This window comes from Helicoverpa armigera, chromosome 17, assembly GCF_030705265.1.
Source record: "Helicoverpa armigera isolate CAAS_96S chromosome 17, ASM3070526v1, whole genome shotgun sequence".
NCBI classification, from domain to species: Eukaryota; Metazoa; Arthropoda; class Insecta; order Lepidoptera; family Noctuidae; genus Helicoverpa; species Helicoverpa armigera.
Window position 1 is genome coordinate 37,970 of NC_087136.1, and position 71,602 is coordinate 109,571.

A 71,602-nucleotide genomic window follows, 5' to 3' on the forward strand; every position below is an offset into this window, starting at 1 on the left:
CCACCCTTCTCGACCTGTAAAAACACAAAATTAATTATTTATCAAAATTCTGACTAGATTTTTCATTGTAAAATTTTATTAAATACTTACCACTCCGACCTGTCTTCCTGACTGCATTTTGCACGATTTTGGGTAGGTTTGGACGTCGAAATTAAATATTTTCTATTAAAAACACTAAATTTTACAGTTTTTCTAGCAAAATTTTCAAAATTTCTAGGAAAGCCTATTCTAGTTTCTGGACAGCTGGCTAGGGCTCGCCGAGACGCGTCTTTTGACGTATCGCACGTCCCTCTACGCCGCACCAAACGTCAAAAATTCGCGAAACATCCGTTTCCATACAAATAGTAGACGCCCGAAATCCACCTAAGGCCCTATAAAACACTAGTACTCCTGATAACTTTTTCAAAGGAGACCGATTTTGATGCGGTTTTGCGTATAATAGCTACAACAGGCTTGTAAGCACGCGATAACCCTTCAAACGCGACATCGAAGCGGTGTGACCCGATTTTTGACACCCCACCCTTCTCGACCTGTAAAAACACAAAATTAATTATTTATCAAAATTCTGACTAGATTTTTCATTGTAAAATTTTATTAAATACTTACCACTCCGACCTGTCTTCCTGACTGCATTTTGCACGATTTTGGGTAGGTTTGGACGTCGAAATTAAATATTTTCTATTAAAAACACTAAATTTTACAGTTTTTCTAGCAAAATTTTCAAAATTTCTAGGAAAGCCTATTCTAGTTTCTGGACAGCTGGCTAGGGCTCGCCGAGACGCGTCTTTTGACGTATCGCACGTCCCTCTACGCCGCACCAAACGTCAAAAATTCGCGAAACATCCGTTTCCATACAAATAGTAGACGCCCGAAATCCACCTAAGGCCCTATAAAACACTAGTACTCCTGATAACTTTTTCAAAGGAGACCGATTTTGATGCGGTTTTGCGTATAATAGCTACAACAGGCTTGTAAGCACGCGATAACCCTTCAAACGCGACATCGAAGCGGTGTGACCCGATTTTTGACACCCCACCCTTCTCGACCTGTAAAAACACAAAATTAATTATTTATCAAAATTCTGACTAGATTTTTCATTGTAAAATTTTATTAAATACTTACCACTCCGACCTGTCTTCCTGACTGCATTTTGCACGATTTTGGGTAGGTTTGGACGTCGAAATTAAATATTTTCTATTAAAAACACTAAATTTTACAGTTTTTCTAGCAAAATTTTCAAAATTTCTAGGAAAGCCTATTCTAGTTTCTGGACAGCTGGCTAGGGCTCGCCGAGACGCGTCTTTTGACGTATCGCACGTCCCTCTACGCCGCACCAAACGTCAAAAATTCGCGAAACATCCGTTTCCATACAAATAGTAGACGCCCGAAATCCACCTAAGGCCCTATAAAACACTAGTACTCCTGATAACTTTTTCAAAGGAGACCGATTTTGATGCGGTTTTGCGTATAATAGCTACAACAGGCTTGTAAGCACGCGATAACCCTTCAAACGCGACATCGAAGCGGTGTGACCCGATTTTTGACACCCCACCCTTCTCGACCTGTAAAAACACAAAATTAATTATTTATCAAAATTCTGACTAGATTTTTTCATTGTAAAATTTTATTAAATACTTACCACTCCGACCTGTCTTCCTGACTGCATTTTGCACGATTTTGGGTAGGTTTGGACGTCGAAATTAAATATTTTCTATTAAAAACACTAAATTTTACAGTTTTCTAGCAAAATTTTCAAAATTTCTAGGAAAGCCTATTCTAGTTTCTGGACAGCTGGCTAGGGCTCGCCGAGACGCGTCTTTTGACGTATCGCACGTCCCTCTACGCCGCACCAAACGTCAAAAATTCGCGAAACATCCGTTTCCATACAAATAGTAGACGCCCGAAATCCACCTAAGGCCCTATAAAACACTAGTACTCCTGATAACTTTTTCAAAGGAGACCGATTTTGATGCGGTTTTGCGTATAATAGCTACAACAGGCTTGTAAGCACGCGATAACCCTTCAAACGCGACATCGAAGCGGTGTGACCCGATTTTTGACACCCCACCCTTCTCGACCTGTAAAACACAAAATTAATTATTTATCAAAATTCTGACTAGATTTTTCATTGTAAAAATTTTATTAAATACTTACCACTCCGACCTGTCTTCCTGACTGCATTTTGCACGATTTTGGGTAGGTTTGGACGTCGAAATTAAATATTTTCTATTAAAAAACACTAAATTTTACAGTTTTTCTAGCAAAATTTTCAAAATTTCTAGGAAAGCCTATTCTAGTTTCTGGACAGCTGGCTAGGGCTCGCCGAGACGCGTCTTTTGACGTATCGCACGTCCCTCTACGCCGCACCAAACGTCAAAAAATTCGCGAAACATCCGTTTCCATACAAATAGTAGACGCCCGAAATCCACCTAAGGCCCTATAAAACACTAGTACTCCTGATAACTTTTTCAAAGGAGACCGATTTTGATGCGGTTTTGCGTATAATAGCTACAACAGGCTTGTAAGCACGCGATAACCCTTCAAACGCGACATCGAAGCGGTGTGACCCGATTTTTGACACCCCACCCTTCTCGACCTGTAAAAAACACAAAATTAATTATTTATCAAAATTCTGACTAGATTTTTTCATTGTAAAAATTTTATTAAATACTTACCACTCCGACCTGTCTTCCTGACTGCATTTTGCACGATTTTGGGTAGGTTTGGACGTCGAAATTAAATATTTTCTATTAAAAAACACTAAATTTTACAGTTTTTCTAGCAAAATTTTCAAAATTTCTAGGAAAGCCTATTCTAGTTTCTGGACAGCTGGCTAGGGCTCGCCGAGACGCGTCTTTTGACGTATCGCACGTCCCTCTACGCCGCACCAAACGTCAAAAAATGCCCCGCCCACCCGCCCTTTAGTCGCAATCAAGAGCATGAAAAATTTACTATAGGAAAGGGTGTGACTTTGGGACCAAATTTTTGAAAATTATTTTTTGACGGATTTGGCATCCCAGTAGTCTCCTGACTTGGATCACATAAAATTCGCTTCAATCTAGGCTCTTTTACTCAAACTAAGCGGTTTTTAGCGTAGGTTGAAGTACTGTTTCTCACAAGAAAAGTTATCAATAAGTTTTGACCACTCAGTTGACCGGGGCACAATCCCCGACACAAGTTATCATTTGTTTCACGCAGTGTAACATGTCTATTGACAGCTGCACCTAGATTTTATATTAAAAAATTTGAACCCACAGCTTTTTTGGCTGCCGACTTATCTTTTCAAGTCAACTGTGACCGAAATTTTAACTTATACTATATTTATCTATGCCCTTTTATTTAATTATTTTATTTTTTACTATTATATTTGACTGTTTTAACAAACTATTTTAAAACCTATACAATCACCACAAAACATTATTAGATCTTTTGATCCGTTTTGATTTTACTTTTGAAACTGTTGACAGCACCTTCCAGCCCTATACACTGGACGGTGCATTGCACAAGGACGAGCACGCGACGGCAATTAGCTTCGTGAAGTATCCACAGGCTAACCAGGGCCCTTTGGACCCTTCTTCCTAGCAAGAAGAGTAGCCCTGCTAAGGTGCCCACACAGCTAGCTGCTCGGACGCCGCCATCTATCATAGAAAAACTGTCTTTTTGTCCAGCAAACAAAACTAAATATGTTTGGAATCCGAACGCCCGTTAACAGGAAGACTGCTCCTCCAGCCCAAGATGCTTCTCCTGGCAGTTCTTCAAATGTGAGCCCGGCTCAGCCGACAAACACAAACGTCAGGAGGAGCATCGAGGTGTTGGAATCCAGCCAAACCCCCTTGCCCAGCTCGGCACCTGCCGCCCCAGTGAAACCTAAAAAGATCACAACATTAAAGAGCGTGTCACCAGCTCCAGAGAAGCCCGCTGGGGCGGCGGAAGCCCCAAAACCCCCAGCCTCCGTCAGCAGGGTGCAAGAAGCCAGAAACTTGGTGACTAAGGCCAAGATTGCTCTTGGCCAAAGCCGGAACCTCCGGACCGACATTAAGGAGGATGTCACGCTGGCTATTGACACCCTCTATCGCATGGTGAGGGATGGGGAAGCGGACAAGGGGAGGGGCCTTATATCCTCAAAAAAGGAGCAGCCAGCCACTGTCGATGCGGTGCCACCGGAACGTTGCAGTCAAGAGTACTCCCAGCTGCTCTCCTCACTGGCGGACCACAGTAGGCTCGTGAAGGAGAACGCCGAAAAAATGGAGGAACTCCAACAAAGTCTGTCCAAACACACGACAGCGTTGGACGCGACCACATACGCGGGAGTGTTGGCGGCACCAAAGCCGCTCGCAGCATCACCGCGACCAACACTACACTCGGTTGTGGTCGCCTCCAACGATAAACAAGAAACTGGCGAGCAGGTGCTGGATAAAATCCGCACTGCTATTAACGCCAAAGAAGGTGGTTACCGCATTGACAGGGTCAGGAAGGCAAAGGACAGCAAGGTCGTCATCAGCTGCAGGGACGAGGAGGAGCGGAGCAGGGTCCGGGAAAAGCTTAGGTCGGCCGGTCAACACCTGACCGTCCAGGACGCAGCAAACCTAGACCCGCTCATTATCCTCAGGGACGTCCTCAGCTACAACACCGACGAGGACGTCACGAAAGCCCTGAGGACGCAGAACACCAAGCTCTTCGCCGACCTTGCGGCTGAGGATGACCGCGTCATAATAAAATATAGAAAAAGGGCTCGGAACCAGCTGATGTGCCACATTGTAGCGAGAGTCTCCCCCACCCTCTGGAGCAGACTGACGGGGGCGTCTGCCGTGTATATAGACATGCAGCGGATCAGGGTGGAAGACCAATCTCCCCTGGTTCAATGCTCCCTATGCTTAGGATATGGGCACGGCAGACGCCTTTGCACTGAAAAAGAAGAAGCCTGCAGCCACTGCGGTGGCCCTCACTTACGCAATTCTTGCCCAGAATCGAAAGCCAATGCGCCCCCATCCTGTTGTAACTGCACTAGAGCCGGGCTGGAGGGAACGACGCATAATGCGTTCAGCCCGGACTGCCCGGTGAGACGCAGATGGGACGCATTGGCCAGGTCAAAGATCGGGTACTGCTGAGGGCGCCGCAGTGGACACCAGGTCATACAAAGTTCTGCAGGCCAACCTTCAGAGAAAGCAGCTGGCGACCGCCGAGCTGCTTGAGGCCGCTTCACGGTCGAAGGCGTCCTTCGCTCTAATCCAAGAGCCTTACGTGGGCTCTGTCCGGAGAATGCGGAGCTACCGGGGGGCGCGGATCTACCAGGCTTCGGAGGAGGGAGAGGGCACTGTAAAAGCTGCCATTGTAGTGCTCGACCACGACCTCGACGTCATACAGTGCCCAGAACTCACCACCCATAACATCGTCGTGGTGAGGATCCGGACCCAAGCCTGGGAAATCGCAGCAGCATCGGTGTACTTCGAACCGGACAAGCCCATGGACTCGTACCTGGAGCACCTCAGAGCGGTCAGGCGGAAGCTGGGAAGTCGCCACCTTCTCATCGGAGGCGACTTTAACGCAAAGAGCCCATGGTGGGGGAGCCTTACGGAGGACAGCAGGGGGGAGGAGCTATGCTCCACATTGGACGAGCTGGAGTTGCAGGTACTCAACAGCGGCACCCTGCCCACTTTTGACACCATCCGAGGGGGCAGGAGATACTGCAGTCACGTCGATGTGACGGCATGCTCGGCGGATCTTCTCTGCCTGGTCGAAGGCTGGGAGGTAGACGAGGGACTGACGAGCTCGGACCATAACGGCATAAAATTTAGGATGAATTTGCAAAAATCTTTAGGCATAGCAGTAAAATCTACCACTAGGATGTTCAACACCAAAAAAGCAAACTGGGTCCAGTTTCGTGAGAAACTGGCCCAGTTTAAAATAGAAGAAAACATAAATAAGTCAAAATTCGAAGAAATTGAAAATAGTCAAAATTTAGAAATAATCATAAACAAATATTTAGAAGTAATACAAAATTCATGTCAAGAAACTATACCGAAGAAGAAAAACTCGGAAAAAATTACCTTGCCGTGGTGGTCCCAGGAGCTCGAAAGCCTGAAGAAGGAGGTCGCCACCAGGAAGAGAAGAGTCCGCTGCGCCGCTCCAATCCGAAGGCAGTCCGTCGTCGAAGAGTACCTGCAACACAAAACAAACTATGAAATTAAAGCCATGATAGCCCAAACGAGGAGCTGGATGGAGTTCTGCACCAAGCAGGACAGGGAGGGGATGTGGGAGGGCATTTACAGGGTGATAGGGCGTACCGCAACACGGCACGAGGACGCAACCCTAATTAAAAGCGGTGTATATTTGACTCCGGCAGAATCCGCATCGCACCTGGCTGAGACATTTTATCCGCACGACCTGGGAGAAGAGGACACTGAAGAACAAAAGGACATCCGGCGTTTGGCCATGCGGGTAAACGACCGGGTTAATGATGAAGAACATGACCCGCCTTTTACTCCGCATGAGCTCATAACAGCAGTGTCCTCTTTTAACCCTAAAAAGGCGCCAGGCGCGGACGGTCTCACCGCGGACATCTGTCACCAGGCAATTCTCCAGGACCCCGAGGCGTTCCTTGCCCTGGCCAACAAATGCCTCAGTCTGGGCCACTTCCCCAAGAAGTGGAAGGAAGCCACAGTTGTGGTACTGAGGAAGCCGGGCAAGGACAACTACACAAACGCCAAGTCATATAGGCCGATCGGGCTCCTGCCCGTGTTAGGAAAGGTCCTGGAGAAGATGGTTGTCTCGAGGCTCCAGTGGCACCTAGTGCCGAGGCTGAGTACCCGCCAGTACGGCTTCATGCCCCAGAGGAGCACCGAGGACGCCCTCTATAATCTGGTGAACCAAATAAAGGTTGAAATCAAGAACAAAAAGTTGGTCACCATTGTCTCGCTGGATATAGAGGGCGCCTTCGACAGCGCCTGGTGGCCAGCCATAAAGGTCAGACTGGCGGAGGAAAAGTGTCCGGTCAACATTAGGCGGCTACTCGACAGCTACCTTGGCGACAGATGCGTGCGACTAAGGTATGCCGGAGTCGAACATTGTAGAAACACGCAAAAGGGTTGCGTCCAAGGCTCGATCAGCGGGCCGATACTCTGGAACGTCCTCCTAGATCCCCTCCTCAAGAATTTACATGACCGCGGGGTTGTGTGCCAGGCGTTCGCCGATGACGTGGTTCTGCTGTTTGCCGGGGATACTGCGCTGGAGGTGCAGCGACATGCCAATGCCGCCCTCGAGTTTGTTCAGGAGTGGGGTGTCAGGAACAAACTCAAGTTTGCGCCACACAAGACCTGCGCAATGCTGCTGACAAACAAGCTTAAGCATGACACCCCACTTCTGCGCATGGGCGGGGTCGACATTGGCATGTCTCGCGAAATAAAGATCTTGGGCCTGACTATAGACGATAAGCTGACCTTTAACACCCACGTCGCCAACGTCTGTAGGAAGGCCCTAAACATCGCGAAGCAACTCCAACGAGCTGCAAAAATAAGCTGGGGACTGCACCCCGACGTCATCCGCACAATCTATACGGCAGCAGTGGAGCCCGTCATTCTTTATGCTGCGGCCGCATGGTCGCCCGCCGCTCAAAAAATTTGTGTCCGCAAGCTCCTAAACACCGTCCAGCGGGGCTTCGCACAGAAGATCTGCAAATCCTACCGCACCGTCTCCCTAAACTCGGCCCTACTACTCGCCGGGTTACTACCTCTGGACCTACGCATCAAGGAAGCAGCCGGCCTATATGAGGCTCGCAAAGGGTCAACCCGGCTAGTGCTAGGAGACCGGGAGGTCGAGCGGGTGGTTGGATTTGCAGAGCTACCACACCCCGCCTTGCGTATGGACCTGAACTTCAGGTGTCTTGATGACCGGAGCCTGGTGGACCAACACAACGTGCAGACGCTCAGAATTTTCACAGACGGCAGCAAGTTCCAGGGCAAAGTCGGTGCTGCGCTGTCCATATGGGACAACCAGACCGAACTGCGAAGCCGAAAACTGAGCTTGCCAGCGTACTGCACAGTCTACCAGGCTGAACTTCTGGCCATATGCAGGGCCACTAGCGAAGCCCTGAACAGCGGAGCGGAGAGCTGCGGCATTTATAGTGACTCACGGGCGGCCTTGCAGACTGTAACCAACCCCGGGTCCATGCACTCCCTCGCAATCGAGGCGCGCCGAAACCTCAGCGTGGCCTTGACCCGTGGCAAAGCTGTGACCTTGTTCTGGATCAAGGCCCACGCCGGCATCGATGGCAACGAGCGCGCCGACGAGCTTGCAAAAGAAGCAGCACTTTCGAGTCGGAGGAAGCCAGATTATGACCGATGCCCGATCTCATTCGTCAAGGGGGATCTTCGTAGCGACTCTCTTGACGAATGGAACCGAAGGTACACAACGGGCGAGACGGCCTCCGTCACGAAAGTGTTCTTCCCGGACGCGAGGGAGGCATATCGTCTGGTGCGAAAAATACAACCGCAGGGAATCTTAACTAACATCTTTACAGGCCATGGGGGGTTCTCCCAATACCTGCACCGCTTCAGGTGTCGGGAGAGCCCGTCATGCGTCTGCGACCCTGCGGTTGAGGAATCCGTTCAGCACATTCTATTTCAGTGCCCTATATTCGAGAGAAAACGTTTTGACCTCGCCCAAAGACTCGAGACAGATGTGGTAGCCAGTAGAGCCTACGAGCTCATCGCAAATAAAAAATTAAGAGGCGATTTTCTTACGTTTGCTGAACAAATTTGCAAAATTGTCGTGGACAGAAACGCTTCGGATTAAACCGGAGCGTCTTTGTCCACAGCAAACAAATAAAAAATCAAAAAGACAAACAAAGTCTCTGATTCCGTCAGAGGAACTTTAGTAATTAAAAACCAACCTAACCTAACCTAACCTAACCTAACCTTTTTTTTTTTCTCGGGAAATCCTCATGGACTTCCTCCGCCTGGAGAGGCGGAGGGTGTGCCGGACTCTTACCGGCTAAAACCCCCTGTGTCCTCCTTACAGGCGCGGGGCCGCGGGAATCAAATTCTTCCGCAGCCCCGCACTGGTGCTGGCCCGCCCTGCGGGCCTCGCCTCGGGCACGGGGGTGAGGTGTTAAACTCCCCGTGCAACGCCTCAGAGGCGCGCGTCGACACCCGCGCGCGCCTCCGCCTCGGGTCCGTTGAATAGGGGCGGGACTTCCCAAGTCCTTCGCCCCTGGACCCGTTCATGGGGGGCGGAAGAGGGCGTTGTCTGCCCTCCTCCGGCGCCCGGAGCGCCTGCTGCGGGCGGGATCGGCAGTTGAAATCTCCCTCTCCCGTTCCGCAGCTTCCTTCTGCGACATCACGTCCTCGCAGAAGGACACCACTGCGTCCCACGACTCTGCGCTGCCGACCATCTTCCGTACCACGGCCGGCAGCGACAGATCGCCTCCTACTTCATTTGTGAGGACACGGCTGCTCCCAAGCAACACACTGAACGAACGTGTGTTGCGCCGTGTCCTCCCCGCCATGGACGCAGTGGTGGCACCGAGCGTCCGGCTCCCTGCCTATGCGACACAGGTACTTGCCGAAGCAGCCGTGCCCCGACAGCACCTGCGTCACCCTGAACGACAGGGAGCCGTGCCTTCTCCCGAGCCAGTCGTCGAGCACTGGCCGGATAACCTAACCTAACCTAACCTAACCTAACCTTTTTTTTTTTTTTTCTCGGGGAAATCCTCATGGACTTCCTCCGCCTGGGAGAGGCGGAGGGTGTGCCGGACTCTTACCGGCTAAAACCCCCCTGTGTCCTCCTTACACGTGGGCGCGGGGCCGCGGGAATCCAAATTCTTCCGCAGCCCCGCACTGGTGCTGGCCCGCCTTGCGGGCCTCGCCTCGGGCACGGGGGGGTGAGGTGTTAAACTCCCCCGTGCAACGCCTCAGAGGCGCGCGTCGACACCCGCGCGCGCCTCCGCCTCGGGTCCGTTGAATAGGGGCGGGGACTTCCCCAAGTCCTTCGCCCTGGACCCGTTCATGGGGGCGGAAGAGTTGTCTGCCCTCCTCCGGCGCCCGGAGCGCCTGCTGCGGGCGGGATCGGCAGTTGAAATCTCCCTCTCCCGTTCCGCAGCTTCCTTCTGCGACATCACGTCCTCGCAGAAGGACACCACTGCGTCCACGACTCTGCGCTGCCGACCATCTTCCGTACCACGGCCGGCAGCGACAGATCGCCTCCTACTTCATTTGTGAGGACACGGCGCTGCTCCTCCCAAGCAACACACTGAACGAACGTGTGTTGCGCCGTGTCCTCCCCGCCATGGACGCAGTGGTGGCACCGAGCGTCCGGCTCCCTGCCTATGCGACACAGGTACTTGCCGAAGCAGCCGTGCCCAGACAGCACCTGCGTCACCCTGAACGACAGGGAGCCGTGCCTTCTCCCGAGCCAGTCGTCGAGCACTGGCCGGATCGCCTCGACGGTGGCGAGGCCGGCGGTAGGGCGCAGAAGCCTCTGCCGCCATTCCGCCACCAAGACCTGACGGAGCTCTGCTCGGCGCTGCGCTATCTGCCGCTGCACCGGCCTCGAGTCCCGTGCTCTTCCTCGCGCCACCGATACAGCGACGCGAGTACTTTAGCCTCTAGGTCCCAGGGCGGGGATCCGGCCAGGACGCAAGCCGCCTCGTAGGAAATCGTGCGATACCCGCGGACGACTCTGACGGCCATCGCCCTCTGCGGTCTGCGCAGAATGGCTAGAGTGCTGGCCGCCAGGTCCATCGCCCACACAGGGGCCCCATATAGGGCCATGGACCGCACGATTCCCACGTACAACCGCCTACAGGCGGCGCTCGGGCCCCATGTTAGGAAGCAACGTTGACAGCGCGCCCGCTGCACCCATCAGCTTGGGCACCAGCCGCCGGAAGTGGGGCCGAATTCCATCGGCTGTCGAGCACCAATCCCAGATACTTCATGGTGGACTCGACAGCTATCCGGGCTCCACCGACCACGATGTGTGATCCCGACGGCGGCGCGCGTCGGGGGCCATGAAACACCATGGCCTCCGACTTGTTGAGGGCCACCTCCAGGCCCAGGCGCCGGATGCGGTTCACCACCTGTGACACCGCAGCCGTGGCTATCAACGCTGCTTCCTGTGCGAGCTCCCCGGGCAGTGACAAGCGTGTCGTCCGCATAACACGTCAAGTCGGCGCCCGACGGAGTTCGCCTCTCAGCACCAATCGTAACCGATGTTCCACAGGAGCGGCCCCAGCACCGATCCCTGTGGAACACCGCACGTCATGAGGTGCCGACCGGCACCGTCATGTCCCCGATATGTGACGCATCTACCTTCTAGGTAGGCCCCTACTGTGCGACGGAGGTAGGGAGGCACGCGGTGATATCTCAGTGCCTCCCGAATACAGCTCCAGGGCAGGGTGTTGAACGCGTTGGAGATGTCTAAAGACACCGCCAACACCACCCCACCCGGGACACCGTCTCCTCCGCCAGGGCTCTCACGCGCATTATGGCGTCTACGGTGGAGCGCCCGCGACGAAAACCAAACTGGTTGTCGTCCAGGTCCGGCCCTCTCTGCACAAGTGGCTGACGAGGCGATCTGCGATGACACGCTCAAAGAGTTTGCCCGCCTCGTCGAGCAGCACTATGGGCCGGTACGCGGACGGCGAGTCCGCGGGCGCCCTCCTTCCTGAGCAGGACCAGCCTCCCTCCTTCCACACACTGGGAAACTGACCCTGCTCGAGACATGCCGTGAAGAGCCCTCTCAGCTGGGGCTCTAGCTCCTTCAGAGCCAGGACGAGAGCTCGGCCAGGAACTCCGTCGGGTCCGGGCGCCGTGTTCTTAGCCCGGAGCCGCGACACGGCCGCTCTCGTCTCTGCTTGCGTCACCTCGGGGACATCGGTGCTCTCCTCTTCGGGAGAGTCTGTGGCCGAGGGTGAAGCCATCGTCGGGGGAACGTGTCCCGCTCGCTCAGGGAAGAGCGCCAATACGACCGCCCCTAGCAGCTGGGGCTGCATGCTCTGCACCAGTGGAGGCGCCCATGCACGCAGCTTGCCCCGTACCCAACGGTAGGGGCGGAACCTAACCTAACCTAACCTAACCTAACCTAACCTAACCTAACCTAACCTAACCTAACCTAACCTAACCTAACCTAACCTAACCTAACCTAACCTAACCTAACCTAACCTAACCCGATAACTTTTTCAAAAGGAGACCGATTTTGATGCGGTTTTTTGCGTATAATAGCTACAACAGGCTTGTAAGCACGCGATAACCCTTCAAACGCGACATCGAAGCGGTGTGACCCGATTTTTTGACACCCCCACCCTTCTCGACCTGTAAAAAACACAAAATTAATTATTTATCAAAATTCTGACTAGATTTTTCATTGTAAAATTTTATTAAATACTTACCACTCCGACCTGTCTTCCTGACTGCATTTTGCACGATTTTGGGTAGGTTTGGACGTCGAAATTAAATATTTTCTATTAAAACACTAAATTTTACAGTTTTTCTAGCAAAATTTTCAAAATTTCTAGGAAAGCCTATTCTAGTTTCTGGACAGCTGGCTAGGGCTCGCCGAGACGCGTCTTTTGACGTATCGCACGTCCCTCTACGCCGTACCAAACGTCAAAAATTCGCGAAACATCCGTTTCCATACAAATAGTAGACGCCCGAAATCCACCTAAGGCCCTATATAAAACACTAGTACTCCTGATAACTTTTTCAAAGGAGACCGATTTTGATGCGGTTTTGCGTATAATAGCTACAACAGGCTTGTAAGCACGCGATAACCCTTCAAACGCGACATCGAAGCGGTGTGACCCGATTTTTGACACCCCACCCTTCTCGACCTGTAAAAACACAAAATTAATTATTTATCAAAATTCTGACTAGATTTTTCATTGTAAAATTTTATTAAATACTTACCACCGACCTGTCTTCCTGACTGCATTTTGCACGATTTTGGGTAGGTTTGGACGTCGAAATTAAATATTTTCTATTAAAAACACTAAATTTTACAGTTTTCTAGCAAAATTTTCAAAATTTCTAGGAAAGCCTATTCTAGTTTCTGGACAGCTGGCTAGGGCTCGCCGAGACGCGTCTTTTGACGTATCGCACGTCCCTCTACGCCGCACCAAACGTCAAAAAATTCGCGAAACATCCGTTTCCATACAAATAGTAGACGCCCGAAATCCACCTAAGGCCCTATAAAACACTAGTACTCCTGATAACTTTTTCAAAAGGAGACCGATTTTGATGCGGTTTTTTGCGTATAATAGCTACAACAGGCTTGTAAGCACGCGATAACCCTTCAAACGCGACATCGAAGCGGTGTGACCCGATTTTTTGACACCCCCACCCTTCTCGACCTGTAAAAAACACAAAATTAATTATTTATCAAAATTCTGACTAGATTTTTCATTGTAAAATTTTATTAAATACTTACCACTCCGACCTGTCTTCCTGACTGCATTTTGCACGATTTTGGTAGGTTTGGACGTCGAAATTAAATATTTTCTATTAAAAACACTAAATTTTACAGTTTTCTAGCAAAATTTTCAAAATTTCTAGGAAAGCCTATTCTAGTTTCTGGACAGCTGGCTAGGGCTCGCCGAGACGCGTCTTTTGACGTATCGCACGTCCCTCTACGCCGCACCAAACGTCAAAAAATTCGCGAAACATCCGTTTCCATACAAATAGTAGACGCCCGAAATCCACCTAAGGCCCTATAAAACACTAGTACTCCTGATAACTTTTTCAAAAGGAGACCGATTTTGATGCGGTTTTGCGTATAATAGCTACAACAGGCTTGTAAGCACGCGATAACCCTTCAAACGCGACATCGAAGCGGTGTGACCCGATTTTTGACACCCCACCCTTCTCGACCTGTAAAAACACAAAATTAATTATTTATCAAAATTCTGACTAGATTTTTCATTGTAAAATTTTATTAAATACTTACCACTCCGACCTGTCTTCCTGACTGCATTTTGCACGATTTTGGGTAGGTTTGGACGTCGAAATTAAATATTTTCTATTAAAAACACTAAATTTTACAGTTTTTCTAGCAAAATTTTCAAAATTTCTAGGAAAGCCTATTCTAGTTTCTGGACAGCTGGCTAGGGCTCGCCGAGACGCGTCTTTTGACGTATCGCACGTCCCTCTACGCCGCACCAAACGTCAAAAATTCGCGAAACATCCGTTTCCATACAAATAGTAGACGCCCGAAATCCACCTAAGGCCCTATAAAACACTAGTACTCCTGATAACTTTTTCAAAGGAGACCGATTTTGATGCGGTTTTGCGTATAATAGCTACAACAGGCTTGTAAGCACGCGATAACCCTTCAAACGCGACATCGAAGCGGTGTGACCCGATTTTTGACACCCCACCCTTCTCGACCTGTAAAACACAAAATTAATTATTTATCAAAATTCTGACTAGATTTTTTCATTGTAAAATTTTATTAAATACTTACCATCCGACCTGTCTTCCTGACTGCATTTTGCACGATTTTGGGTAGGTTTGGACGTCGAAATTAAATATTTTCTATTAAAAAACACTAAATTTTACAGTTTTTCTAGCAAAATTTTCAAAATTTCTAGGAAAGCCTATTCTAGTTTCTGGACAGCTGGCTAGGGCTCGCCGAGACGCGTCTTTTGACGTATCGCACGTCCCTCTACGCCGCACCAAACGTCAAAATGCCCCACCCACCCGCCCTTTAGTCGCAAGTAAGAGCGTGAAAAATTTACTATAGGAAAGGGAAGGACTTTGGGACAAATTTCTCGAAAAATATTTTTTGACGGATTTGGCATTCAAGCCATATTCCCTTTCGGAAAATACTAAATTTGGTGTAATCGGGGCTCCTAAACTCGAATAAATCGACTTTTTGTGCAGGTTTTAGGGCCAATCTAAGCAGGAAAAAGTTATCATTTATTTAGTGGCTCTCAACCTCACAAATTGACTGGGGACCAACCCCCTGACAAAATATTACTTAACGCCGTGCAACGAGTCTTTTGACCGCTGCACCTAGCTTTAGAATATATTTAAAAATTAAAGTTTGAAAAATATAGACCTGGTTTATTGCCACAATTATTATAATATATACTTTATGACTATTGCTGACGAATATTGATTTACATTATTACTTTCTTATATTTATTTGACCTATCCCCCCTTTACAGGGATTTAGTTCATTGTATTTACCCTTCCCCTGACCATGTTCGGCATGAGAACTCCAGTGGCGAAGAAGCTCAAGGCCAGAGTAGAGAGGTCGGAATCGGGAAGCTCAATAGTAGCTGAGGCAGGACCATCAGTTTGTCACAGTCCTGAAGAGCGGGAGGCTGAGATAGTCAGCGAGGCCCGCCCTCAGAAAACACCTTCACCTCAGCCAAAGTCCCCGAAACGATCTCCACCTAAGCTCAGGCCCAAAACAATCCTCCCACAAGAGTCACGGCCAGAGCAAACAATAATCCTGTCATCGCCACCTTCCCAAACAACACAGCCAACTCGGTACATGAACAGGATGACCGAAGCCAAAGCCTGCCTCTCAAAAGTAAAAATGCAGGTGGTGAGCTCTCGTAACTTAAAAAAGGAAATCGCCTATGAGATCACCAAGGCAGCCGAGAGACTCTACCACCTCGTCAAGGAGGCAGGGGCAGATAAGGAAACAAGTGCCGAGTTGGAAAACACAACGGAATCCATCCCACCTCAACAGACTCCTCGCCATGAATTTCCGACAGAGCTTGTGAATCAGCTCATGGATTCGCTCCAGAGCCACAACCGGGCCCTGGAGGACTGCAAACAGCACACGCAGGCTCTGTCGGAACAACTAAAGAGGCGCCACGCTACGGCTGGCCAGGGACCGACGTTCGCAGAGATCGCCGCAACCTCAAAAATACAATTCCGAGAGCCACTGCACTCGGTGATCGTGTCATCCACCAGCGATCAAGACACCGGTGAAGTGGTCATCGAGAAGCTGAGGACGGCGGTCGATGCAAAAAATGAGGGCACGAGGGTCGAACGGCTGAGGAAGGCAAGGGACCGGAAGGTAGTCGTGGGCTTTGGATCCCGGGAGGAAATGACGAGGGCGACGGAGAGGATCAAGAGAGCGGGTAACCTGATGGTGGAAGAAGTGAAGAACAAGGACCCGCTCATAATCATCAAGGACGTCCTCTCCTGTCACTCGGACGAGGAGGTCATCCAGGCAATAAAATGCCAAAATCACCACCTGATTGGGGACGTACCTGCAGAGGATGCTAGAATGGGCATCAAATACCGTCGCAGGACGAGAAATCCCCACACGTGCCACATCATTCTGCAGGTGTCCCCAGCGTTATGGCAGAGGCTGACATCGGCGGGAAGACTGCACATCGACCTGCAGAGGGTGCGTGTACTGGACCAGTCACCTCTGGTGCAGTGCACGCGCTGCCTGCGCTACGGTCATACTCGAAAGATGTGCACGGAAACAGCCGATGTCTGCATTCATTGCGGAGACCTCCACCTCCGAGCTGACTGCCCCTCCAGACAAGCAGCCGAACCTCCCAAATGCCGCAACTGCCTTCTGGCGAAAATGCCCAAAGTCGACCATAACGCCTTCGACAGCGAGTGCCCCGTCCGAATGAAGTGGGATGCACTATCCCGTCTGTCAGTAGCCTACTGCTAAGGTTGAGCCTACCGCACCTGGAATCAGCCAGCGAGCAAATCGACCCCGACCTGACCCAGAGTACTCGGTCATCCAGACAAACCTCCAGAGGAAAAACCTAGCCACACAAGAACTGCTCATTGAGGCTGGCGACAGGAAAGTTGCTCTGGCGTTGCTCCAGGAGCCGTATGTGGGCGGGATCCGGAAGATGCGAGACTACCACGGAGTGAGAATCTTCCAGAGCGCCGACCAAGGAGAAGGATATGTAAAGTCGGCAATAGCCGTCTTCAACCACGACCTAGACGTGCTGCAGTGTCCAGAACTTACCACCAACAACATCACGGTGGTAAGGATCCGTACTCGCGCCTGGGAGATTGCGGTGGTCTCATTCTACTTTGAACCGGACCAGCCCATAGAGCCATACTTGGAGCAACTAAGGCGGATCCGAGAGGAAATGGGTCACCTAAATATAATAGTCGGGGGCGATGCGAACGCAAAGAGCACCTGGTGGGGTAGCTCAATCATCGACAGCAGGGGGGAAGAAGTTGCTGGCAGCTTCGAGGACATGGGCTTGCAGGTACTCAACACCGGCAATACTCCGACCTTCGACACCATCAGAGGAGGAAAGCAGTTCACCAGCTTCGTTGACCTCACAGCCTGCTCGGAAGGACTCCTTGGTCTAATTGAGGACTGGAGAGTCGAGAGCGGCATCACGAGCTCGGACCACAACGGTATAGTTTTCAAAATTAAATTAGAAAAATCAAAAGGTATAAATATCAACAGGCAAACTAGAATATTCAACACCAAAAAAGCCAATTGGGGTCAATTTCGTGAGAAATTGGCCCAATTGGAAGAAGAACATCAAATCAATATTATAGAAATAAACAAAATCAATAACATAACATCTTTAGACCAGTTCATTCAAAATTATATTAATAACATCATTAAAACAAGTCGGGATACAATACCTAAAATTAAAAATTGTAGATTAGTCAACTTACCGTGGTGGTCAACCGAGCTCGTCGAGATGAAGAAAGAGGTCAACACCAGGAAACACCGCATACGTTGCGCTGCACCGATCCGGAGACAAAAGGTCGTTGATGAGTACCTGCAAGCAAAAGAAAAATATGAGCTAGAAGCCAAAAGGGCACAGGTGCAGAGTTGGAAGGGGTTCTGCGAGAAACAGGATAGGGAGGGCGTATGGGAGGGGATTTATAGGGTCATCGGTCGCACCGCTAGGAGATGTGAGGATGTGCCCCTGGTCAAGGACGGATTGCCACTGAGCCCAGAAAACTCCGCGCGGCTCCTGGCGGAGACCTTCTACCCCGTGGACTCAGAAGAGGGCGAAACCGAGGACCACCGCCGTACTCGTGAAGCTGCCGATCGTTCGAACGTGTGGTCGCATGATGAACACCATGACCCACCGTTCACGCTACAGGAACTTAAAAAGGCGGTGGATAGCTTCAACCCGAAAAAAGCTCCCGGGGCAGATGGTCTCACTGCCGATATCTGTGCTCAAGCCATCTTCCGCGATCCGGGGATCTTCCTCGCTCTGGCCAATAAATGTCTGGAGCAGGGACACTTCCCCGGAGCCTGGAAGGAGGCAACAGTGGTGATCCTCCGAAAACCAGGGAAGGACACCTACACCGCCCCGAAGTCTTACAGGCCCATCGGCCTATTACCTGTCCTGGGCAAAATCCTAGAAAAGTTGATGGTAGCTCGTCTCAAATGGCATCTAATCCCGCGGCTTAGTACTCGCCAGTTTGGCTTCATGCCACAAAAAAGCACCGAGGACTCCCTCTACACCATGATGCAACATATCAAGGAAAAGTTAAATGACAAAAAACTGATCACTGTTGTCTCTCTTGATATAGAGGGAGCCTTCGATAGCGCATGGTGGCCGGCCATCAGGACCAGACTGGCTGAGGAAAAGTGCCCGGTAAACATAAGAAGGATGATAGACAGCTACCTCAACGACAGGTGTGTCCGGGTCAGATATGCCGGAGCGGAATGCCGCAGGGACACAAACAAGGGGTGTGTGCAAGGGTCGATCGGAGGCCCTATCCTTTGGAATCTGGTGCTGGATCCCTTGCTCAAAGGTCTCGAACAGCGAGGCGACTACTGTCAGGCGTTCGCTGACGACGTCGTCCTCATTTTCAGCGGGGATACGGCACTCGAAATCCAGAGACGTGCCAATGCCGCCCTCGAGTATGTTCGGGGTGGGGCATCAGAAATAAGCTGAAATTTGCGCCACACAAACATGCGCCATGGTCGTAACCAGGAAGCTAAAGTACGATGTCCCCCTCCTGAGCATGGGCGGGGTCGCCATTGGCATGTCTCAAGAAATCAAGATACTGGGGCTAACCGTGGACCACAAGCTCACCTTCAACACGCACGTCGCAAATGTTTGTAAGAAGGCCATCAACATCTACAAACAATTGGCCAGAGCGGCAAAGGTGAGCTGGGGTCTACCCAGGTGATCCGCAGCATCTACACGGCGGCGGTGGAGCCGGTGATCCTTTACGCGGCCAGTGCCTGGGCGCCAGCAGCCAAGAAAGTCGGTGTGCAAAAGCACCTAAACTCGGTCCAGCGAGGGTTCGCTCAGAAGCTGTGTGGAGCCTACCGCACCGTCTCACTGCATTCGGCACTTGTGCTGGCGGGGTTGCTCCCGCTCGACCTTAGAATACAGGAAGCAGCCGCGCTGTACGAAATGAAAAAGGGAGTGACCTCGCTGGCTGGTCGTGAGGTGGAACGGGTGGTAGCGTTCGCAGATACGCCGCACCCGGCGAAACATACGGCCATGGGGTTCGTGAGTTTGGTAGACCAGTCACATGTGGAAACCCACAACAGCCAGGAGATACGGTTCTTCACAGACGGCAGCAAGATCGAGGGCAAGGTCGGCGCAGCACTCTCCCTTTGGGATAGAGAGGCCGAGATCAAGTCCTCGAAACTCAGTCTGCCGTCTTGCTGTACTGTCTACCAGGCAGAACTCCTGGCCATATGCGTAGCCACCAGGCAAATACTGCGGCGCCGGGAGGGCACTTTTGGCATATACAGCGACTCGAAAGCAGCCCTGCAAACGGTCACCAACCAGAGTGCCCTCCACGCCCTGGCAGTGGAAGCAAGGGCGAACCTCAGTGTGGCTTTATCCCAGGGCAAAGTTACATCCTTGTTCTGGGTAAAGGCACACGCTGGACTGGAGGGGAATGAGCGCGCCGACCACCTGGCCAAGGAAGCGGCTTTAAAGAACAAAACCAGGCCAGATTACGACCTCTGCCCGGTTTCATTCGTCAAGCGGCAGATCCGATTGGAGTCGCTGGGCGAATGGAATCGGAGATACGGAAACGGAGCGACAGCGGGGGTCACAAAGATCTTCTTGCCGGACGCTGCGGACGCGTACAGGATCGTCAGAAAAATTCTGCCACGTGGGGTAATAACACAAGTGCTGACGGGGCACGGCGGGTTCTCCGAATACTTGCACCGCTTCAAGTGTAAGGAGAACCCATCGTGCATCTGCGACCCCAGTGCGATCGAGTCTGTCCCCCATATCATCCTAGAATGCCCTATCTTCTCGCGAGAACGGTGGACACTGGAACAGGAGTTAGACATAGAGCTGAGCCTACAAAATATTTGCCACATAATGAATAAACGGAAGGTTCGAGAAAAATTTTTAGAGTATGCCGAAACAATTGCAAATAAAATCATACGTAGGAACAAAGAAGCCTGACCCATGCTTCCACCTTATTAGAAGTAATATGGCCTGGTAAGCATGGGGTACACAATAAGATCGCCAACTTATTACATATGCATTTATACACAAATATACTTTTTACATTATTATATGATTTTAAATTATTTATTTTATACAATTATACACAAATATTAACCATTTTATTTATACAACTATATACAAAAATTTATAATCTAATATATACAAATAATGAAACTATACTATAAACAACTATACACAAAACTGACAATGTATTATATACAAAACTGAGATGTTATTATGCATAAATACTGGGACTATATGATATCTACAGAATACACATGAACTAATTTATAAAGCTATATACAACTATGTAAATATATATCAATATTTATTATATATAAATATATATAAAATACGATCTAAGATTCCACGTATCACCAAATAAAAACCTAAGATAAAACATAAGACAAAAGACTTAACAGGTCCCTGATCACGTCAGGGGAACAAGGGAGGAGTGGGTTTTAGCCGGTAAGAGTCCGGCACTCCCTCAGGGTGTCCATGAGGATTTCCCACTCCTGCCAAAAAAAAAAACCTAACCTAACCTAACCTAACCTAACCTAACCTAACCTAACCTTTTTTTTTTTTTTTTTCTCGGGGAAATCCTCATGGACTTCCTCCGCCTGGGAGAGGCGGAGGTGTGCCGGACTCTTACCGGCTAAAACCCCTGTGTCCTCCTTACACGTGGGCGCGGGGCCGCGGGAATCAAATTCTTCCGCAGCCCCGCACTGGTGCTGGCCCGCCTTGCGGGCCTCGCCTCGGGCACGGGGGGGTGAGGTGTTAAACTCCCCCGTGCAACGCCTCAGAGGCGCGCGTCGACACCCGCGCGCGCCTCCGCCTCGGGTCCGTTGAATAGGGGCGGGGACTTCCCAAGTCCTTCGCCCCTGGACCCGTTCATGGGGGGCGGAAGAGGGCGTTGTCTGCCCTCCTCCGGCGCCCGGAGCGCCTGCTGCGGGCGGGATCGGCAGTTGAAATCTCCCTCTCCCGTTCCGCAGCTTCCTTCTGCGACATCACGTCCTCGCAGAAGGACACCACTGCGTCCCACGACTCTGCGCTGCCGACCATCTTCCGTACCACGGCCGGCAGCGACAGATCGCCTCCTACTTCATTTGTGAGGACACGGCGCTGCTCCTCCCAAGCAACACACTGAACGAACGTGTGTTGCGCCGTGTCCTCCGCCATGGACGCAGTGGTGGCACCGAGCGTCCGGCTCCTGCCTATGCGACACAGGTACTTGCCGAAGCAGCCGTGCCCCGACAGCACCTGCGTCACCCTGAACGACAGGGAGCCGTGCCTTCTCCCGAGCCAGTCGTCGAGCACTGGCCGGATCGCCTCGACGGTGGCGAGGCCGGCGGTAGGGCGCAGAAGCCTCTGCCGCCATTCCGCCACCAAGACCTGACGGAGCTCTGCTCGGCGCTGCGCTATCTGCCGCTGCACCGGCCTCGAGTCCCGTGCCCGCTCTTCCTCGCGCCACCGATACAGCGACGCGAGTACTTTAGCCTCTAGGTCCCAGGGCGGGGATCCGGCCAGGACGCAAGCCGCCTCGTAGGAAATCGTGCGATACCCGCGGACGACTCTGACGGCCATCGCCCTCTGCGGTCTGCGCAGAATGGCTAGAGTGCTGGCCGCCAGGTCCATCGCCCACAGGGGCCCCATATAGGGCCATGGACCGCACGATTCCCACGTACAACCGCCTACAGGCGGCGCTCGGCCCCCATGTTAGGAAGCAACGTTGACAGCGCGCCCGCTGCACCCATCAGCTTGGGCACCAGCCGCCGGAAGTGGGGCCGAATTCCCATCGGCTGTCGAGCACCAATCCCAGATACTTCATGGTGGACTCGACAGCTATCCGGGCTCCACCGACCACGATGTGTGATCCCGACGGCGGCGCGCGTCGGGGGCCATGAAACACCATGGCCTCCGACTTGTTGAGGGCCACCTCCAGGCCCAGGCGCCGGATGCGGTTCACCACCTGTGACACCGCAGCCGTGGCTATCAACGCTGCTTCCCTGTGCGAGCTCCCCCGGGCAGTGACAAGCGTGTCGTCCGCATAACACGTCAAGTCGGCGCCCGACGGGAGTTCGCCTCTCAGCACCAATCGTAACCGATGTTCCACAGGAGCGGCCCCAGCACCGATCCCTGTGGAACACCGCACGTCATGAGGTGCCGACCGGCACCGTCATGTCCCCGATATGTGACGCATCTACCTTCTAGGTAGGCCCCTACTGTGCGACGGAGGTAGGGAGGCACGCGGTGATATCTCAGTGCCTCCCGAATACAGCTCCAGGGCAGGGTGTTGAACGCGTTGGAGATGTCTAAAGACACCGCCAACACCACCCCACCCTGGGACACCGTCTCCTCCGCCAGGGCTCTCACGCGCATTATGGCGTCTACGGTGGAGCGCCCGCGACGAAAACCAAACTGGTTGTCGTCCAGGTCCGGCCTCTCTGCACAAGTGGCTGACGAGGCGATCTGCGATGACACGCTCAAAGAGTTTGCCCGCCTCGTCGAGCAGCACTATGGGCCGGTACGCGGACGGCGAGTCCGCGGGCGCCCTCCTTCCTGAGCAGGACCAGCCTCCCCTCCTTCCACACACTGGGAAACTGACCCTGCTCGAGACATGCCGTGAAGAGCCCTCTCAGCTGGGGCTCTAGCTCCTTCAGAGCCAGGACGAGAGCTCGGCCAGGAACTCCGTCGGGTCCGGGCGCCGTGTTCTTAGCCCGGAGCCGCGACACGGCCGCTTTCGTCTCTGCTTGCGTCACCTCGGGGACATCGGTGCTCTCTTCGGGAGAGTCTGTGGCCGAGGTGAAGCCATCGTCGGGGAACGTGTCCCGCTCGCTCAGGGAAGAGCGCCAATACGACCGCCCCTAGCAGCTGGGGCTGCATGCTCTGCACCAGTGGAGGCGCCCATGCACGCAGCTTGCCCCGTACCCAACGGTAGGGGCGGCCCCACGGATCCCGATCCAGGGACCCCAGCAGCTCCTCCCTGGCACGCGACTTAGAATCGCCGATGGCCAGCCACAGAGTCTCCTTGGACGCGCTGTACACCTCATACAGCGCGTCCTCCTCGGCGAAACCCGTCGACGTCGTCTCCGGTATCGTGTGTACTGGCGGCGAGCCGCAACGCACGCGATGCGCAACTGCGCAATCTCGGCGGTCCACCAGTACACCTGGCGCCTTGCGGACTGTTGGCGGACGCGGGGCATGGACGCGTCGCAGATCTGCGTCATCGCCCGCGAAACCGCAGCGCCACCGCTTCGACGTCGACGGGGCCGTCCGTCGCCGACTCCCAAATCCAGGACTGGACTAAGGCAGCTTCCTCGAGCAGTTCCTTGTCGATGCACTTAAGCGCCCAGCGCGGGCCGTCGTTGATCGGGGCTGTTGGATGGCGGCCGCTCGCGGTCTGGGCAGAGACGTCGAACCGGATATACCTGTGGTCCGACAGCGTCTCCACCTCCACGGCGACACGCCAGTCGCGGACTCGGCTGGCGACAGAGGGGCTAGCGAACGAGACGTCCACTATCGACCCGCCCGCTGCCGCACACGTGTATTCCGAGCCCCGATTCAGGACGACCAGACCGGTCGTCACCGCCCACTCTTCCAGCACCTCGCCCCGAGGGTCAGTGACCGGAGATCCCCACGCCGATGACTTGGCGTTGAGATCCCCGAGCACCAGAACGGGGCGAGGGTGATGGCGGCCTACGACGGCGCCCAACTCGACAAGGAAACCCTCGAAGTCGGCGAGACTCTTGTTGGGGGAGAAATACGCCCCCACAATGACGATGCCGCCCGAGACCGCAGCAACCCAGCCACGGCCCCGAGACGGGTCGGTCAGAGTCCCGCCAATAATGGCCACCAAACCGTCAGCGCACCCCAGCCAGTTGTCACGGGCGGGGATGAAGTACAGCTCGGCGACCACAGCCACGTCAATCGACCACTCTGCCATGCTCTGGAGGAGAAGATCCTGAGCTCTGGCACAGTGGTTGATGTTGCCCTGGAGGAAATGGAGGTGCCCTATTATTGACACTCCATTCCCTCGGCAACGGTCCTGGGCCGGGAGTCGGCCGCGGAGCTACTGGCCTGCGGGGGTGGCGAGGTTTCCCCGGCAGGCTTAGAGCTCCTCTTCTTTTTCTTGGCCTTGCTGGCAGGCGCGCCACAGGCCCCTCCGCCCACTTTGTGTCCCGCTGGCTTCCCCACAGCCGAACACAAGCAGCAGTTTGGCGCCGCGGAACACTGGGCCGCCTTGGCCGGGCTGACCGCAACGATAACAGAGGTCGCTGCGGTCAATCTCGGCGGTGCATTTTGCCCGGACGTGCCCCTTCTCCAGGCACCGGAAGCACCGCAAAGCCCGGGGCTGCAGGAGTTTCACCCTCGCTGCAACCCAGCCAACCAGCAATCTGCCACTATCGGCGATCTTTTTCGCCGACGCTACAGGGCACCGAACCCAGACTACGCCGAGTCCGGTAGCGTCAACGCGTATGTCGCCGGCCCGCACCTTGTCCGGCGGACACTCTCCGCCACGAGCAACGGCCGCCGCCACCTCCTCAGAGGTCACGGAGTCGTCCAGGCCAGCAATCCGCACTTCTGCGGTTTTCATTGGCCTGGAGACCCGGACGTCCTCTGGGTTGAGGACCTCCTTCATTTTGGCGGCCAGAGCGTCCGCCTTCTCGACGCTGTCGCTCGCAGCACCAGCCACCTCAAACAGCCGCGCACCCGTGGCAGCCTGCCTGAGGGTGACGGACTGGAGGCCAAGATCTGCCAATTTTATCTTGGCCTTGGCCTCGGCAATCACCGACTGGTACGTAACGCCGCGCTCCGCAGCTCCGGGCTGGAGCGTTAGCGTAACAGCCTCAGAACGAGGCGCACGTATCGCCGGCGCATTGCGACCGCCGGTCTTTTTGGCAGTCCGTCGCGCAGGCCGCGCAACTGCGGCGCGCGCTGCTGCTGGTGCCGCGGCCTTTTTGGCGGCTTTGCGGGCCTTCTTGCGGCCCACGACTTTCGCCCAGGTCTCACCCTTGGACCCGGCAGTCGTGGGCTGAACACTCGACGGGGTTCCCTCCACGGGCTTTTCAACACCCTCCGCGGGCTTCCCCTTTTGAGGCGCAGGTCTCGGCGGCTCCTCCGTCCTCCGTTTGTCCGCCGCTAATGTCGGCCGGAGGATTGGCTCCTGCGGAAGGCGCCGAGAGATGGCCTCGATGCGAGCGTTCATCATGCTCCCGCACTGGAGCATGCAGAGCCGAACAATGCGCTCGACCTCATCGTCGGTGTGCGCGCTTGTCGGTCCCGGTGCGGGAGTGGGAGTCGCCATGGGCGGAGTGGCGACGGCGGCAGATTGTGGCTGCTGCTGCTCGCTCAGCGCAGCCACTTGCCGCCGGAGATCCTCCAGATCTCTTCGGAGGCGGCTGTTCTCCTCCTGCAACTTAGTGACCTCGTCTGAGGCCGTTCGGTTGAGGAGGTCTCCAACCGCCTCCTTGATGTCGGCGGCTGCCTCCTTGAGGGCGCGGGTGAATGTGCCCTTCAGGTTGCCGGACTGCGTGGCAACCTTCAGGACGACATCCACGCCGCCCAACACTTGTTGGCTTAACGCCACCGCCGACATCTCCCCTGAAGCCGCCAAAGCGGCACGTCGCTCGCGGGCGCGTCGGGCCATCTCTGTCACCTCATCGACCGCGACCGCCCTCCGCTGCTCTCTTTTGGCGGCGTTGAGCTCTGCTTTCGTGCTTCCTAGGGAAACACAGCTCACGCCGCCAGGGTCCTCGCTCCTGACCCCAACATCACTCTCTTCGCTGGCCGCCGGAGTAGCGGAGCGCAGAAACCGCCCCCGCGAATCCCTCGGCGGCCGCAAAGAGGCCCCCCCTCCTGTTGGTGCCGGTTTTCGGCCCCGCCGAGCTGTCGGCACTTTTGGGGCCGATAGGTCCTCCTCGCTTGAGGATAGGCCTATCGACCCATCTCGGTCCGAGACTTCATCGCGCGGACGCTTCCTCCAAAATCTGGAGGCAGTTCCGCGCGACTCCCCGTCGGACAGGACCACACTGCACGGTCTGCAGCCCCCCTGGCTCAAGACCGTGCCAAGATTGGTGCTTCCAGTAGCACTATCAGCAGCAGGGGCCTGGTCGCCTACCCCTGCGCGTCCGTCGGTCGCCAATTTCACACTCACAGGCCCGGATACCTGTGAGCGCCGGTTGTCAGCCGGGTCACATGACATAGAATCGGTGCTTCCAGTAGCCACATCCGCTACAGGGGCCTGGTCGCCTACCCCTGCGCGTCCTTCGGTAACCAATTTAACACTCGCAGGCCCGGATACCTGCGAGCGCCGGGCGTCAGCCGGATCGCAAGACAAGACACACTCTATATCTGACATTTCCATTTACGATATGGGTGGTACACCCATCGCTTCCCAAGGCGATGCGGCCACTTTTGGGAGGGTATTTAGTCCCCGAGGCCAGCGGATGCCTCCGGTGCAGGATACACCGCCCGCTGCTCGGTATCTACAACTAGGACACTAACCTAAGACTAAACCTAATATATTTTGTATTTTTGTTATTTTGTAATTTTAACTTACGGCTAACTTAAACTAACTTAACTCTTGGCACCGTGGCTCAGCACCTCGCCACGGATGCCCCAATACCGCAGGTTGAGGAGCAACCTGCGGCCTTCCACCTCGGTCACCACGACGAGCACGCCGCGGAGACCCGTAGACCGCGGACTGTACAACGGCCCGCGATCTACCCACCTCGCCTAGTCGTGCACTCTGCTGCTGCAGAGTGCAGATAGCCCTCGAGCGACTCCTCCGCTCCTGTCGAAATTAGCCACGGACAACAATCTCCTCTATCCCACCCCCCGCGAAGAGATTATTGTCCGTGCCCAGGGTGCACCGGCCCGGTGACTGCTCTTCCCTTAGGACGTGTCCACAGGGACCAGCAGCTGCCGAGCACACGGGGAGGTTTTCTGACAGGCACCCCAACCTAACCTAACCTAACCTAACCTAACCTAACCTAACCTAACCTAACCTAACCTAACCTAACCTAACCTAACCTAACATTGAGCAACCCAACGTAACAAAACCTAACTTTGAGTAACAAACCTAGTAAAACCTAGCATTGAGCAATCCAACACACTGAAACCTAGCATTAAGCAACCTAACGAATCGAAACTTAACTTTGAGTAACCTAACCTTTATTGGGGAACTTAAAGTTAGGTTCACTACGTTGGTTTGCTCAAAGGTAGCAATGGGATGTAACTAAAAAAAAAAAACAAAAATCTTGTCAACGTTACTTTCCTCAAAATTTAGGTTTCATTTTGTTGGGTTACCCAAAGTTTGGTTTTACTGGAATCTGCGGAACGGGAGAAGGAGATTTGACTCCCTTTCCCGGTCGCAGAAGGCGCACCGGGCGCAGGAGAAGGGCGGACAACGCTCTCTTCCACCCCCCATGAATGGGTTCAAGGGCGAGGGACTTGGAGAAGTTCCCGCCCCTACTCAGTGAACCCGAGGCGGTGGCACGCGCGTGTGTCAGCGCGTGCCCCTGAGGCGATGCACGGGGCAGGCGAACACCTCACTACCTACGTGCAAGAGACGAGGACCGTGCGAGGGCCAGCACTAGTGCGGGGCTGCGGAAGAATCTGGATTCCCGCGGCCCTGCGCACACGTGCAAGGAGGACACAAGGGGGTTTTAACCGGTAGGAGTCCGGCATACCCCTCCGCCTCTCCCCAGGCGGAGGAAGTCCATGAGGATTTCCCCCTCCCAAAAAAAAAAAGGTTAGGTTACTCAAAGTTAAGTTTCGATTCGTTAGGTTGCTTAATGCTAGGTTTCAGTGTGTTGGGTTGCTCAAAGGTAGTTTTTACCAGGTTTGTTACTCAAAGTTAGGTTTTGTTACGTTAGGTTGCTCAATGTCAGGTTTCGCTACGTTAGGTTGCTCAAAGTTATTTTTTACTATGTTGGGTTGCTCAAAGCTAGGTTTTACTAGGTTATGTTTCGTTTCGTTAGTTTGCTCAAAGTTAGGTTTCCATATGTTATGTTGCTTAAAGTTAGGTTTCGCTACGTTGGGTTGCTCAATGTTAGGTTTCTCTACGTTAGGCTGCTCAAAATTATTTTTTACTATGTTGGGTTGCTCAAAGCTAGGTTTTACTAGGTTAGGTTTCGCTTCGTTAGTTTGCTCAAAGTTAGGTTTCCATATGTTATGTTGCTTTAAGTTAGGTTTCGCTACGTTGGGTTGCTTAATGTTAGGTTTCGCTACGTTAGATTGCTCAAAACTGGGTTTCACTATTTTGGGTTGCTCAAAGCTAAGTTTCACTAGGTGAGGTTACCCAATGTTCGGTTTCGCTATGTTGGGTTGCTCAAAGCTAGGTTTCAATAGTTTAGGTTAGGTACTCAAAGTTCGATTTCGCTACGTTGGGTTGCTCAACGTTAGGTTCGTTTCGTTATGTTGCTCAAAGTTTGGTTCCATTATGTTGGGTTGCTGAAAGTTGGATTTTACAAAGTTAGGTTGTACAAAGTTAGGATATTGAAAATTTTTGTTGCACATAGATAGGTTACAGATATTTCGATTACAGAAAATATTGTTAGGATTTATGAGTTTTGGTTTCAGCGGCGTAGACTTCAGAAAATCTGGTTTTAGATTTCCTACTATTGTTGCTTAGAATGTTAGACTGCCGCAGGAATTTGAATGTTAATTAATTAAAAGTTATAATGGCTTACACCTGTCTTTTGAAAGCTTCAGTTTCATAAAACTTACATTTTATTATGAAAATTAATTTGAGATATAATTTAATTTGTGCTTCCTGCTTGTTTGGGCTTTCAGAGTGCGACTTTTACGCTTCATTTCCGGCAAGTTATTCGTATTCTGTATGAAGTTTTGTAACTTAATAAAAAAAACAGTTTTTAGACCATAACTCTAAAATTTTGTTCTATATTTATCTATAATTATATACCATTAGATAGCACTCGCCGAGACGCTTCTTTTGACACCATTTTTGTTTCGATATCTTTTATGAAACGTCAAAAAATGCCCCGCCCACCCACCCGGTGTGTACAGGGCAGGTAAACTTTGCCTCAAGGTCATTATTGTGATTACCGCGTTTTGAATGAAATTTGTCTCGAAATGGCTTGTAGTTGCCCGCCCAAACATCTTTTGTTCTAACGAAACCCTCATAGTCGTACCAGGGAGTGTCAATGTGTGTGTTTTGATATTAACTTTTCGATATGACGACCTGACAACAAGTACCTAAATATTGGTTTCATGTATGAAGTTGTTCAACAGTAAACATGTATAAAGAATAATTTTTATTTTATACCTACTTGTGTAGAAAACTTAGTTGATACTTTTTCCTATTCAAAAATATAGCAAATAAATAATTTGTTCGTTTCCCACAAAAGAGGGAAAGTCCTCATGGAGTGTCGTGTGTGAGTTTGCCGGACTCTTACCGGCTAAAAACCCACCCAGTGTTGCCTCCAACGAACATTTGTAACACGGGCACGGGCACGGGTATCGCCAAAGCAGTCTTCCGCACCCCCCGACAGATGTTGGCCCGGTTCCAGATATTCGACGGCGGGTCTCGTCACCCTGCGGCCACAGTAAACTCCGCTAAGAGAGGGGCGCGCAACATAACGCCACCGTCTCGAGGCCTGTTTCTGATCGGACGACAGACGCCCCTAGTCTGTCGCCCGCAGGCCTCCCCACACATCACATCCTCGCAAAATGAGATAAATATAATTCAAATTCAAATTCAAATTCAAATTCAAATTCAAATTCAAATTTATTTATTTTGCGAATATGGGTACATACATGTAGATCTTATTTTATTTTACAAAAAAAGAGCGTTGACCATATCCTACCAATATAAGGCTTGCAAAATTAAACTATTAAACAAAACAAAAAACAGGAAAAAGGGAAATCATATAGTTCTAATTATTAATCTAATTCTATAATAATTTATCTTCTAAAAATTCTCTTACGCTATAATACGCCTTTGACAATAACAATGTTTTAACTTTCCTCTTAAACATGTTGATCTGTGAGGTTTCGAGAACAGATCTTGGCAAATGGTTATAGATCCGAGGTGCCATGCAAAAGATACTTTTATTGAGTAGCGCTGTTTTGTTTTGTGGTAGACTTATATGACAATTATGCCTTTTACTTTTTAATTTACTAAAATAGTGCATATTTTTCTTAACAAACATTACAACTTCAAGTATGTATATACAGGGTAGTGTAAGGATTCTATATTTTATAAAAAATGGTTTGCAGCTGTCCGTCTGCGCTATTTTCGCTATGGCTCGCACACACTTTTTCTGAGCTCTGAATACATTTTCGTTATCGGTAGAATTACCCCAAAAAATAACACAATACCTTAAAAGAGATGCAACATAGCCATGATAAGCAGTAAGAAGGGTTGACATGCTGGCTGTTCGTCTAAGCATAAACAATGCATATGAATAAGTGTTCAGTTTGGTGCAGAGTGATTCAAGATGCTGTTTATAATTTAATGTATTATCAATGTTTAAGCCTAAAAATTTTGCGACATCAACCTCTTGAACCTTGTGGTTTTGGTAAATTATGTTCATACCTGATATTTTATTCAGTCTACTTCTGAATGTCATTAAATTAGTTTTGCTTAGATTAATGTGTAGATTATTTGATGTCAGCCAGTTTATAACATTCTTCAGAGTAGAGTTTATTTCGGTTTCCATATCAGATTTGTTACTTCCTGTAAAAAGTATTGTGCTATCATCAGCAAACAGAACCGTATTATGTTTAGTAACTTTGGGCAGGTCATTGACGTATATGATAAACAAAAGGGGACCTAGCACGCTTCCCTGTGGAACGCCTGATCTAACTGTTCTACATGATGAAGAGTGACTTATTACTCGTTTAGCAATCGGGCATATTCTACTTATCTGAGTTATTTGACTTCGATTACTTAAATAAGATTTAATCAGGTCATACATGTTTCCTCTCACACCATAAGCGTATAATTTTTTTAGCAGTATCTCATGGTCGACATAGTCAAACGCTTTTGTGAGATCCATGAATAGTGCACATGCTTGTTTAGATGTGTCCATGTTTGTTAATACAGTATTGAGAAAATTGTAAATTGCCATGTCGATCGTTTTCTTCTTACGAAAACCAATCTGCTCATTACAAAATAAATTTTTGCTCTCGAAATAATTATTAATTCTATCATAGATAACCTTTTCAAAAATTTTTGAGATGATAGGCACAAGAGCTATCGGGCGATAGCAGCTCATGTCATTCCTATCATTTTTCTTAAACAAAGGTTTTATTAGTGTCAGTTTAAGTTTTTCTGGGAAAATACCGGTCGTGATACTTAAGTTGATTATGTAACTAAGAATATAGGACAGTTTAATGGCAACATGTTTTATAATTTTTGTTGATATATCATCATACCCAGTACTGTTAGTATTTTTTAAACTCATAATAATTTTATAAATATCTTCTGGGACAGTTGGGCTAACAAACATAGAGTTTTTTTCGTACGGAATATCACATTTGGTTCGATCGTGTGAGATATAAAGATATATTTATTTTGCAAATATGGGTACCAAGTAAATGGTGTTATAAAATAAACAAGTTCTGCCATATTTTGCCATTCGGCGTGCAAACATTTACAAATTGTTGTTATTACAAACTAAGCAATTAAATATACAAATAAGTAGGTACTCGTGTTATGTAAAGCAATGTTTTAATTATTTTTTTTTTCTAGTTTTTAATTCCCTCCTAAAATATATTCCAATTATTACCATCATTTAATAAAAAATGAAACAATTTGATACGTTTAGTTTTCTACAGTTTTTTTCTGGCATATCTACAGATTATATACCTCTATGCAGCTATGCTAAGTATGGTGTGAGTGGCAACACTGCGGGACATTATGATATCGTGTCGCTTAATATTATGTCAGTTATGATTTATGTCAATGTCATTTCGGTCTTCATACTTACGGTTCAGACGCCAAGCAAGCGACCGACCAACCAAGCGTTATTTTCACAAGTTTTAGCGTGCGTGTGGTTTGTGTGGGATTTTCAAGAAAAGTACTTGTGTTATACAGTTAATAGGTTTATAGGTGTCTAGTTTGTTATTCGCTTTTAGGCGCAGAAAAATCAAATATGGAATTGGTACGTATTTACTGTTTCTGTCGTAATTGCGTATGTCAGAAACAGGACTCGTTGTACGTCCTGAAAATAGTTAACCTAATCTGTAAGAAGCAAATTGCAACCATTAAATCATTGTAGTACTTAAGTAAGCATAAGATTGGCCTTACTAGATATTATATCTGCCTAATGATGCCATCGTGTGTCCGAACTGTTCATGAGTTTATTTACAGGTCATTTGTGCGTACTTTTCACATTAAGAAGAAAATACTCATAAGGCAAGGATTGATATAGTGCCATGCAAAATGAAATGTCACTGAACATGTAGTTTAAATACTTGCATTATATTATAACTACTTAACCTATGTACGTGAATCTGAAATTACAGGGTTTAATTTGAACATTCTATATTGTGTTGATGCTTGAATCTAATAGAAGCTAGGGTGGACAGTAGGGGGAAGTTAACATTTCATTATAATCTAGCATGTTCTCATTATATAAGATTTTACCTGATCGGTTCACAAGTTGTGGCAGCATGTGCTTTCATTCTATTTAGTTGGTTTATGTCAAACCCACTGAGACAAATTTCAACATTCTGCAGTTATTAGTGCTACACATGTTCACTAGTCATTTCTCAAGTGATCAAATAAAACAGTCAGACCTTACTTGTGAATGCTACAATGCTGCCTTTTCTTGTTATTTGGTTGTTATTTGTAACAATTTTTCTTTTAAAACAATCCATTGTATGCCATGCATTTGTTTATTTAATCTATATGCTATGGACCAAGTGATAAAATGGGCAGTATACATAATGCCCGGTCATATGAGAGTGCAATTTGATAATAATTATTCAAATAATCAAATTGACCGTAAACATATTGCCGTGACGTTTTGGGCAAAGTAATACAAACATATTTATTTAGGAAACAAACATTCTGTTACACACTAATGATTACAAAAAAAAAATACAGACTTTGAGTTTCATAACGTAAATACTAATATTACAATAGAATGCAGGCACCTATTTAATTATTATTTTTTTATTGTTATGGCCATTTAACTTAAAATAAACTAAATAATTAACCACTTAAATAATCAGCTTCATGATTTGGATTAATTATGAAGGACTTCTGCCTCAAAAATCCCCTAGTTTTTGCATTCAAAAGTTAAGAAAAGTCATATTAAAAATATAACATAAAATATAATTCATTTTAAAACAAAAATTTTACAACATATCTTTGTTTTATAGAAATGACTTATTAAAATTGTTTGGACTTAATTAATAGGTTTCATGCTCTGGTTTTGATGAACCTCTTTTATAAGGTTCTGTACCCAAAGGGTAAAATGGGATCCTATTTCTAAGGGTCTGTACTTCACTGTCCATCCAACTGTCACCATGCTGTATCTCATGAACCATAATAGCGAGACAGCTGAACATTTTACAGATATGTATTTCTGTTGCTACTATTATAACAAATACTGAAAACTAGGATGTTATAAATACATATTTTAGGGGGTACAGAACCTCTTTGAATAGAATAGAATAGAATAATAGTTAATTTGCAACGGAATGTAGATACAATATAAATATAGATGTTACAAAAATGCAATTGGCGATCCTTATACATTCTAACTCAATTTAGGCATGCAAAATGATAATATTTTGTGATAATTTATAAATCAAAGTACTAAATGGTAATACCAATAATACATGCAATGCCTATAAAGAAGTTTCTAGAATGTTCATGATGTATGGAGAACTAATGAATACTCAGTTGTAGTATGAACAATTTGACATTAATTGATTAACCACACACAACATTAAAATACAACTACAAGAAAATGAACTAAGAAAAGATATAGGTACTATTCAAGCAATTGCAGTTGTAATATGTGACTGTATTCAACAAACTTATACCTGATAACTTATACGGGATAAACGCTAAGAAGAAGAAGATACCTATATTGTGTCAATACGTATATATTATATATTCGATCTGTTCATATGCTAATGCTGTAGAGTAGAAGTCATGTGATTATGATCGCTTTTGATCAGCATTTGTGGTTAACTCTAAACAGGACCGAATTTAACACGGACTAAGTCGCGGGCAGAAGCTAGTTACAAACAAAATTAAGTGACAGAGTATTTTTAATAAAAAAAATAGATACTAAGATACATTTAATATGAAGCATGGGTGAAAGACTTACTGTATTTTCGTAAGTTAAAATGTCTTGTAACTTATGGTGACTGTGAATGAGATCGGGAGTCTATTAGTATTCTTTGACTGCACTACGAAACTGCCAGTTGTTCAGATGTCTTTTTAGGGTTCCGTACCCAAAAGGTAAAACGGGACCCTATTGTTTTCGCTCCTCTGTCCGTCCGTCCGTCCATCTGTCTGTCACCAAGCTGTATCTCATGAACCGTTAGACTTAGAGAGCTGAAATTTTCACAAATTATGTACATATTTTTGTTGCCACTATAACAACAAATACTAAAGACTAGAATTAAATAAAAATTTTGGAGGCTCCCATACAAAAAACTGATTGTGTGAAAGTGATTTTTCTGTCCGTTTTATAAATAATGCATAGGACAAGGCATAGGCAAGGACATAACATACATGTGTATAAAAAAAAGTAAGAGCAAAGTAAAGCAGTTCAAAATTGAGTTTTTGACCTGTCTTTTGTTATGGTATACTACCTAAGGTAAATCCCGTGGTGTGACGTTGACGTTGTCTGTCGGGCCGCAAGTAATATATTTAGATGCTAAGTGGTGAAGTGGCACAGTTGCAGGGCGGCTCGCCGGCAGCGCTGCAGCCGCCGCTGCCGCCGGGCGCTATGGCGCCGCCGGCCGCGCCCGCCGGCCTGCCGCCGCAGCCGGCCCTGCCCGCCGGCCTGCCCGCCGGCCTGTCCGCCGGCCTGCCCGCCGGCTTGCCCGCCGGCCTGCCCGCCGCCAGCCTGCCCGGCGCCGTGCCCGGTGAGTGTCGCAGAGGTCGCCGCGGAAGGTGGCGCAGTCGAGGGCCGCAGGGCGGGAGTTCCGCCGCACCGGCTCGCCTCGCCGCCAAACATTCCTCACTTTCGTTCTCTCGTTTCGAAACCGTCCTCAGTGATCAGTGTTTCTGCTTTCTGTTTCAGGCTAGATATAAGTTAGGTTTTTGCTATACGCTTAGGCGTGCCGGTGACGCGGCGGCTGCGGCAGCGGCGCCGGCTGCTCCTCGCCGGTCTCACAATGTACCTACTTCATTATACCGCATTGTACCCCTTGTGCCCGGGCCGCGTGCCGCCGGCCGCCCGCGCCCGCGCCGCCGCCCGCGAGTGAGAGAGAGTGCGAGCGCGAGAGTCGCGGGCGGCGCCGCGGACGAGGGGCCGGCCGCCGGCACGTCGAGTGTCAGCGATGTGTGCGAGGCGTGTGTCTGCGTCCACTACTTGTTTGCCCATTGTACGCAATAGACACTGACTGATCGAAGTTCGCTTTCACAGGTGGTTTCCATTCGGCGCCGATCTACGACTTGCAGCAGGTCGGCGATGTGTTCACAGGTGAGTGCGGGCGGGCGGGCGCGGAGTCCGCCCGGGCCGGATGATGACGCTGGCGGTTGCAGGTCCGGGCGCGAAGTGCTCGACGCTGCCGGCCATCCTGGGCGGGTCGCTGCCGCGCGTGTCGGCGGAGCAGGCGGAGGCGGTGGCGCGGGCCAAGAAGTACGCGATGGAGCAGAGCATCAAGATGGTGCTGATGAAGCAGACGCTGGCGCACCAGCAGCAGCAGATGGCGTCGCAGCGGACGCAGGTGCAGCGCCAGCAGGCACTCGCACTCATGTGCAGGTACCCACACATGCACACCGCACACACGTGCACACACACGCGAACACTGTGATGACAGCGATACCGTTGAGGTTCCCGCCATGAGCAGGTCGAGCCTGTGATTCCTCAAGCTGAAAAGATCTGACTTATCGTATATTTAAGAAATATTCCACTGCTTGTTTTCACAGTATTAATGTGTTACGTTTTTCATCAGAGTATATGTGGGCTCCATATCATTTGAGTTGAAGGAGGACACGATTCGCCAAGCGTTCCTGCCGTTCGGGCCGATCAAGTCCATCAACATGTCGTGGGACCCGGTGACGCAGAAGCACAAGGGCTTCGCCTTCGTGGAGTACGAGATCCCCGAGGCCGCGCAGCTCAGCCTCGAGCAGATGAACGGCGTCATGCTGGGCGGCAGGTAACCCGTGTGCACACGCGCCGCCGCGTGTGTGTGTGCGGCCGCTGTATGTGTGTGTGTGCGCAGGAACATCAAGGTGGTGGGGCGGCCGTCCAACATGCCGCAGGCGCAGGCCGTCATCGACGAGATCCAGGAGGAGGCCAAGCAGTACAACCGCATCTACGTCGCCTCCATCCACCCCGAGCTCACCGAGGATGACATCAAGAAGTGCGTATACCTCTAAGATACTCTTCCGACACTGATGACAGTCGTGCACGTCAAACTTCCTCCATTTGCAGTCCGTTGAGTTAGACCGTGCCTCGCAGTCGCCTGTTTCGGGAGGGAAGCATTGAACACTAATATGTTGTGTGCGGTCGATACGAAGTTTAATAAGTTATTCACGAGTGTCGCAATGTGTCCTCTGTATATAGCGTGTTCGAGGCGTTCGGGCCCATCACGTACTGCAAGCTGGCGTACGGCGCCTCGGCACACAAGCACAAGGGCTACGGCTTCATCGAGTACGCCACGCTGGCGGCCGCGCTCGAGGCCATCGCCTCCATGAACCTGTTCGACCTCGGCGGCCAGTACCTCCGCGTCGGCCGAGCCATCACCCCGCCCAACGCGCTGGCCGGCCCGCCGCAGCCCTCCGCCATGCCCACCGCCGCCGCCGTCGCCGCCGCCGCCGCCACCGCCAAGATCCAGGCCATGGACGCCGTGGCCAGCAACGCCGTCGCGCTCGGCCTCACCACGCTCAACGCGCTCGGCCTCCCGCCGGCCGCCGCCCTGCCCTCGCTAGCCGCCGCCCTGCCCCTGCCCGCCGCGCTGCCCCTGCCGGCGCTGCCCCTGCCCGCGCTGGCGGCGCTGCCCGCGCTGCCGCTGCCGGCCGCGCTGCCGGCCGCCGCCGCTGCCGCCGCCGCGTGGTGCGCCGCCCGCCAGCGCGCGAGCCCGCCGCGCCGCCCGCCGACCCCGGCGCCGGCCAGCAGGCGGCGCTGCAGCGCAAGCTGCTCGACACCTCGCCCGACACGCTGCAGCAGCAGGAGTCGCTGTCCATCTCCGGCCAGTCGGCGCGGCACCTCGTCATGCAGGTGAGTGCGGCGCCAGTGCCGGCCCCGCCTGCACCGTGCCTCGCGCTGACTCGCGTGTTGTGCTTGCAGCGGCTGATGCGGCGGCGAGCGTCGCGCACGGTGCTGCTGTGCAACATGGTGTCGGCGGAGGAAGTGGACGAGGTGCTGCACCACGAGATCCAGGAGGAGTGCTCGAAGCACGGCCGCGTCGAGCGCCTCGTCATCTACAACGAGCGCCAGAGCGAGGACGACGACCCCGTGCACGCCGACGTCAAGATCTTCGTGCAGTTCGCCGAGCCGGACGGTGAGTGTGTGGCGGAGTGTGTGACGGTGTGTGGCGCTGTGTAGCGCAGTGGACTGTAGCGGCTTGTGTTGCAGAGGCGAGCGCGGCGGCGAGCGCGCTGCACGGGCGCTACTTCGGCGGCCGCACGGTGCGCGCGGCGCTGTACGACCAGGACCTGTTCGACCACGGCGACCTGTCGGGCTAGCCCCGCCCCGCCCGCCCGGCCCCGCCCCCGGCCCGCCAGGCCCCGCCCCCGGCCCCGCCCCTCCCGCGTCGGCGCCGAGCTCCCGACTCTCCTCGCTTAGGTTACTACGATCCGGATTCGGTTAAGTTTAAGTTCTGATGTGATAATACGAGTTTAAAATAAAGTATCGCTCGTTATTTAATTTGTACGATTATTTTTCTCTGATACAGCTACGACTGATTTTCTCATATTGTAACGTAAAACAAACGTAAAAATAAACGTTGTACTTTAATAATGATTAATGTACAACGTTTTTGCTAGCATATTTCGGAAGACACCATGATACAAAATAGGTCCTACCTCCAAGTCTAAAGCATCTTTGTTCGAATATACATGCCCGTGAGAAAACACTAAAAAGCATAAAAAAACTGTTATGTGCACCGGTCTAGAATTCGATGTCTAGAGTATGCGAATATATTACGCTACGTGTACGACTTCAGAAAAAGGAGGATGTTCCCAATTCGACCCTATGATATTTTTATGTGTGTTTCCTGATAAACTTCACTTGTATGTAAGAAAATCTTGGAATCTCGGTTTCCGATTAGGATGAAAGGACATGTTTCAAATCCGGCCCACTAATGTACAGAAAAATCTAGGGATTTGGGAAAAACAGAAAAATTGCTAAAACGCGTACTTTTCTTGTAATAATTTGCTATTTATCAATGAATTTTATTGACTTTTAGTATGGCATCTCGACAATTTAGATACTTGTCAAAAAAAAATACCGTAAACCATCGATTTGACAAATAAATATGTCAAATGACAAATAAATTTGACAAAGAAATAAGTCACCATGATGACAGCTTACGACGAACTGCCCACATGCATACCGCCATGATGGTTTTAGGGTTCCGTACCCAAAGGGTAAAACGGGACCCTATTGTTTTTGCTCCTCTGTCCGTCCGTCCCAGGCTGTATCTCATGAACCGTGATAGTTAGAGAGATGAAATTTTCACAGATGATGTATTTCTGTTGCCGTATTAACAACAAATACTAAAAACGAGAATAAAATAAATATTTCGGGGGGCTCCCATACAACAAACGTGATTTTTTGCTAATTTTTGCTCGATATCCATAAATACCTATATGTATGTATATAGAATACTAGCTTCTGCCAGCAGTTTCACCCGCATCCCGTGGGAACTACTTCCCGTACCGGGATAAAAAGTAGCATATAGCCTTCCTCGATAAATGGGCTACCTAACACTGAAAGAAATTTTCAAATCGGACCAGTAGTTCCTGAGATTAGCGCGTTCAAACAAACAAACAAACAAACTCTTCAGCTTTATAATATTAGTGGATTAGATTATTGGATGGTACGGAACCCTACGTGCGCGAGTCCGACTCGAACTTGGCCGGTTTTTATGGTGTGTTGCAATTTCAAGTGTTTATTTTTGTGTTTTACAGCCAAACAAAGCCAAATTAAATTAATTGGATCATTGAAAACTGTTTGAAATATGTTTCCCAGTTTTGTACAATGGTGTACAAAGAGTGAGCCGGGGCACCATAAATTTTGAAAAATGACCTTTTGCCCTTAGCTAGTCAATCAATACGTCATCAGCGTGTACATGACTAGCTAAGAATCGTCATTATAAACCCACCCAAAACAAAAATGTGAAAGACTGCCAAGTTCGATAATATGGGAATGCTTCGCCTATAAAAGAAGTGAGATCTGAATAAGTACCAAGTTCCATACACATACCTCAGTTAAAAATAGTTACTTTTTAATGATGTTACATGGCAAGTTTTCATACATCTTGTTATAAACCTACTAAACGCAATGAATCAAGTATTTAATTTTCTATTAAAACTTGCCAAGTAACATCATTAAAAAGTAACTATTTTTAACTGAGGTATGTGTATGGAACTTGGTACTTATTCAGATCTCACTTCTTTTATAGGCGAAGCATTCCCATATTATCGAACTTGGCAGTCTTTCACATTTTTGTTTTGGGTGGGATTTCATTTATTTTTGTAAGGTTGTTTATTTTATTTTTTTTCTTATGATGAAGTTAGTTAAAGAAATGTCTCATTTATACTATCTTTTAGATTTTTTAATATGCACTATGTTTCTTACAAAGAAATGAAGTAGATTAACTAAATGGACTAGATTTACCAACTGACTGACATGACATGTTATCACATATTATGTTCGTGGATCAAAGTTACACATTCGTTATTTTCGAAAGAGATTCACACTTGGCCGTTTTCAGATTTTTACTTTACTTTGACTAAATACAAACCTTTGTACCATTCGAAGATATATTATATAAATATATATAAATTTAGTTCGTTTTAGTTCCTTTGTGGTATAAATTTACACCGGGTATAAAACATCTTAATTATTTTGAAACCGACTCACACTTGACCATTTTCAGATTTTTCCCTTTACCTTGACATAAAGACCTACCTCCATGCCAAATTTCAAGTCAAAACGACCATTGGAAGTGGTCTAGGTTTTTGATGAGTGAGTGAGTCAGTCAGTCAGTCAGTCAATCAGTGAGTGTATAGTAAAAATAGCGATTTTCTGACGTCAATATCTCAAGACCTACAATAGGTATATTAGTGAAATTTTGTATTTTAGATAAGTGAGGGGGTCTCAACAGATACTAGAAATTTGATATGCGTGAATAAAATAGATTTTGAGTTACAGGGGGGTCGAATTTGGCCCGAAATGGTTCGTGTAATATAACCCACGGCCGGTGTGTCGCTTTTTTTGCTCGAACTTGGCGGACACACTGCCGTGTGTCTAGATCCAACTTGGCGCCCCACCAAGATGGCGGACTGGCTGGTTTTAATGTACTCACATGATATGGGTATTAAATGAAATGGTTTGGTGTCAGGAATACAAAAAAAAATAATCACGTGCCCTAAATTGAATATGACCGCCGTTCTAAGGTATTTAAAATGCCACCCTATCTATATCTTCCTAGCTCGGCGCGATGTGCTGGTTCCGCTGCTGCGGCTGTAGAGAACCTCAAACGGCGCAAATATAGTAGGTACCCTGGTGGGTAACCTAACCATACATGTGAGCCGTTTGGGGTTAAAACCCTCGGGCCGTGGGTCCACCTGCTCATCTGCTTTTTAAAAATCTGGCAAAGCGACTTGCTGACACTTCAAGTGACCCAAAGGCTGGTTTTTATTTTGGTCAAAAATTAAGCATTGCCAACCAACGTGGCAATGCTGCCAGCCTCTTGGGTACACTCCCGGTTGTCAACGATGAGGAGTGGTTTGATGCCATTTTTTAATTGTTTTTAGTTGTATATGTCACCGTAAGATTACAAACATCGTTAGATTACAATCTATCTCGAGAGATTGTAAACTGTCGAATTATTGTGAACCGTAACATCTGATTGCAATTTAACGCATTACTTTTCGCTATATTATAATCTATCGATGAGAAATTGTCAAATTGTCAACTGTCCGAAAGCTCTCCCTGATTGGTCAGTCTTTTTGTAAGATCGACCAATAATCCGTTCTGTTCCCATTGAGTTCCCGTAGAGTTAGGAATGAAATAGAGGTGTCAGTTAAATAAAATAAATGCTCTTCAAAAATTCTTCAAGGATTTATTATTTAGTACGAGTATGTTATTAATATTCCTGACATATGGAGAGAACAAATTGTAACGAAATATTTATTCTTCAAACACAAATTGAAATTGGAAACATATTGATTTCTGACACTTACGCGAATATTAGACATTTAAATAAAACTACTTTTACGGATTTTATCGCGGTTATATTATATTATTTAATCCCGACGTTTAAAACCGACCGCGATAAAATCCGTAAAAGTAGTTTTATTTAAATGAAACTGGAAAATTATAAGAAACTTTTATAAAAAAAAAAAAACAAAACAATTAGGTAGTTTGTCTTCAAACACAAATTCATTCCTAACTCTACGGGAACTCCATGGCAACAGAACGGCTGGTCGTGATTGGTCGATCTTACAAAAAGACTGACCAATCAGGGAGAGCTTTCGGACAGTTGACAATTTGACAATTTCTCATCGATAGATTACAATATAGCGAAAAATAATGCGTTAAATTGCAATCAGATGTTACGGTTCACAATAATTCGACAGTTTACAATCTCTCGAGATAGATTGTAATCTAACGATGTTTGTAATCTTACGGTGACATATATATAAATAAGTTTAGGTCATGTATATGTACATATAATTAATTGTTAATTATTAAATAAATCAATTCTGATTTAGGTATATAAAAGAGCATAAAATAAAAATATTTGTTAGTAATAATACTAAAAAACACGCTTTTGTTTCAACCGACTACCCAAAAAATGGGAGGTTCTCAATTCGTTGGGATCTTTTTTTATCGACTTCAAAAAAAGGAGGTTCTCAGATTGACCTGCTTGTATGTATGTATGTTTGTCCACGATTATCTCGCGTTTGGCTGAAGTAATTTGGATGCGGTTTTCAGAAAATTATTTGTTACATTCAGGAGGTTTTAGTACATTAACCGACTCAAAAAAGGAGGTTCCGAGTTTGACCTGTTAGTATGTAGGGATAAAGGTTTTTATTTATTATTAGGCAAAGAGTTATCAATATATTATGTTAATTTATGTTATTGTTTGATAGACTGGTATACTTCCCAGATGGTCTCAAAGCCATAAGGTCAGGATCTCATGATGGAAACCCTGGGAAATCGATAGCAGCTTTCGAAAGTTGGAAAAGAAAGCATTCATAGGGTAAAAATTTGTCACCTAGGCGTATGTCTCATAGCACTATACAACAGTGAAGGTTTGGAGCTAGATCTGGATTAAATGGAACAAAATGGTATATATTTTTTTGTTTTATTCAGAAAAGACTGATATACCTACATATTGGTACCTCAGCTCTTTACTGCTTACGGTCACTTAAATTCACCGCGGACGGATGGACAGACAGACAGGAATGTCGATCTGAAGAGATACACTCCTTACAATCATTATTTAAATAGAAAGCTTTAGAAAAAAGAAACAAAAATATAAACATGGTTATCTTTGATTTTCTCCATGAAATAATGCTTAAAGTAGATTCCAAAATACCGGTATGTGCAATATAGGATATGTCGAACGCTTTTGACTGCGTGAACCACGATATTCTTGATATATACGGTGTTCATGGCAATGTTCTTAATTTAATAAAAACGTACCTCAAAGGCCGCAGACAATTTACAGAGATATCAAGCCTGTGTTTAAAAACTAGACAAGAACTAAAATCTTTATCGTCTTTTAGAGAAATAAAATATGGAGTCCCGCAGGGAAGCGTCGTCGGACCTTTACTATTTCTATTATATATCTATTAATGACCTGCCACGTCATATATCTAATCCAATGGTTTTATTTGCAGACGACAGCACTTCAATAGTTTCGTGTATCAATAAAGACTCGTACGTAACTGATATCAACAATTCAATCAGCAGTTTAATAGGTGACATGGATATCAGCTACAATGATCAAACTATTGAAAAGTGCATGTCACAACATTTTTAAGGAATCCTCATTGATAGCTAGTTAACTTGGAAGCTACAAGCAGAAGATATCTGTAAGTAAACGTTTAAGCACGGCTGCGTTTTTGTTAACCCTACTAGCTTATTAAAAAGTTGCTTTTTAACAACTTGCAAACTTGCAACTTTGCACCCTTGAATAACAAATAACTATTGTCTACAAGAAATTTTGGGAATATTTTTTTTAAATTTCATAATTGGCAGGTTTTTTATTTGATTAGGAATTTTAATAAAGATAACAGGAGCCATACAGATAACACTTTTTTTTAATAAGCTAGTAGGGTTAACAAAAACGCAGCCGTGCTTAAACGTTTACTTACAGATATCTTCTAAATAATTAGAATCCTGAGCGATAGCGAAGGAATCAAAAGAGCACAAGGTGAAAAATCTAATCTAAAAAAAAAAGTGCAACACGTAACTTTTCATCCCACCTCATCGAGGAAATTTCTAAACTCAAAAAGATAAATTGGCACGCACGTCACACATACCAAATTTAAAAAAATGTAAGTACCTATTAATAGTTATTTTTTTGCTATTTAAAGTATTCTGTATGGTGAGTACAAGAAAGACGTACCTATGTGGAAGTTACTTTGTTGATGATTATCGCACGTCGGGGCTCCTGGGACTCTGTTGTCGCTTGGGGCGGGAGCGGCCGGGCGGGCGGCGGGCTGACGGCGCTGCGCGGGCGTCGCTGGGCGGGCGTCGCTGGGCGCTAGTGTGCCGCGTGGAGCTTGCGCGGGTGCGCGCTTTGTCTCGTGCGCGAGTGACAGTTGTTTTAGGCCGCGGGTGCGAACACAATTGATTGCATTTCTGTAAAAAAAACTAAGGATTTATTTAAGTAAACAACTTATTTCGCGAACGAAGTGTAGCCTACAAACTTATTATGTTGAAAGTTTTTTGAATAATGGTTTCGAAACACATTCAAATATAGCAGTTTCAAAAAGGTGAATATATACTTGTTGGTGTTTTTAAATATTGGTACGTACCTACTACTATTTATAAAATGGTCAATTGAGTACTTACCTACCTATTTTTACTCGTCCATGCATAATTCCTAGGTTTAACTCATCCGTAGATTCAGCTACTGGTTTCTCTTTAAATTATTGCTACTCATCATCATCTGCCTAGCCTTTTCCCTTCTATGTTTGGTTCAGCTTCCAGGCTCACCGTGCGCAGCTGAGTGCCAGTGTTTAACATGGAGCGACTGCCTGTCTTAGGTACTCCTCAACCCAGTTACCCGTCATACTCTATACCCCTTACTAGTCGTTGGTTAGACTTTGAGGGGCTCGATTCTGCTCATTTACTTAAGTGAAATGCGATTGATATGCAAGTGCGATCCAATCACTACTCAATTACGATTGAAGCGTATGTGGCATTGCGCTGTTTTTTCTTTTAAATAGGTAAACGTTTTTATCCTCTTCTACTAATAATGAATCACATTGTCTGCAAATGTTACGATTGCAATATGATTGTAGAGCAGAATACCCTAATGACCAAATGAGAGACTAATATCGGAATATGATCGGTCTTATATTAGTAAATATCTACATGGATGGTATGGTCTTATATTTACTAATATAAGACCCTTAGACTGCCTCGTTGGTCTAGTGGTCGCAAGCGCGGCTGCTGTGCTCGAGGTCTCGGGTCGGGCCGAAATCGCTTTGTGGAGAGCACGTAAATGTCGGTCCTGCGCCTGGGGCCCGATTCTCCTAAGTTTAAATTGTCAAAATCGAATAGAAATTGAATCGCAATAGCAGTTTTAACTTTATCGGGCATTATGCTACTAATATACCTAAGACCAATCGTATTCCAATGACACTCGATTGGCTTGCGATTGGTCTGCTATTTTGGTGATTTTGGTCTATACGGTAGTTTGCTATATACTTTCTAAGTATATCTTAGACACCATTGGCTGTGTTTCGGATGGCACGTTAAACTGTAGGTCCCGGCTGTCATTGAACATCCTTGGCAGTCGTTACGGGTAGTCAGAAGACAGTAAGTCTGACACCAGTCTAACCAAGGGGTATCGGGTTGCCCGGATAACTGGGTTGAGGAGGTTAGATAGGCAGTCGCTTCTTGTAAAGCACTGGTACTCAGCTGAATCGGGTTAGACTGGAAGCCGACCCCAACATGATTGGGAAAAGGCTCGGAGGATGATGGTAGTTTGCTGTACAATCATTTTGCAATCGTAAATCATTTGCAGACAAAATGATTCAATATTGAATGACAGAAAAGGATAAAAACGTTTATTTCAAAGAAAAAATAGCGGAATGCCACATACCTACGCTTCAATCGTAATCGAGTCGGGATTGGATCTCAGTCGAACCGAGTCGAACGTGAATCGTATGTCGCTTAAGTAAATCGGGCTCCTGATCTCTTTCCGGTCGTGTCGGATTGCCGTCCCATCGGGTCATGAGAGTGAAGGAATACTTAGGGAGTGCACCTGTGTATGCGCGAATGCGACCAATATGTCCTGCGCAGCTGGCTGATCTCCTTAAATGAGAACAGCCGCTGTGGCCAAAATCGGCCGTGGACGCCGATTATTATTAACATAAGACCGATCATATATCTGCTACTGCAGAATACCCGATAAGGTGAAAACTGTAATTGGATTACATTGTTATCCAATTGTCACATCATTACACATTATCACTCTATTCTTTGGTGAAAATCGCATACAATCTATACATATGTAATATGTATTATACTTATTCTTTGATAATGTTTACTTTTTATTGGAAGAAACCATAATTGTGTGTTAAGTTTTGGGTTATATTTATATCTAAATCTAAATATTTATGTGCAATAATAAGTGCAGAGACTTATGTTTGTTTGCTCTTTCCTATTTTATTTTAAATTATTTGTGATACAGGCATTATGATAATAGAGATAGTTGTATTTAGGATTTTTATTTGCCTCTCTCCTTACAAAATGTGCTGTATAACATTCAAAAGGATAAATGGTGATCTGTAACACAGGGGTAACCTTAAACAGACACCATTCTCTTACAAAAGCAACCTGTATTGTAATGTACCTAACACTGTAATTGAAGAGAAAATAAAGATTTTTATTTATTATTATAAAAATGTATGTCTCTTCCAGACCTCGGGACTATAGAGTCCCGGATTTTTGGGAGGCGAACGTGGGGCCGAAGCCAACACGCTGAAGCCCTTTTGAGACAACTTTAATGAAAGGGTGACACAAAACCGACGATTATCCCTGTATACACTATAGAAATGTACCCAAGGACAATCCCCGGTTCTGTGCTAAACTATTGCTAACTATGGATGAAAACTACTTGGGCTATTGTGATGGGATGCTAATGGACTAGGAATGGGGAAACTACGGGAACTATGGCACCTGCCGATGACAATGTATTAAATACATGTTAAAATGGCAGGTGGAGACTCGCCAACTCACTTACTGGGCCCCCGGGAATCAGTCACTGAAAAGCAACAAGAGGGCAACAGGGGCATGAGCGGCTGAGAAGGGTGAGGATACCTCGGCGGACTTTAAACGCAGATCACGCGCTCCCTGTGGGTCCAGCATCACCGGCCCACTCGCCACTTACCACGAGGCACCTACCCTCCGAGCAGGACTAACCTTGCTCTAGCGACTCCACTCTGACCGGCCGATGAAAGCAAGCCAAGAGGCGGGAGACCTATCCCCCGTCATGCTTCACTCCGGCAAGCCGGAGATGGGGGACAGTATACTCTCCCTGGAGCACTCGGATATATAGCCCCGCGGGGTCGCTACTCCCCGTCATCCGCCTCAGATGCCCTGCGGGGCTTATATTATTATATTATTTATTATAAGTAAGTAGGTACTTAAGTAGAAGGAAGGGATGGTTAAGTTTTTCTCGAACACAGACAGGCGTGACGAAAGACTTTGTTTTGTAGTATATGTCGGCGCCGATGGTGCTGGCTGGTTGCATGTTTGTGGTCGTTACGATGACGTCAGGTGACAACGTCGACTGAGCTAGTCTTCATGGAACTCTGGAAGAGAAAACACGTTCAGGCGGAGTGATCTTACAAAATGTATCCGATCCATCTGATTTATTGTAACCATTGAGAGTAGTAGTAGAAGTACTGAAATGATTATAGACGATGAAGGTCTTCTGTTTTACTATTTTATATCCTATCAAGATGCAAAAGATTCATATCACTTTTGGTTTGAGAAACTCAGAAAGGGGCACGGATTCTGGAAGTTGGCGATTATACATCCGTGCATCGGAGAGCACGTTAGGTAATGTTGGTCCTGCGCCTCACCAGTTCTCGGGCTCTGAGAGTTGAGGAACAGTGAGTGCACCTGTGTCTGCTCAAATGCTTGTGCACTCTAATGCGCAGGACAGGCGGGCTTATCTCCATTTATTCTGAGAACAGCCGTCGTGGCTGTTAATCAGCTGGCTAGGAGGCCATCAACACATAATCATTAATCGTTACACGTACGTAGTGTAGGTAGAAGAAATTGCTCAGAATTAGAAACTACTCAGTAGGTACCTAAGTAATTTAAAAAAAATATACTTATGGAGGAGCTATCAGATCCTCCCTAATGTCACATAAACTTGTGGTGTACAGAACATGCGCCGCAAAATACCTATGATATTGATGTTCGTGTAGTGGTAGGTGTTGTGTACGTGCGGGCATGTGGGCGCGCGTGCGGCCCGGTGCGCTGCACTGCAATGCAACACGACGCACGCGACAATCAACCCGATGAGACCAAACAGACTGCTCTCCAAAATAGTGCGTCTGATGGGATGGTTCCGCGTCACCGCCGAGGATGTCAGTTTTGCGCAGCACTACTACACGAGGGAACCTCTGCTCATAGAGTTGTCAAACCGCATACGGTGGCGGCAGCTCGCACGGTCGTTGATTTCACTTCTTCCCCGTAAATTATGTCCCCGTATCCCTTTATATACTTAAATCTTCAAAACTACGCAACAGATTTTCATGCGGTTTTTTATAGATAGGTTTATAATTATGTACAATAACATACATTAAATAGTGGGGAAATACTGTTATCCCGTGCAAAGCCGCTCGGAGAAGACGAAAAATGTACCTATGTAGGTGTACCTAAATGTTTTTTTCTCTAGAGAGACTATTGCAATGTATTTTAATGTCTTTTTGTTTTTAGTTCATCATTTGTATGCACCTGATTTTCCGACATGAAAATTTTATAGTAATCCTCAGTATCCTCACATATTAAAATGAACTGAATGAGAAGGCGTTCCTATTTCATTACCTACAGTTAGATCATCAGCAAAATAAGTATCTACTAGTAGAGGTATTATGTGGATAGGTACCTAATTATTCGCATCAGTGAAAAGTATGAATAAAGAGTGGTCCTAGGCGACCGTCCTGGGCCTTGAGTTCCCTAGTGAGGGAATTCTGGAAACGACTTTTATGAAAATGAAACAGTTGCACATACTGACCGTAAAAGTAGGTACCTAACCATCTCCGGTTTTGATGGGTAGGTTTGCACCATTCGGTTTTAAAAAGAAAATATGGAGTTTCGTGTGCCGCGGTAGTATGACTGAAATCGGCTTTCTATAAATATGTAAATAGTTGAATGTGAAAATTTATTTTTATAATTATATTTCAATGTGTTTTTTATATCGTCCATCAGTCATAGTAAACAGTGTAGCGAGCGTAAACGCAAGTATAGCGCGTGGGTGTCGCTGGCGGAAGCGGGCGGATGGTTCTCTGTGTGCGGTGCGAGGGGAGAGGGGGGGGGAGGTAGGTGCGTGTCACGCTGCGCTGTGCGATATTTAGCTAACCTTTGCGCGGTATTCTGGGCGCGCTATTTGCAGGCCCTCCGATAGCGTCGCCGAAATAGCCGGCACGCGCACCCGCACACACGCGCGAGCCACGCACACATGCACGCCGCGTCACATCACATCCAGGATTACTGCGCTCTCGACGGTTTCAGGCAATCTACTGAATGACTAGGTAGTCGCATCATCTACGTTGGTGTAGGTACAAAGCATGGAGAACAAAATGACTCAAGACTATGAATTTGACCTAAAAGATGGCACCTGACCTACCTGCATACTGGCATCTCCGCTTATCTTTCCTTATTCCGTAGGACCGTAGTACCTACATAGCTACTAATTTACAATAAGAGGTGTACGTTCATAATCGGTACTTAGGCAGGTAAGCTACCTACCTACTTCATCGTCCACTTCCAAGAAGTTTATTTGAAAGGGTATTGCATTAGTAATTGCTTTGCTTTGTGGTTTAATGGCGTCGTAAACGCAGCCGACATCTTTAGCTGTCAACTGAAACGACGCCAATCAATGAGTATTCTTCTGAACTATTCAGCCAGCGAGACGATGCTAAAAAACATATTTATTAAATAGTTGGCGAGCACTGAATTAAGTAGGTATATCGATAGCTCTTCTTAGGTACCGTAGAAGTTGTATAATATATAATAGTTTTTATTAAATACTGCACACACGGCGTGACACTATAATGTATTACCGTTAGGTATATACATAACACCTAATGTTGTTTCGTATTTGTGTTTCACAAAACCAGCTAGCTGCTACCTATCTGAGAAATCTCTTGATATTCATCGTCTTCATCATCATCCTTTTAAATCTATGCAATGATGGCATATGCAGATATTACGTTCGATAAAGATGTTCATCTGTTATATTGGACTAGCTGCGGAGTGACGGCGCGAGTGCGGCGCGGTGACGGCGCGAGTGCGGCGCGAGTGCGGCGCGGTGACGGAGCGAGTGCGGCGCGAGTGCGGCGCGGTGACGGCGCGAGTGCGGCGGCGACATGTGCGGCGCGTCGCTGCTGCTGCTGGCGGCGCTGCCGGCGCTCGCAGGTACGTCTGTCCTCTCCTTGTCTGTGCAGTGTGCTCCTCTAAGTCTAACACTTTCTTTTCATTTACCACTCGCGAATTTTTGTGAGCTTTTCCTTACGATCCAATATAATAGGTACATAATAAAATATGTACCTAGAGGCGTATATAAATGACTCATCATTAGCACGCCATTGTTTGACGATACAACTTTCCGCTTAGCTACCTGCCTGCGTTTAGGAGCACCGTGCTGCTCCCCTCATCGCTACAACTGTTGTGAAGCTATCACCAGTCTCGGACACCACGGCCTGTCGTACAGCCGTAGTGCGGACCAATACGGTCCGCGCGGCACGCAAACATCAACGACATTATACTTCGAGCTCGGCGAGACCAGGCATGTCGTTATTCCCTTAGAATTAGAAGATGGATAGGCCTTTAGTATGGGACGCAACCTGTGTCGATACTCTTGCGCCATCCCACCTTCCAAGTTCTGCGTGCTGTGCTGCTGCTGCTACTGCGGCCGCGGAGAACCTCAAGCGGCGGAAATATGGCCTTGTTGGCAACTATATTTTCGAACCGTTTGGGGTTGAAACCCTCGGGTCGTGGGGTCCGAAAGCCCACACTCTATCTTAAGATTTATCTAGGCTGCTGATTAACGCTTCTCGCGACCAAAAGGTTAGCTATTAGGTACCTCGGAAAAAGGATCAGCATGGCCATCCAACGAGGTAATGCTCCCAGCCGACAGCGATGGGGATGATTTTTTAAAAGCTTTAGTTTTAGTTTCTTTTTGTTTTTCCTAAAATAGTTTTTTTGACCTAATGATTAGGGCAATTGGGACCGATATACTACTGATTACAGCTCAACTTTTAATTAGCACGATGAAGAATATTGTACTTGTGTTAGTTCTACTTCTCCAAAGTTAATTTAAAGAGTACTTAAACTTTGAAACTGTTATTTGAGCTATGACACGACACTTGGCGACTCGGCGAGCGCTGCTGGCGTTCCGCTCGCTACTATATACGTATTACATATTCCTACCTTCATTATACATAGTTTTGCGCATGATTAATGCGACAGCTCCAATGCTTTGCCCAAACTCTTAGATTTGGGCACAACCCATCACATAGGCGGTTGACCATTTAAAAAGCCTAGCTGTTTTCTATTTCTTCAAGTAACATTGGAATATTTTAATAGGTAGGAAGTTAGTAAGTGCCTTCCATCTGAAGTATAATATAGCTCCAAAGCAATGTTCTAAACTAGGTGTAAGTATGCGTGAGTGCAGTCCCTTCCCTCGAAGCCTTAGGTAGGTTGCTTGTTCTCCAAACTATTGAGTTGTTTACTGGGGAAGGTGTGGCAACGTTCGATGATCCCAGTACAGAAATAAACGAATTGGGAAAAATTTATGAATTGGCAAATGTCCATAGGTTTAATCGTTGTGGAGGAAGCTCGGAAAACTGCACATGATCACTTCGGCGAAAAAAGGAAGAACCATAGTCACGGGCTTATATTTCTATTAATGTTTTAAAATTTTCACGATTTGCACACATATTTATAAACAGCTATGGGCCCAGTACGCGCTTCGCTCGTATAAATGAAAAACCGCTCCAGCCCCGGATCTTCATTATTTTTTAGGCGGGGCAAAAACTGAAAAATGCCGCCCCGCCTACTTACGTATATTTTCACCAACGTGACTTTTTTGGTAGGTAAAGGACTTAAAAAAATGTGTCCAAATCATTGCAGGCTCAAACTGTTGGCCAGATTTAGGTAACTTATGAAAGTCGAGACAGATTAATGTACAAAAAAAGTTAATAAGTTTTAAATGCTGTAAAGTACCTAAGAAGCAGCCAGAAGCGCAAACTTTTTTGTTTTTGAGGACCCAATTGCTATATTTTTGCTACGTTTGATTTATAAAAGGTAAGACAACGTGGATTTGACTTATGAAGTGAACAAGACAATGGCTGTGTAATATTGCGCGAGCGAAGCGAGCGCGAAATTTTTTTAGTGTACGATACAAAAGTATCTGATTAAGTACATTGTCAAGCAACAAGTAGCCGCGAGCGCAGCGAGCGCGAACTTTTTTTAGTTATTTGTTTGAAGACTCATAAATTAAACTGGGAATTATGTACAAACTAGCACCCCGCAGGTTTCACCCGCATCCCGTGGGAGCTACTGCTCGCACCGGGATAAATTATAGCCTATGTTACTCGCAGATAATATAGCTTTCTAATGGTGAAAGAATATTTAAAATCGGTCCAGTAGTTTTTGAGTTTATCCATTACAACCAAAGAACCAAACAAAGTTTTCCTCTACCATAATATTAGTATAGATAAAAAGAAACCGTGATTAGAGCGAGTGCCATTTGTGTTCGTTGATTCGGTGCCTCAATAAAAATAATAAACCATCAGAAAAAAGTGCATACCTACACAAGCTGTCATTTAGCCGCGAGCGTAGCGAGCGAGAATTTTTTCACTTAGTTTGATTATGTTAAAAGTGAAAAATAATCAAGTTGATCAATTACACAAAGCGAAGGCGACTTTTTTAGAAACTTTGCTTGTCAGTATCATGATACAATGTGGAACTTCCTTATCAAACGGGTGTAATTTCATCGAAATTTCCTGGTGGTGGGGCGTCCCGCAGCGCCCCTGAGACCGAGGCGCCCGAGTTATTCGCACACCCTGCACCATAGGTTAAGACGGCCCTGTAGATAACTACTAGCTGGTGCCCGCGACTTCGTCTGCGCAGGTTTAGTATTTCGAACAATATGTTTACAAATTGTAGCCTATGTGTTATTCTGATGTATAAGCTATATTATTGTAAAGTTTCATTAAAATCCATTCAGTAGTTTTTGCGTGAAAGAGTAACAAACATCCATACATCCATACATACAAACTTTCGCGTTTATAATATTAGTAGGATTATGGTAATCTGTGATGTACTTAGGATTTAAAATCAGGCAGACGCCTGATTTTGCCGCCCCCTGAATTTGCCGCCCGGGGCATGGGCCCCGGCTTGCCCCCCCCTAGATCCGGGGCTGAACCGCTCGACCGAGTTTGTGCAAACTTGACATAAACCATGTACTAAATAGTCCAAACAAAAGCTAAATATTTGGCTTGGATAGTTGATCCGACCGTTTTTGAGTTATAAAACTACAGCAAAAAGTGGCATTAATGTACACACATATATAGACTGGGGCTTAGAAGCGATTTTTTACTAGGTACCGACATTTTGACTGAATTGCACCGACGTGGACGCCGATGGACTGAGGACAACCCTCGCCCTGTCATATGTACATGGGTTATATGGGTATTACACTAACGACATCTTTTTGTCAGATTTATGAATGTTTTCGCAACGACGACAATAACTGATAATAGGATTCCTCGATGATGAACAGTAGCAGCAGTAGCAAGCAGTATCCATCTTCACGGTTGAATTTTTTGTATCTAATAAATTCCTGATTTCAACGGCTGGCTAGTGACTTCGTGGATGACGCGTGCGGCTCCCGGAGCTCTACTCAGTGATTTGAGCCCGATTCCAGCAAGTGTACTGTGATTGCCGACTTGTTTATTTAACGGTTTATTACACCTGTGATACATTCAATGTTCTTCTCTAATCCTTTCGGAGATACCTAATCCTTAATAATAAGATTCCTGTGCAACACTTTTAGCAAGATGCGAAAATCAAGAGGTTATATAGAAAGTTGTCGAATAGATTCACCGGGACGACGACATGCCCGACATATCAATCATCACAAATTCTACAAACAAAGTTGTCCATAATTGTACAAACAAAGCATTCGGTTTCTCCGAAGAGATCCCTAGAAGGTAGCCAGGGCACAGACGCCTTAAAATCTATATCAGCCATGTAAGGCCTGATAAAAGCGTCCACGGAACACCTTACTTTGCCATACTTCCATGCAGTCATTGATATACCTACATTAGTATCTCGTCAGTTCTCGACCTGCAAGAAGCGCGGAGTTGCGGAGCCCTTGTCTCTGCAACCATGTCCCGATGCATCTGCTTGGTCATCTTCTGAATGTATTTGTAACTGAGGCACTTTATCTACTACTTAATAGGTACTTAGATGACTTTGGGTAAAATAGAGCCGTGAAGCGGTATAGTGCGCTCGAAGCTGCGCCGCGCCCCGCCCGCGCCCTCTCTTGTAAACATTTTAACTAGTTAGTGCCGCTTTCATCTTAGCGGAGCTATTGTATATTACCCAAAGAAACAATATTCATTTCGTGTGCCAATCGTTTATAGGTCGAGGTAGACTGCTGCCCTATAACTGTACCTATTTACGACTGCCCAGTCGGTATCTGTGTAGCGGTGCCACCAGCAACACACCATTCATAATAAATAAAGCGCCCCAGTTATTAGATATCAGAGTAAGTTGTTTAAATTCAATATTGTTTTTTGTAATTAAACAGTTGCCTGAGCGGATGCGCCCGTATGCGCGCGGGCAGCCGAGCATTGTTCAGCGCGCCACTATTGTCTGCCACAGCGGCAGCGCTCAGGTGCTGCACACATGCTAGTCACACGTGCTGCATGTAAACAATGGCCTGACTAACGAAGCATTTGCGAGCTCAACCGGTACGCCAGCGAAATATTTCAACTGCCCACGGAGAAATTGAAAGTGCGAAACACCAACGAAGGATACTTAGCTATAGCCGCTGGGGTAATATCAGTACCTAAACTGCTGCGGCTAATTGCCTACTGGGATTTCGGTTCCATAGAAATAATCGAATTGTAAACGATTGTATAGGAGAAGGAACGCAATAGTGGTTTGTAACGGTCCTCAGGTCAGTGATGTGAGTGAGTGCGCAGGCGCCGCCTCGCGTTATTTCGGGCGGTTGCTCTACAAACGAAACCGGCAATGTCACAATGCGGTTAATTGCTTCTGTTTCAAGCCACTTATGTTTGTCGAACGAGATTAAAAGTAAGAATGATTTGGTATTGTTACGATGTAGGTACGTATAGGTAGCAACTCGACAAACCCCACTATTGTAGTTCAATATCGGTGCCTTTAAATATATACTACCTACCTATTTATTAGTTTGACTAAATGAACTCAGCTTAGTTCAGCTAACTGATGGTTGGATTTGAAATATCTATTATTTTAGTCATAGTTAGGTAAGTAAGCCACATCCTGGAAGGCTGTGGGCGATATTACATCTGGGTGTGATTAGTTTTACGGGGACGTAGCCCGTGGGCAAAATCTCGAGAAACGTCTTGTTTACAAAAATAAAAAACTTTTTTACAAAAAAATTTAACCGACTTCCCAAAACACTAAAAAGCCAAAAAAAACTAATTTTAGGTGCATCGGCCTAGAAGTCGGTGTCTAATGGATGTTACTAAGTTAATTTTGCCACCGACTTCTAGGCCGATGCACCTAAAATTAGTTTTTTTTTTGCTTTTTAGTGTTTTGGGAAGTCGGTTAAATTTTTTTGTAAAAAAGTTTTTTATTTACAGCTTTTCAGTGATACAAATAGTTGTCACTATCCGCATAACCGGAAAGTTCTCATCAATACGAATAATACAAGCCCAAACACGAGGTAGTCGGTACTCGGTTGTCGAGTTCTCTCGACCCTCTCTGGTCTCCATCATCAGATCAACTCCAAACCTTCACTGTTGCAAAGGTCTCGTCAATGCGAATAATATAAGCCCAAACACGAGAAAGTTAAGATGTGCCGTTTAGGAGTTCTCTCGATCCTCTGTCGTCTCCATCATCAGATCTGCCCTAAACCTCCATAGTATTGTAGTCTCATCAGATATACACATAAATATAAAGTTTTTACCCCATGCTCGCCTACAATTTTCAAGAGATGCCCTCGATTTCTCAGGGTTTCCACCATCAGATCCTGATCTGATGACGATGGGACCAAATGACAAGTATACCCTTTCAAATAAAAAAAGAATTTTTGAAATCGGTCCAGGCGTCTTTGAGAAATCGAGTAACAAACATAAAAAAAAAAAATAAAAAAAAAAAAAATACAGCCGAATTGAGAACCTCCTCCTTTTTTTGAAGTCGGTTGATGAACTTTGCACATATGCGAAAGTGGAGGATTAGGCGAGAACACCGATATTCCGCTACGTCCAGTTTGCGCTTTCTATCTTTGTAGGTACTATGTGTTACCCTCGAAGACTACTTACTTATTGTCCACGTAGCCTCACTGATGTAAGTAGTTGCCAATCTCCTCAATTGTTTTCACACATTCTATGCTTGTTAGCTGGTGCGTGGCATGGTGAGTGTGAGACACTGGTCGGTGCGCGCGCGGCGCGGGGCTAGGCGCGGCGCAGTACGCGCGGCAGATGCGCGCTTTACGAGCTGCGTGAGAGTGTGCGTGCGTTACACTTCCGCCAGTTACATTCCGAGGAAAGCGAAATGTTGTTTACTTCATTAGCATGTACTCACTGTACCTAACTATCACTGTCTATTGGGTTTCGATGAAATTGTTGCAATGTAACTAAACTGAAGGCATACTTAGTGCGAGTTTTACAAGTCAGTCGATACGTAACAGCTAGTTTATAAAAAGGTAAAAAACATCAAACAAAAAGAGTTGGTATATAATATGAATAGAGAGAAATAAATATCTTGGCAAAATTGTGGTATTGTGACGTAACATAGATATGTAGGTGGTACTGTACCTACATAATATAGATGCGTGGTTCGCACAGATGCCAAGCAACATAGTGGGTGACGCGGGCGGAGCGAGGAAGCGCCGCCGCGGCGCACGTGTCGCGCACGTGTCGCGCACATCCGCTGACTCACGCCGCACGTATCTCGTCAACTCCGCGCCGCGCCGCTACGCACTGCCTCTTCTAATGATTCCTTTACATTCTCTATTTTCCCAAAACTCGACAAGAATCTGTAGTCGCCAGTGACGTCAGTACCTAATTGAAAGCATGCGTGAATTTTTGCTAGTGGGTACAACAATGAATGAAATGTTAAACTGTAGGTCCCGGCGGTTGTCATTGAACATCTTTGGTGCCAGAAGCCAGTAAGTCTGACACCAGTCTAACCAAGGGGTATTGGGTTGCCTTGGTAACTTGGGTTGAGGAGGTCAGATAGGCAGTCGCTCCTTGTAAAACACTAGTTACTCAGCCGAATCCGGTTAGACTGGAAGCCAACCCCAACATAGTTGGTAAAAGGCTCGGGAGATTATGATGATGAGCAACAATGAATGAGAAAAAAAAAATGCAAAACAATAACTATGCGCATTTTTTGTCTTATTTTACGAATTAAGTAATACCTTTTGAATCACGCACAGTGTGTAACCTCAGCGAGTGCATCACTGGGTTCATAAACATGATTAGCGGCACTTACGCGAGGCCACGGCGTGCGTGCTTTGTTTATTGAGGCGAGTTCACGCGGGGATAATAATAATTAGTTCAATGTTAGTGAAGCTGCAGCGGTGACGTCCGGCATGCCGGTGTCGCTCACATGTGCTCGTGTATTTTCAGTCATTCCACGAATTGCATAGTTTACATTGTTGATGACGAATAGCTGCCGTGAATCAGGCGCGGGCGCAGGAGTACGCGGCGTGACGTCACGCGCCATTCACCCCGACTGTCCTTGCACTCGTCCTGTGTCGCTTATACCTATCTATGTATACAAATATCATAAAGAAGAAATATTTGTATTTGGAATGGATGAACTCAAAAACTAATGGACCGATTTCAAAAATTCTTTCACTGTTAAAGCTATATACCTACTCTTGTGGAGTAACAGGCTATTTTATTCCGTCATGGGCAGCGTCCCCACGGGACGCTGGTGAGACCGCGCGAAAACGACTACATAGTTTGGTATTGTAATAATAATTAATAATATATCATTTCACCGAGTGCAGTGTCTGCCTCGGTGGTCTACCTGTCGCAAGAGCGGCTGCTGAGCACAAGGTGTCGGGTTTGATTCCAGGGTCGGGTCGAAATCCCTTTGTGGGATTTAGAAACTTACACAAAGCTAGTTGGTGGAAGTTGGCGATTAATACACTCGTGCATCGGAGAGCACGTATGTCAGTCCTGCGCCTGATCTCTCTCCGGTCATGTCGGATTGCCGTGCCATCGGACTATGAATGAGAAGCAATAAGGATTAGGGAGTGCACCTGTGTCTGCTCAAATGCTTGTGCACTAAATATTTCTGCGCAGTTGGCTGATCTCCTTATAACAGCCGCCGTAGCCCATGTACTCAGTTGTAATTGTGCTTGCGCAGGGTGGTGCGTGGAGGGCGAGGTGGTGTCGGTGGTGGAGCCGGCAGCGGACGGGCCGGCCTTCGCGCCGCGGCAGCGCACCGCCGTGCTGGCGCCGGCCGGCCACGCCGCCACGCTGGAGTGCCGCGTGCTGCGGCTGCGCGACAAGTCGGTCAGTACCTCACTGCTGACCACTCACCAATGCACACGGATTCTATCACGAATCCTCATTACGAATGCTCCTTCATCAGAGTAGCGTTTTAATTTTAATCCACGTGTACAGTAAATATACTTTCAGAAATCTCAATCGTAAAACTAAAGCCTGTGTTTGAAACTTAAATTAGCCTCCTGGCAAAAGTCGATAGAAATAAACCTTATAGATTTAGGTTTTAGCTTGCCTGATGTGTCAGTTGCGAAATCATGATTTGCTTTTAATCGGTAATGTAGGTACGAATTGAATCGATTCTTGTTACTGAAGAACACTCGCAGCTCATTCGGAGGGTTCAGTTCTCGGTAGCGTATCCTCACGGCCAGCACCACATGTGGCGCTGAATCTCGCTCTACCCGAGAAATGACGTCAGTATAATACTGAAGTCGTAAAATGACTGATTACTCACTCCAATATCAAATGAAATAAAGCCAAAGCCCGAGAGTATCGTAAACATTCTGTGCCGATCCAGAAATATCATCGGAATGAATCGACGCCGAGTGTGAAATGTGAAACACATTTGAAGATTACACGATATGTGAGGATTGTGGGCGAGCGCTGGCGAGGGCGGGACCGCGGGTCCGTGTGACGTCACAGCGCGCGGCTAAATACGTCCACCTGACACTGATCGTGAGCGATGTGAAAAATGCCGGTCAACGACACGCCCCCCCCCGCCTCGCCTCGCCCGCACCGCACGAGCACGCCGCGTGGAGCGGCACGCGCCGCACGCGCCGCCCACCGCCGCGGAAGCCGGCGCTGCCAAAACTTCGATTTCGCGAATATTTACAACACTGTGTCATCATATTTCATCAATTTACCAGTGCTTTTAATACAGCGGAAGTAGAGTTTTTGAAAACACAATATTATGTAAAAAATATAGTATGTAGCGAAGAATTAGTCCTTGGATTCCAGGATTGTTGAAAACATGTATGTCTTTTCTGAAATGGGCATGTATACAATACATGGTAGTCAGCTTCCCAAATTCAAAATCTTTATTGAGAACTGATTGCTTTAGGGAAAAGAATACTAGTAGACTGTGCCTATATTATCATACCTCAAGGCAGCTTTAGCAACTTAATTTAACGTTATGGAACTCAAAGTCTATATGTATTAATTTTTTAATCTGAGGGCACGGCAGTGCCCCAGCCAAGACTCGAGCAAAGCGGGCACGGCCGTACTATCTTTTCTCGAAGCGTTTCGCGGCTTTTTCAGCCCCCTGTAACTTCCATATGATCAAAGCTATGAGTTTAGGTTTTCGATGACCAAGAGTAAGTATTAGAACAAGCTCAGTCTCAAAATTACAAGACATTTGAATAAATAGTTTACGAGTTATGAGCGATCAAAGTTACACCATTTTGTCACTGACTCACTCACTGACCGATCATCAAAAGTCTAAGGTACTTCTAGCAAACTTAGAACCTTCAAATTTGGCACCAAGATAGGTTACTAGCTACATATAAAGGGAAAATTATAAAAACCTGAAAACTTAATAAAAAAATAGGAAACAAATTTATATTTGCGGTTTTTCAAGAACATTGTGTATGAATTTTGACTGCATTGATAACTTTGTTATTTATTTATGTACAAAATGGTACTATTTGTTTTATTGTTACGTAGTGTGGTATATTGTTATTATGTATTAAATATACATACATATGAATAAAAAAGCTAGGCTAAAATGAAATGAACAATGATAAAATCTTTCATATTAATGCAGTGCAATACATACTGCATGCTCGCTCGATAGATGGCGTTGTCCTGGTCTAAATCGCGCTATGGTTTCGTTACATAGCTTAGTATAAGTAGTACTTAAAAAAAAATCAAATAATTACATGTGATAGCGCCATCTACCTCTGAAATAAATCTCTTTTGTTCTAAAAGATATTTGATTCAAAAATTCGACAATTTCGAAAATTATTAGTTTATTTTAAAAAAATGTTGTTTACGTGCTAACTAGGTGTACATATTTAGTTTGTTATATACACTCTTTTGCAAAAAAAGCGGGCACCTATGCGAAATCTTGGTTTTAAGGACTTCACGTGTGTTTCAAAGGGTTTTGATGACTGTAGTATGTTACTAGCATCAAAAGGGTTAGCCAAGCATGCGTGAGAGTGTATTCTAAATTTGAATTTTGTAAATTTGCTAAGAAACTGGTGATACCTTGTTTTGGACTAATTCCTGGTAGAAAGTTCATGGGTGTTTTGAAAAGTTTTTGACGTGATTTTCAGAAAACTGATAATGCAGTTTTAATTGATGATTAATGTACCTTTTTGTTACATCAAAACATTTTTGAAAAACTATGCGTATTTGATAAAATTTTCACCTGCTCTAAATGGTCTATGCTGATGATTGATGGCAATGTTAAGAGTTTCGGTATTTTTGCGTAAAGCGTTATATTGTTTAGATATTGTGCCCACGCTATTAAAAATAACAATTTCTCATAAATAAACACAATTTAGAGGAGTTTCAGTACTTTGGGCAGCGACAAAACCAATTTAAGGTAAGCAGTGCCGATCACAACTCGTCTCCTTTTGGACTTTGACATTAAAAAAAAAATCAAAAATTTGAGATAAATGTTAAAATTAACCACATGAAAAATGATGAGGAAGGTTTAAAACTTTCCAAAAAGTACAATTATTGCCGCGTTGAAGCTCTCGATAACTCCATAGGTGTCGGGTTACTAAACGATGATTTAACTGGAAGGGAGTCATGACTTCAAAATGATTGGCCAAACGTATGTTTTTACACGCTTTTTATTAGCTTCACCTGTATGTTTGTTTGTAACCGACTTCTTTGGGCGCGATTTTGACCCACTTTAAACGGCCAGATTTCGTTCAAACTTTGTAGATTTATTTAAACAATGTTCAGTTAGCCAATTATTGTTATGATTTAAGCAGGAAAGTGCTGTGAATACCAGAAAACCTGGGAGTTAACAGGTTTATTTAATAAAATGTCCGTGGGATGAAAACCCGCTATTTGAACGCTCAGACTCGTAGATCTTTAGAGGTTTACGGGGTTTCCCAAGAGGCGGGGTTATTTAAAAATCAGTGATCACGAGACCTTAAGACTTCGTGCTCACAGTCTATGCGTTATTTTCTGTATTTTGTAGATTTTCTAGATTTTTCAAAATGTCAAAGTCTGATAGGAACCGACTTGTGAACGGCACTGCTAACTTTAAATTGATTTCGTCGCAGCCCAAAATATTGATACTTCTCTAAATTGTGTTTATTTATGAGAAAGGGTTATTTTTAACAGCGTGGGCACAATATCTAAACAATATAACGCTTTACGCAAAAATACCGAAACTCTTAACATTGCCATCAATCATCAGCATAGACCATTTAGAGCAGGTGAAAATTTTATCAAATACGCATAGTTTTTCAAAAATGTTTTGATGTAACAAAAAGGTACATTAATCATCAATTAAAACTGCAGTATCAGTTTTCTGAAAATCACGTCAAAAACTTTTCAAAACACCCATGAACTTTCTACCAGAAATTAGTCCAAAACAAGGTATCACCAGTTTCTTAGCAAATCTACAAAATTCAAATTTAGAATACACTCTCACGCATGCTTGGCTAACCCTTTTGATGCTAGTAACATACTACAGTCATTAAAACCCCTTTGAAACACACGTGAAGTCCTTAAAACCAAGATTTCGCATAGGTGCCCGCTTTTTTTGCAAAAGAGTTTATTTAGTTAGTTGCATGTAAGTTAATCTGAGGGCACGGCAGTGCCCTCGCCAAGACTCGAGCAAAGCGGGCACGGCCGTACCATCTTTTCTCGAAGCGTTTCGCGGCTATTTCAGCCCCCTGTATCTTCCATGTGGACAAAGCTAGGAGTTTAGGTTTTCGATGACCAAGAGTAAGTATTAGAACAAGCTCAGTCTCAAAATTACAAGACATTTGAATAAATAGTTTACGAGTAATGAGCGATCAAAGTTACACAATTTTGTCACTCACTGACTCACTGACAGATCATCAAAAATCTAAGGTACTTCTAGCAAACTTAGAACCTTCAAATTTGGCACCAAGATAGGTTATTAGCTACATATAAAGGGAAAATTATAAAAACCTTAAAACTTAATAAAAAAAAGGAAACAAATTTATATTTGCGGTTTTTCAAGAACATTGTGTATGAATTTTGACTGCATTGATAACTTTGTTATTCATTTATGTACAAAATGTTACTATTAGTTTTATTGTTACATAGTGTGGTATATTGTTATTATGTATTAAATATTAATCAAATACATATGAAAAAAAAGCTAGGTTAAATGAAATGAATAATGATAAAATCTTTCATAGAATGCAGTGCGATAAATACTGCATGCTCGCTCGATAGATGGCGTTGTCCTGGTCTAAATCGCGCTATGGTTTCGTTACATAGCTTAGTATAAGTAGTACTTTAAAAAAAAATTCATGTGCCGGTTAAGCAGTACACGGCCTCCTAGGCTGAACTGCGAGATGCCATTCCAAATTCATGTGATAGTGCCATCTATCTCTGAAATAAACCCCTTTGATTCTAAAAGATATTCGATTCGAAAATTCGACGATTTTGAAGTTTATAATTTATTTAAAAAAAAATGTTGTTTACGTACTACTTTAGGTGTACATATTTAGTCTATACCCCAATATTATAAAGAGGAAAACTTTGTTTGTTTGGTTGTAATGGATAAACTCAAAAACTACTGGATCGATTTAAAAATTCTTTCACCATTAGGAAGCTATATTATCTGCGAGTAACACAGGCTATATTTTATCCCGGTGCGAGCAGTAGGGACGCGGGTGAAACCGCGGGAAAACGGCTAGTTTGTTATATATTTAGTTAGTTGCATGTAAGCTAATTTAATTTGTTATATACTTAGAGAAGAAAGAGACCTACAAAAAATAAATTAGATCCCACCAAAAACATTAAATGTAAAAAAAGCCAAGCCTCTACGCAATTCTTCCACCGTAAAAAGTTTTGAGATCGCATAGAAGCCAAGTCCTGTTCAACTATATTCGTAATAATAAATCAATATTTTGTGACTATATCAATAGTTTTGTTAACATTACAATAATATTGTCTTGGCCATGAGCACAAGTTAATACTCGCTCCTTGTGTGTCCCCGTGTAAATACCGTTGGATTTATAAATTTATATATGGACATGATTATGTGATTGGACTGATTATGGACTGATTGGAATTTGAGATCTCCATGGACTAAACATGCGCCATAGTTCATGTGCAGTTCATTGATCTTGCATGATACTGACTGTCGGTCATTTAGTAACAATAAACTAAAAGTATTTAATTCTGTGATATTAAAATTCATGTTTGACTTTCACCTCTTCCAGATAATATGCTGTATTATATTTATAGTTTATTGTGCTCATGGCCAAGACAATATTATTGTAATGTTAACAAAACTATTGATATAGTCACAAAATATTGATTTATTATTACGAATATAGTTGAACAGGACTTGGCTTCTATGCGATCTCAAAACTTTTTACGGTGGAAGAATTGCGTAGAGGCTTGGCTTTTTTTACATTTAATGTTTTTGGTGGGATTTAATTTGTTATATACTATAGAAGAAAGAGATACTTAGAGAAGAAAGAGACCTACAAAAAATAAATTAGATCCCATCAAAAACATTAAATGTAAAAAAAGCCAATCCTCTACGCAGTTCCTCCACCGTAAAAAGTTTTGAGATCGCATAGAAGCCAAGTCCTGTTCAACTTTAATTGTAATAATAAATCAACATTTTGTGACTATATCAATTAAATAGTTTTGTTCATTTTACAATAATATTGTCTTGGCCATGAGGACAAGTTAAAAGTCGCTCCTTGTAATAATGTGTAAATACCATTGAATTGATAAATTCTATATGGACATGATTTTACGATTGGACTGATTATGCACTGAAGAACTTAGACAAGGACTTAAAAGACTTAGAATTTGAGATCACCATGGACTAAACATCCGCCATAGTACATGTGCAGTTCAGTGATGGATGATACTGACTGTCATTTAGTAACGATTGAATAAACTAAATGTATTTAATTCTGTGATATTAAACTCCATGTTTGACTTTCACCTCTCCAAGATATGCCGTATTATATTTGTAGTTTATTGTGCTCATGGCCAAGTCAATATTATTGTAATGTGAACAACACTATTTAATTGATATAGTCACAAAATGTTGATTTATTATTACAATTAAAGTTGAACAGGACTTGGCTTCTATGCGATCTCAAAACTTTTTACGGTGGAGGAACTGCGTAGAGGATTGGCTTTTTTTACATTTAATGTTTTTGATGGGATTTAGTATTTGTTTGTAAGAGACTGTTTGTTTCCTAAATAAGTAAAATAAAAAATTTAAATGGGTGCCCGTGATTAAGTAACAGCCGCGCGAATCGATAAATCATAAGGTTAACCATTGCTTGGAGCCGACCCCAATATGTAGTCAGGAAGATGGACGCGTGAGCATCATGTAATGACGTTTGCCCCGTGTTTCAGAAGATAAGGAACGATAAATTGGTGGTCTCCGCTCGGTTGTCATTTAAACATCTTTGGCAGTCTATGTATATAGACGCACGTAACGACTGGCACTGCGTACTGCTGTACGCCTGTGAGCCTAGACTCGTGTGACAGAGTTGTGTTGAGCGATAGTAGGAAGTGTGTGTATGCGCAGGTGTCGTGGGTGCGGTCGCGCGACCTGCAGATCCTGTCGCACGCGGGCGCGGTGTTCACGGCGGACGCGCGCGTGTCGGCCACATCAGCCGCGGCCGACGGCGCCGCCAGCCGGCACACGCTGCGCATCGACCGCCTGCGCGCCGCCGACGCCGGCCGCTACGAGTGCCAGATCAACACCGAGCCCAAGATGAGCCTCTTCTACAACCTCACCGTCATTGGTAAGTGTCGACTCCAAATGGCAAGCGGTGGAGCTGCTGGCCCAGGCTAGAGATACTGACGCGTGTGGTGGTGCAGACGAGGTGGTGCCGGAGGTGGTAGTGCAGGTGGTGGGCGCGGCGCGCGTGACGGGGCGCGCGGGCGGCGCGGCCACGCTGGCGTGCGAGGCGCGCTACGAGCCCGCGCCGCGCCTGCTGCCGCTGCCGCCGCTCGACATCCGCTGGCAGCGCGGCGACGAGCCGATAGACTTGGAGGTGGGTATCTGCCGGTGGGAGTGATGGAGTGACGCTGGAGGGCGGTGCTACAGCGCGTGTGTTGCAGAGCGGGCGCGGCGTGGCGCTGGACACGCAGCGCTGGGCGGCGCGCGCGGTGTCGCGGCTGACGCTGGCGCGGCTGGGCGCGCGCGACGCCGGCGCCTACACGTGCAGCGCGTCGGGCCGCGCCGCCGCGCTGCGCCTCGTGCTCGACGAGGACGGTACGCTCACACGCAACAGATTGTGGCGCGTGGTGGTAGTGGCTGATGGTCAGTGATGCTCATGGTGTGTGCAGAGGCAGCGGAGGCGATGCAGCGCGACGCGGCGGCCGGCGCGGCGCCCGCCCCCCCCGCGCCCGCGCCCGCCGCGCTGCTGCCGCTGCTGGCACTGCTCGCGCTGGCGCTGCGCTGACCGGGGAGAGACGCACTAGGGACGCTCTTATGTACATTCTGTATATTTTGAACTTTGTAAATATCTACTGTAAATACATAATTATGGAGAGTTCATTGAGTTTTCCTTTAAAGCCTACGTACTATATACTACCAAATGATCATAATATATAAATAAGATATATATAAATTAATGCTTTGTGTAATAAATTAATGTATCACATAGGAAGTGGAGAAGAATGATGGCATCACTTTGGGTTGGAAGCACGCTGCGCCTTACTAATAAGAAAGATTAATAAATAAATACACTTGATGGCTACGGCGTAGTATGGCAGGCTACGGCGTGCTACGATGACCTCCAGCGTAGGTACTAAGATACGCTAAGGCGTAATATTAACAGAGTAACTATTGGAGTGCAATTTGCTCCATTTGTGCAGGTGGCATTTAGTATTGCTTGGAGTAGCTGAGAACAGCGGCTAGTAGCCGAGCGCAGCCGCGGGGCACACGCTAGCAGCACATGTGGCTCGTGGTGAAGTGTTCGTGTTATCTAAATGACGAGCCACATGTCTGCGTCTGCGATATTATGCTCACTCCTCGTTAATGGATTCATCGTAAACTCGTTAAGAGATTTCATTATCAATCTGTTTTATCTACTATAAATTATTTTTATTATGTATAAAATATGTAAGTCATATGTATATCTAAATATAGATGCCAAACTATTTAAAATTATTACATTAACAAAATAATGCTAAGGGTAAAATGATGTCAGCGTATAATGTACGTAACTGTCATCACATCAATAACACACACGGTACTGCTGGCACTGCTCTGTCCCAGGACCCACGGTACTGTAGGAAGGAGGTATTTTCTCACTGCAGTAACATCCAGCTCAGCCTATATGAACTTAACCTTTACGGCTCACGGGATAACTAAGGATCAAAGTTCACGTGCCACATAAACAAATAAGACTAACTGCTGTCATGTTATTATCAACGCTATATTATTTTTCATAATTATTATTGTCATCTGGTTATTATGATAGTGATGTATATCCAAATTATCATAAGTAGATGTATTTACTAAATAAACAAATATAAACAATAACTGTAAACTCATAGTTGGTCCCTGTGATAATGTCACTATGCTTGACGATGAGATCGTTTGTGATGCCGCGTCATTGTTGCATATCATTCGTAACGAACACTTTTAACAGCAAAACGACAACCAGCTGTTTTGTTCTTGTAACTCTGTCCAAGTACATTTTGTGAGATACCACTATAAAGTATCGGAATTGTAGATTAACTGTAACATAACACGGAAGTGAAAAAAAAATCATGTCCATGAGTAATACCTATATTGTTACCAGTTTCTATCACAGTAAAGAACATTAACAGAACATTTGCTTGCTATTCAGTCCGAGTAGGGGCTCCGTTATACTTCTGTGCTCATCGTTGTTTCTTATTTGAAGTTGAGCTTTGATAAATCGAGTCATTTCTCCGGATGTTAAAGTGAAAGTGGATCAACTCTACGTATATGTTTGTTACGTTAAGAGATAACAGATGGCGCTGTGTGTTACTTACTTTTAGATAATTACTGATAATCGCGTGCTAGTGTACGACCAGTGGGAACAGCAAGCAGGGGCGGATCACGCCAATCAATAAGTTTCTAGGAAGATTCTTCACAAAAATACACCAAGTATAATATGTAGGTAAGTATAGGTACGTTTTATATCAGAACGTTATTGCTTATTTATTATACTAAACAGATACTTAAATAAAACAATTCATAACACATTGATCAGCATACAAACAATTTTTCGTTTTATGCAAAGGAGATTAACATTGAGAAAAATATTTAAATTATACCTAACTATAACAAACAAATCAACACTTAAAGTCACAGTATCACAGTCATGCTAAACATTAACACTTAGTGTTTTATAAGAAGTAGACTAAAATAAATTAAAGACTTAGACGATAAATGAATGCAATAGGAGTATCTTGCACTAGAGCGAGCGACTGTTGTCGTCCGCGAGGGGTGCGGGGGGGTGTCGCGCCTCGAACATGAGCGGGATGCCGCCCACGATGTTCTGCACGATGCTGGACTTGGGGTCGGAGACCAGCTCGCGCCGCGTCTCCGGCGCCGGCGACACACTGAACTTCGCCAGCACCGCCGCCAGGCCCGCCAGCGACTGCATCTGGCCCAACCGACCTCCTGCAATAAGACGCGACATGTTTCCTTAATAACTGTAACACCTCAAATTATATCATTATTAAGTATGGCTTTGTTTTGGAAAACTAAACTAGGTACTGAAATTAAAAAAAGACAACAGTGCAGTCTGCGCACGTGTGTCTCAAAATAGAGTGTCCTCGTGTAAACCTTTCGAAATGACTGACAACATCTATCCTCTCGTGATAGTATCACTGAGGAAACTTCGCAGCGCTGAAACGTACATGAAAGCGTTCGCTTAATGACTCTACTGTTCTCCGACAGATGGCACTCTTTAGAACTACAACAACTCTTTACAACTTGAAACTGTTATTTGTTTACCTACTGAACATGTAGGTATTAGTTGTAGCAATGCATGAAACTAGACATGAATGAATATTGGAGTAATTACCAATGCAAGAGCGGGGTCCGTCGCCGAAGGGCAGGTACACGAACTTGTGTCGCTTGGCGACCTCCTCGGGGGCGAAGCGCTCGGGGCGGAACTCGGAGGGGTTGTCGAAGTACTGCGGGTCGTTGTGCAGCGCCACCAGAGGGATGTTAATCTTGACGCCCTTGTCGATAGTGATGTCGGTGCCGGGGATGGTGTAGGGGCGCACGCACTGCCGCAGCAGCATGCCGGACGACGGGAAGATGCGCATGCCCTCCTGCAGCACCCAGTCCAGGTACGTCATCTCCTTGACGGCGTCGTAGCTGAGCTTGTTGCCGTGGCGCGCCAGCACGCGGTCCACGTCGGCCTGCGCGCGCCGCTGCACCTCCGGGTGGAAGGCGAGCTGGTGCAGCGTGAAGCTGGTGGCGGACGAGGACGTCTCGAAGCCGGCCGCGAAGAAGATGAACGCCTGTGCAGCCACCAGCACGTCGTCCATCTCTAGCTCGACTAACTTAGGTTTGCCTTCCGGAGTCGTTTCTTCCAAAGATTCGACTATGATCTTTCCTCGTTGTTGCCATTCCATCAGAAAATCGATGAAGTCGTTTCGACCCGAAGGCTTATAATTTCTTTGTTTTTGAATCTGATTAACGAGCGCCAAAATGTCATCTTCGAGGTCTTGTCCCAAAAACTTAAGTTTCTTGAAAAAGTCGGGGAAAATAGTTTTACAAAATATAACAATGGTGCGCTTGAAAGTAATGTTGAAAATTTTCATGCCGAGTTTCCTGAAGGGTGAGTTTTCGTCGTTGAGCGAGTCGGCGTCGAGGCCGAAGCCGCAGGCGCCGATGAAGTCGGTGGTGTAGCGCGCCATGAGGTCCCGCGCGTCCAGCGGGCGGCCGGCGGCGGCGGCGGCCAGCGCGCGCGCCTGCAGCCGCTCGGCGCGCTCCACGATAAGCGGGAACATCGCCTTCAGCTTGCCGCTCGTGAACGCCGGCGTCATGCGCTGCCGCAGCAGCTTCCACAGGTCTCCGTCCGCGAAGAACAGGTTGCGGAGCAGCGGCTCGATCACCTTGTGCGCCGGCGACAGCCCACGTGAGTAGAAATACGCGAAGTCTGTCGTGATGATCTGCTTCACGAGATCCGGGTCTCGGATCACCAGCTCTGGGATGGCGCCGCGGTAGTAGCCTACGAATCTTTCATTAGGATACTTCCAGTAGGTCTCGGCTGACATTTGCGCAATACTACTCTGCAGCAGATACCGCTTCGCGTCTGTCCCAAATAGTGGTATGGGCTTGTCATGTTTAACTCCTTTCTTCTTCCAATAGTCGTGGTTCCTGGTGCCGTACAGGTAGAGCGCCACCGCGCCGACCAGCAATAGTGCTAAGAAGATCATGTTGTAGCGTGAGCCCGCGGCCTACTGTGCCGGCTCAGAACTCGCCGCGCGTTAAATACGAGTGCGTATCCGGCACGATAATGACCACGCACCGTTACGACACGATACCGAAAATATTTTTTAAAGGGTTTCCTAATACATAAATGGATCACACACATCAAAGTATGCTCTGCTGAAGGAAATTAGACTTAATTTCGACTCCCATATGAAATAAACTCTGAAATTGATGTTTATAAATGAGCGATATTGGTATGATATGAACGACAATCAATAAGATGTAATATAAAGATATGTTTAAAAATTAGTCATAGCTATCACTGCGCCGATAATGGGAATTATTTATTTTTCCACAAGATATACGAATTTGCTGATACGTTCATGTACCATACATATGTCCTGGTCAAAATAGCTAAGAGCAATGTTCGCTTTCTTTATAAGTTGCAATGAACTGCCACCCTCTGACACTGTACCAGCAAGAAAATAAAGTGCAGTTCCGTTAAGCAACTGGATACTTAACTTGCTTAGCACACGAGGTGGCCATGAAAAGGTCAACTCCTTATTATCCTCCTCCAGGGTCGGTGCAGCATGTCTTCCTCTTCCATACTCTTCTCTATCCGACGTCATCACAAAAGTTTAATTCTTACCAGACTTATCCTGTCTGGAAATAAAGTCTTTCACACGTGCATGCTCAATACCTTCTATCTGTACGTGGAAGACACCACAGGCGCCGGGTGTAGAGAGACGACTCCCGGCCACCTTAGGCGTGGGTCTGTTCTGTGGACTGTGAGTTTCGGGTGATTCATCGTCCTTCCGTCTTCTAAGAAATAACAGGCCCGTGTCGACTGCGCGCTTTGTTCCACGCGCTCCTCAGAGAGTCAGCAAACCCCAGTGGAGCCCACCAGAGCCAAAGTCTGCCGGAGTTGCGGGATTGTTCAGAACGCGAGTTACTTAAGACGGGCTTTAGAAGGAACATGATGTGTTTTAGTACTCGTAAGTAAAAGTCTGATACTCCCTCACCGCTGCTAACCTACAGCAGGAGGGGTCATTTGATGATTTCAGATAAAAAGACCTTTCTCACAAGA

At 46.6% G+C, this 71,602-nt stretch overlaps 4 protein-coding genes across 6 annotated transcripts; 3 read left to right on the forward strand and 1 right to left on the reverse strand.

Moving 5' to 3' along the window:
• The first annotated feature begins 18,884 nt into the window (after positions 1–18,884).
• On the forward strand, positions 18,885–20,344 carry LOC126056274 (uncharacterized). The gene is made up of 2 exons (XM_064038955.1): positions 18,885–19,022; positions 19,064–20,344. The coding sequence occupies exons 1-2, from the start codon at positions 18,885–18,887 to the stop codon at positions 20,342–20,344; spliced, it is 1,419 nt and encodes a 472-aa protein (XP_063895025.1).
• Positions 20,345–32,334: 11,990 nt separating this feature from the next.
• Positions 32,335–38,421, forward strand: LOC135118012 (poly(U)-binding-splicing factor half pint). The gene is given in 11 exon segments (XM_064038807.1): positions 32,335–32,520; positions 35,281–35,470; positions 35,974–36,030; positions 36,093–36,312; positions 36,506–36,709; positions 36,776–36,916; positions 37,120–37,569; positions 37,571–37,628; positions 37,630–37,773; positions 37,843–38,056; positions 38,131–38,421. Coding segments are annotated over 11 exon segments (1,797 nt in total). The 5' UTR covers positions 32,335–32,511; the 3' UTR covers positions 38,241–38,421.
• A 6,137-nt stretch (positions 38,422–44,558) lies between these two features.
• Positions 44,559–66,646, forward strand: LOC110377232 (hemicentin-2). Of its 3 annotated transcripts, none has more exons than XM_064038924.1 (7): positions 44,559–44,766; positions 50,454–50,622; positions 58,807–58,955; positions 65,671–65,890; positions 65,967–66,142; positions 66,210–66,363; positions 66,438–66,646. In XM_064038924.1, the coding sequence occupies exons 2-7, from the start codon at positions 50,574–50,576 to the stop codon at positions 66,551–66,553; spliced, it is 864 nt and encodes a 287-aa protein (XP_063894994.1). In that variant the 5' UTR covers positions 44,559–44,766; positions 50,454–50,573; the 3' UTR covers positions 66,554–66,646. The 3 variants fall into 3 exon arrangements, with proteins under 3 accessions (XP_063894994.1, XP_063894996.1, XP_063894995.1); XM_064038926.1 differs by having other exon boundaries at positions 44,559–44,732; positions 50,429–50,622; XM_064038925.1 differs by having other exon boundaries at positions 44,559–44,732.
• A 1,229-nt stretch (positions 66,647–67,875) lies between these two features.
• Positions 67,876–70,562, reverse strand: LOC110377241 (cytochrome P450 6B6-like). Its single transcript, XM_021336046.3, has 2 exons — positions 69,155–70,562; positions 67,876–68,748 (listed from the first exon to the last, which is right to left on the reverse strand). Exons 1-2 carry the CDS (start codon positions 70,518–70,520, stop codon positions 68,540–68,542), a joined length of 1,575 nt encoding a protein of 524 aa, XP_021191721.2. The 5' UTR covers positions 70,521–70,562; the 3' UTR covers positions 67,876–68,539.
• Between the last annotated feature and the right edge of the window lie 1,040 nt (positions 70,563–71,602).

Coding starts and splice junctions, on each gene's coding strand:
- LOC126056274 (XM_064038955.1), top strand. CDS start 18,885: ATGGTCGTAACCAGGAAGCTAAAGTACGATGTCCCCCTCCTGAGCATG. Junction 19,023..19,063: donor TCAACACGCACGTCGCAAAT/GTTTGTAAGAAG, acceptor ACAATTGGCCAG/AGCGGCAAAGGTGAGCTGGG.
- LOC110377241 (XM_021336046.3), bottom strand. CDS start 70,520: ATGATCTTCTTAGCACTATTGCTGGTCGGCGCGGTGGCGCTCTACCTG. Junction 68,749..69,154: donor CGGACCCCGCTCTTGCATTG/GTAATTACTCCA, acceptor GTCTTATTGCAG/GAGGTCGGTTGGGCCAGATG.
- LOC110377232 (XM_064038924.1), top strand. CDS start 50,574: ATGTGCGGCGCGTCGCTGCTGCTGCTGGCGGCGCTGCCGGCGCTCGCA. Junction 58,956..65,670: donor TGCGGCTGCGCGACAAGTCG/GTCAGTACCTCA, acceptor GTGTATGCGCAG/GTGTCGTGGGTGCGGTCGCG. Junction 66,143..66,209: donor ACGAGCCGATAGACTTGGAG/GTGGGTATCTGC, acceptor CGTGTGTTGCAG/AGCGGGCGCGGCGTGGCGCT.